This window comes from Lonchura striata, chromosome 4, assembly GCF_046129695.1.
Source record: "Lonchura striata isolate bLonStr1 chromosome 4, bLonStr1.mat, whole genome shotgun sequence".
NCBI lineage: Eukaryota > Metazoa > Chordata > Aves > Passeriformes > Estrildidae > Lonchura > Lonchura striata.
The window spans coordinates 54,488,260-54,560,067 of record NC_134606.1 but is presented as its reverse complement, the minus strand read 5'-3'; positions in this window follow the sequence as shown (position 1 = coordinate 54,560,067).

The window sequence follows — 71,808 nt, the reverse complement described above, 5'->3', positions numbered from 1 at the left end:
CTCCCTTGTCCAGGAACACGATTTTACTGCACACTCCAAAAACACTGCCCTTTCCAGGGCAAGATGCCAGATGCTCTCTGATGCCCGTGCTCCCTTCCTGCTCTTGCCCAGCTCGTTGTTTTAACTAGCACATGCCGTCCTGGCATTCAGTGCACAGTGAAAGCAATCGCAAACGTCCAGCAGCTGCTGAGTCCCAAACACAAGGCGCTGGCTATGTTCTTGCTTCTCGACAACTCAACGCAGCCCTTCATTTCTGCAGCTGCCATCGAGGTCTCTGCACTCGGAAACTCAGAGGACGAGCACGAGTTTCCTAGGAGGGGCTGCATCAAGAGGAATTCAAAACTCAGGAAAATTGTCCTGCAACACCTTCCATAAGTATGCTAGAATGGAATTGAAGAGGCAGGCGAGCGGCCACCACGGTCCACTAGCAGTCCTTAGGGTGCGCGCAGAAGCCCGGTGCTCTGCGGCTTCGTTCTTCGCCGTCGTACAAGCTACCGCTCTGTCCGGCTCCCGGAGCAGGAGAAGCGGCTGCTTCGCGCACACAACAGCGGAGCGGCAGCCGTACGCTCCGAAGCGCTGCTTCAGCCGAAAGACGCCGGCCACCGGCGCTTGGCTTCGGACAGCTCCGGAGAGCCGTAGTGTGCGTCTGCACTAGACTGCAACATAGCGAAAAGCTTTGGCAGTGTGTCTCGCAGGGAGATAGCTTAGGAGCGCACCGCACTTATGCCTCCCTTGTCCAGAAACACGATTTTACTGCACACTCCAAAAACACTGCCCTTTCCAGGGCAAGATGCCAGATGCTCTCTGATGCCCGTGCTCCCTTCCTGCTCTTGCCCAGCTCGTTGTTTTAACGTGCACATGCCGTCCTGGCATTCAGTGCACAGTGAAAGCAATCGCAAAAGTCCAGCAGCTGCTGAGTCCCAAACACAAGGCGCTGGCTATGTTCTTGCTTCTCGACAACTCAACGCAGCCCTTCATTTCTGCAGCTGCCATCGAGGTCTCGGCACTCGGAAACTCAGAGGACGAGCACGAGTTTCCTAGGAGGGGCTGCATCAAGAGGAATTCAAAACTCAGGAAAATTGTCCTGGAACACCTTCCATAAGTATGCTAGAATGGAATTGAAGAGGCAGGCGAGCGGCCACCACGGTCCACTAGCAGTCCTTAGGGTGCGCGCAGAAGCCCGGTGCTCTGCGGCTTCGTTCTTCGCCGTCGTACAAGCTACCGCTCTGTCCGGCTCCCGGAGCAGGAGAAGCGGCTGCTTCGCGCACACAACAGCGGAGCGGCAGCCGTACGCTCCGAAGCGCTGCTTCAGCCGAAAGACGCCGGCCACCGGCGCTTGGCTTCGGACAGCTCCGGAGAGCCGTAGTGTGCGTCTGCACTAGACTGCAACATAGCGAAAAGCTTTGGCAGTGTGTCTCGCAGGGAGATAGCTTAGGAGCGCAGCGCACTTATGCCTCCCTTGTCCAGGAACACGATTTTACTGCACACTCCAAAAACACTGCCCTTTCCAGGGCAAGATGCCAGATGCTCTCTGATGGCCGTGCTCCCTTCCTGCTCTTGCCCAGCTCGTTGTTTTAAGGTGCACATGCCGTCCTGGCATTCAGTGCACAGTGAAAGCAATCGCAAACGTCCAGCAGCTGCTGAGTCCCAAACACAAGGCGCTGGCTATGTTCTTGCTTCTCGACAACTCAACGCAGCCCTTCATTTCTGCAGCTGCCATCGAGGTCTCTGCACTCGGAAACTCAGAGGACGAGCACGAGTTTCCTAGGAGGGGCTGCATCAAGAGGAATTCAAAACTCAGGAAAATTGTCCTGGAACACCTTCCATAAGTATGCTAGAATGGAATTGAAGAGGCAGGCGAGCGGCCACCACGGTCCACTAGCAGTCCTTAGGGTGCGCGCAAAAGCCCGGTGCTCTGCGGCTTCGTTCTTCGCCGTCGTACAAGCTACCGCTCTGTCCGGCTCCCGGAGCAGGAGAAGCGGCTGCTTCGCGCACACAACAGCCGTACGCTCCGAAGCGCTGCTTCAGCCGAAAGACGCCGGCGACCGGCGCTTGGCTTCGGACAGCTCCGGAGAGCCGTAGTGTGCGTCTGCACTAGACTGCATGATAACGAAAAGCTTTGGCAGTGTGTCTCGCAGGGAGATAGCTTAGGAGCGCAGCGCACTTATGCCTCCCTTGTCCAGAAACACGATTTTACTGCACACTCCAAAAACACTGCCCTTTCCAGGGCAAGATGCCAGATGCTCTCTGATGCCCGTGCTCCCTTCCTGCTCTTGCCCAGCTCGTTGTTTTAACGTGCACATGCCGTCCTGGCATTCAGTGCACAGTGAAAGCAATCGCAAACGTCCAGCAGCTGCTGAGTCCCAAACACAAGGCGCTGGCTATGTTCTTGCTTCTCGACAACTCAACGCAGCCCTTCATTTCTGCAGCTGCCATCGAGGTCTCGGCACTCGGAAACTCAGAGGACGAGCACGAGTTTCCTAGGAGGGGCTGCATCAAGAGGAATTCAAAACTCAGGAAAATTGTCCTGGAACACCTTCCATAAGTATGCTAGAATGGAATTGAAGAGGCAGGCGAGCGGCCACCACGGTCCACTAGCAGTCCTTAGGGTGCGCGCAGAAGCCCGGTGCTCTGCGGCTTCGTTCTTCGCCGTCGTACAAGCTACCGCTCTGTCCGGCTCCCGGAGCAGGAGAAGCGGCTGCTTCGCGTACACAACAGCGGAGCGGCAGCCGTACGCTCCGAAGCGCAGCTTCAGCCGAAAGACGCCGGCGACCGGCGCTTGGCTTCGGACAGCTCCGGAGAGCCGTAGTGTGCGTCTGCACTAGACTGCAACATAGCGAAAAGCTTTGGCAGTGTGTCTCGCAGGGAGATAGCTTAGGAGCGCAGCGCACTTATGCCTCCCTTGTCCAGAAACACGATTTTACTGCACACTCCAAAAACACTGCCCTTTCCAGGGCAAGATGCCAGATGCTCTCTGATGCCCGTGCTCCCTTCCTGCTCTTGCCCAGCTCGTTGTTTTAACGTGCACATGCCGTCCTGGCATTCAGTGCACAGTGAAAGCAATCGCAAACGTCCAGCAGCTGCTGAGTCCCAAACACAAGGCGCTGGCTATGTTCTTGCTTCTCGACAACTCAACGCAGCCCTTCATTTCTGCAGCTGCCATCGAGGTCTCTGCACTCGGAAACTCAGAGGACGAGCACGAGTTTCCTAGGAGGGGCTGCATCAAGAGGAATTCAAAACTCAGGAAAATTGTCCTGGAACACCTTCCATAAGTATGCTAGAATGGAATTGAAGAGGCAGGCGAGCGGCCACCACGGTCCACTAGCAGTCCTTAGGGTGCGCGCAGAAGCCCGGTGCTCTGCGGCTTCGTTCTTCGCCGTCGTACAAGCTACCGCTCTGTCCGGCTCCCGGAGCAGGAGAAGCGGCTGCTTCGCGCACACAACAGCGGAGCGGCAGCCGTACGCTCCGAAGCGCTGCTTCAGCCGAAAGACGCCGGCCACCGGCGCTTGGCTTCGGACAGCTCCGGAGAGCCGTAGTGTGCGTCTGCACTAGACTGCAACATAGCGAAAAGCTTTGGCAGTGTGTCTCGCAGGGAGATAGCTTAGGAGCGCAGCGCACTTATGCCTCCCTTGTCCAGGAACACGATTTTACTGCACACTCCAAAAACACTGCCCTTTCCAGGGCAAGATGCCAGATGCTCTCTGATGGCCGTGCTCCCTTCCTGCTCTTGCCCAGCTCGTTGTTTTAAGGTGCACATGCCGTCCTGGCATTCAGTGCACAGTGAAAGCAATCGCAAACGTCCAGCAGCTGCTGAGTCCCAAACACAAGGCGCTGGCTATGTTCTTGCTTCTCGACAACTCAACGCAGCCCTTCATTTCTGCAGCTGCCATCGAGGTCTCTGCACTCGGAAACTCAGAGGACGAGCACGAGTTTCCTAGGAGGGGCTGCATCAAGAGGAATTCAAAACTCAGGAAAATTGTCCTGGAACACCTTCCATAAGTATGCTAGAATGGAATTGAAGAGGCAGGCGAGCGGCCACCACGGTCCACTAGCAGTCCTTAGGGTGCGCGCAAAAGCCCGGTGCTCTGCGGCTTCGTTCTTCGCCGTCGTACAAGCTACCGCTCTGTCCGGCTCCCGGAGCAGGAGAAGCGGCTGCTTCGCGCACACAACAGCCGTACGCTCCGAAGCGCTGCTTCAGCCGAAAGACGCCGGCGACCGGCGCTTGGCTTCGGACAGCTCCGGAGAGCCGTAGTGTGCGTCTGCACTAGACTGCATGATAACGAAAAGCTTTGGCAGTGTGTCTCGCAGGGAGATAGCTTAGGAGCGCAGCGCACTTATGCCTCCCTTGTCCAGAAACACGATTTTACTGCACACTCCAAAAACACTGCCCTTTCCAGGGCAAGATGCCAGATGCTCTCTGATGCCCGTGCTCCCTTCCTGCTCTTGCCCAGCTCGTTGTTTTAACGTGCACATGCCGTCCTGGCATTCAGTGCACAGTGAAAGCAATCGCAAACGTCCAGCAGCTGCTGAGTCCCAAACACAAGGCGCTGGCTATGTTCTTGCTTCTCGACAACTCAACGCAGCCCTTCATTTCTGCAGCTGCCATCGAGGTCTCGGCACTCGGAAACTCAGAGGACGAGCACGAGTTTCCTAGGAGGGGCTGCATCAAGAGGAATTCAAAACTCAGGAAAATTGTCCTGGAACACCTTCCATAAGTATGCTAGAATGGAATTGAAGAGGCAGGCGAGCGGCCACCACGGTCCACTAGCAGTCCTTAGGGTGCGCGCAGAAGCCCGGTGCTCTGCGGCTTCGTTCTTCGCCGTCGTACAAGCTACCGCTCTGTCCGGCTCCCGGAGCAGGAGAAGCGGCTGCTTCGCGTACACAACAGCGGAGCGGCAGCCGTACGCTCCGAAGCGCAGCTTCAGCCGAAAGACGCCGGCGACCGGCGCTTGGCTTCGGACAGCTCCGGAGAGCCGTAGTGTGCGTCTGCACTAGACTGCAACATAGCGAAAAGCTTTGGCAGTGTGTCTCGCAGGGAGATAGCTTAGGAGCGCAGCGCACTTATGCCTCCCTTGTCCAGAAACACGATTTTACTGCACACTCCAAAAACACTGCCCTTTCCAGGGCAAGATGCCAGATGCTCTCTGATGGCCGTGCTCCCTTCCTGCTCTTGCCCAGCTCGTTGTTTTAACGTGCACATGCCGTCCTGGCATTCAGTGCACAGTGAAAGCAATCGCAAACGTCCAGCAGCTGCTGAGTCCCAAACACAAGGCGCTGGCTATGTTCTTGCTTCTCGACAACTCAACGCAGCCCTTCATTTCTGCAGCTGCCATCGAGGTCTCTGCACTCGGAAACTCAGAGGACGAGCACGAGTTTCCTAGGAGGGGCTGCATCAAGAGGAATTCAAAACTCAGGAAAATTGTCCTGGAACACCTTCCATAAGTATGCTAGAATGGAATTGAAGAGGCAGGCGAGCGGCCACCACGGTCCACTAGCAGTCCTTAGGGTGCGCGCAGAAGCCCGGTGCTCTGCGGCTTCGTTCTTCGCCGTCGTACAAGCTACCGCTCTGTCCGGCTCCCGGAGCAGGAGAAGCGGCTGCTTCGCGTACACAACAGCGGAGCGGCAGCCGTACGCTCCGAAGCGCAGCTTCAGCCGAAAGACGCCGGCGACCGGCGCTTGGCTTCGGACAGCTCCGGAGAGCCGTAGTGTGCGTCTGCACTAGACTGCAACATAGCGAAAAGCTTTGGCAGTGTGTCTCGCAGGGAGATAGCTTAGGAGCGCAGCGCACTTATGCCTCCCTTGTCCAGAAACACGATTTTACTGCACACTCCAAAAACACTGCCCTTTCCAGGGCAAGATGCCAGATGCTCTCTGATGGCCGTGCTCCCTTCCTGCTCTTGTCCAGCTCGTTGTTTTAACTAGCACATGCCGTCCTGGCATTCAGTGCACAGTGAAAGCAATCGCAAAAGTCCAGCAGCTGCTGAGTCCCAAACACAAGGCGCTGGCTAGGTTCTTGCTTCTCGACAACTCAACGCAGCCCTTCATTTCTGCAGCTGCCATCGAGGTCTCTGCACTCGGAAACTCAGAGGACGAGCACGAGTTTCCTAGGAGGGGCTGCATCAAGAGGAATTCAAAACTCAGGAAAATTGTCCTGGAACACCTTCCATAAGTATGCTAGAATGGAATTGAAGAGGCAGGCGAGCGGCCACCACGGTCCACTAGCAGTCCTTAGGGTGCGCGCAAAAGCCCGGTGCTCTGCGGCTTCGTTCTTCGCCGTCGTACAAGCTACCGCTCTGTCCGGCTCCCGGAGCAGGAGAAGCGGCTGCTTCGCGCACACAACAGCGGAGCGGCAGCCGTACGCTCCGAAGCGCTGCTTCAGCCGAAAGACGCCGGCCACCGGCGCTTGGCTTCGGACAGCTCCGGAGAGCCGTAGTGTGCGTCTGTACTAGACTGCAACATAGTGAAAAGCTTTGGCAGTGTGTCTCGCAGGGAGATAGCTTAGGAGCGCAGCGCACTTATGCCTCCCTTGTCCAGGAACACGATTTTACTGCACACTCCAAAAACACTGCCCTTTCCAGGGCAATATTAAGCTTCTTTCTGACTGCCGTGATCTTTCGGTTACTCTTGCCCAGCTCGTTGTTATAACGTGCACATGCCGTCCTGGCATTCAGTGCACAGTGAAAGCAATCGCAAAAGTCCAGCAGCTGCTGAGTCCCAAACACAAGGCGCTGGCTATGTTCTTGCTTCTCGACAACTCAACGCAGCCCTTCATTTCTGCAGCTGCCATCGAGGTCTCTGCACTCGGAAACTCAGAGGACGAGCACGAGTTTCCTAGGAGGGGCTGCATCAAGAGGAATTCAAAACTCAGGAAAATTGTCCTGCAACACCTTCCATAAGTATGCTAGAATGGAATTGAAGAGGCAGGCGAGCGGCCACCACGGTCCACTAGCAGTCCTTAGGGTGCGCGCAGAAGCCCGGTGCTCTGCGGCTTCGTTCTTCGCTCTCGTACAAGCTACCGCTCTGTCCGGCTCCCGGAGCAGGAGAAGCGGCTGCTTCGCGCACACAACAGCCGTACGCTCCGAAGCGCAGCTTCAGCCGAAAGACGCCGGCCACCGGCGCTTGGCTTCGGACAGCTCCGGAGAGCCGTAGTGTGCGTCTGCACTAGACTGCATGATAACGAAAAGCTTTGGCAGTGTGTCTCGCAGGGAGATAGCTTAGGAGCGCAGCGCACTTATGCCTCCCTTGTCCAGAAACACGATTTTACTGCACACTCCAAAAACACTGCCCTTTCCAGGGCAAGATGCCAGATGCTCTCTGATGGCCGTGCTCCCTTCCTGCTCTTGCCCAGCTCGTTGTTTTAACGTGCACATGCCGTCCTGGCATTCAGTGCACAGTGAAAGCAATCGCAAACGTCCAGCAGCTGCTGACTCCCAAACACAAGGCGCTGGCTATGTTCTTGCTTCTCGACAACTCAACGCAGCCCTTCATTTCTGCAGCTGCCATCGAGGTCTCTGCACTCGGAAACTCAGAGGACGAGCACGAGTTTCCTAGGAGGGGCTGCATCAAGAGGAATTCAAAACTCAGGAAAATTGTCCTGGAACACCTTCCATAAGTATGCTAGAATGGAATTGAAGAGGCAGGCGAGCGGCCACCACGGTCCACTAGCAGTCCTTAGGGTGCGCGCAAAAGCCCGGTGCTCTGCGGCTTCGTTCTTCGCCGTCGTACAAGCTACCGCTCTGTCCGGCTCCCGGAGCAGGAGAAGCGGCTGCTTCGCGCACACAACAGCGGAGCGGCAGCCGTACGCTCCGAAGCGCAGCTTCAGCCGAAAGACGCCGGCCACCGGCGCTTGGCTTCGGACAGCTCCGGAGAGCTGTAGTGTGCGTCTGCACTAGACTGCATCATAGTGAAAAGCTTTGGCAGTGTGTCTCGCAGGGAGATAGCTTAGGAGCGCAGCGCACTTATGCCTCCCTTGTCCAGAAACACGATTTTACTGCACACTCCAAAAACACTGCCCTTTCCAGGGCAAGATGCCAGATGCTCTCTGATGCCCGTGCTCCCTTCCTGCTCTTGCCCAGCTCGTTGTTTTAACGTGCACATGCCGTCCTGGCATTCAGTGCACAGTGAAAGCAATGGCAAAAGTCCAGCAGCTGCTGACTCCCAAACACAAGGCGCTGGCTATGTTCTTGCTTCTCGACAACTCAACGCAGCCATTCATTTCTGCAGTTGCCATCGAGGTCTCTGCATAGTGGAGCCTCAAAGGAGGAGAAGGAGTTTCCCAGGAAGGGCGGCAGCAGGACGAATTCAAAACTCAGGAAAATTGTCCTGGAACACCTTCAATAAAGCATGCAAGAAGGGAATTGAAGAGGCAGGCGAGCGGCTACCACGGTCCACTAGCAGTCCTTAGGGTGCGCGCAGAAGCCCGGTGCTCTGCGGCTTCGTTCTTCGTCCTCGTACAAGCTACCGCTCTGTCCGGCTCCCGGAGCAGGAGAAGCGGCTGCTTCGCGCACACAACAGCCGTACGCTCCGAAGCGCTGCTTCAGCCGAAAGACGCCGGCCACCGGCGCTTGGCTTCGGACAGCTCCGGAGAGCCGTAGTGTGCGTCTGTACTAGACTGCATGATAACGAAAAGCTTTGGCAGTGTGTCTCGCAGGGAGATAGCTTAGGAGCGCAGCGCACTTATGCCTCCCTTGTCCAGAAACACGATTTTACTGCACACTCCAAAAACACTGCCCTTTCCAGGGCAAGATGCCAGATGCTCTCTGATGGCCGTGCTCCCTTCCTGCTCTTGTCCAGCTCGTTGTTTTAACGTGCACATGCCGTCCTGGCATTCAGTGCACAGTGAAAGCAATCGCAAACGTCCAGCAGCTGCTGACTCCCAAACACAAGGCGCTGGCTATGTTCTTGCTTCTCGACAACTCAACGCAGCCCTTCATTTCTGCAGCTGCCATCGAGGTCTCGGCACTCGGAAACTCAGAGGACGAGCACGAGTTTCCTAGGAGGGGCTGCATCAAGAGGAATTCAAAACTCAGGAAAATTGTCCTGGAACACCTTCCATAAGTATGCTAGAATGGAATTGAAGAGGCAGGCGAGCGGCCACCACGGTCCACTAGCAGTCCTTAGGGTGCGCGCAAAAGCCCGGTGCTCTGCGGCTTCGTTCTTCGCCGTCGTACAAGCTACCGCTCTGTCCGGCTCCCGGAGCAGGAGAAGCGGCTGCTTCGCGCACACAACAGCCGTACGCTCCGAAGCGCTGCTTCAGCCGAAAGACGCCGGCGACCGGCGCTTGGCTTCGGACAGCTCCGGAGAGCCGTAGTGTGCGTCTGCACTAGACTGCATGATAACGAAAAGCTTTGGCAGTGTGTCTCGCAGGGAGATAGCTTAGGAGCGCAGCGCACTTATGCCTCCCTTGTCCAGAAACACGATTTTACTGCACACTCCAAAAACACTGCCCTTTCCAGGGCAAGATGCCAGATGCTCTCTGATGCCCGTGCTCCCTTCCTGCTCTTGCCCAGCTCGTTGTTTTAACTAGCACATGCCGTCCTGGCATTCAGTGCACAGTGAAAGCAATCGCAAACGTCCAGCAGCTGCTGAGTCCCAAACACAAGGCGCTGGCTATGTTCTTGCTTCTCGACAACTCAACGCAGCCCTTCATTTCTGCAGCTGCCATCGAGGTCTCTGCACTCGGAAACTCAGAGGACGAGCACGAGTTTCCTAGGAGGGGCTGCATCAAGAGGAATTCAAAACTCAGGAAAATTGTCCTGCAACACCTTCCATAAGTATGCTAGAATGGAATTGAAGAGGCAGGCGAGCGGCCACCACGGTCCACTAGCAGTCCTTAGGGTGCGCGCAAAAGCCCGGTGCTCTGCGGCTTCGTTCTTCGCCGTCGTACAAGCTACCGCTCTGTCCGGCTCCCGGAGCAGGAGAAGCGGCTGCTTCGCGCACACAACAGCGGAGCGGCAGCCGTACGCTCCGAAGCGCTGCTTCAGCCGAAAGACGCCGGCCACCGGCGCTTGGCTTCGGACAGCTCCGGAGAGCCGTAGTGTGCGTCTGTACTAGACTGCAACATAGCGAAAAGCTTTGGCAGTGTGTCTCGCAGGGAGATAGCTTAGGAGCGCAGCGCACTTATGCCTCCCTTGTCCAGGAACACGATTTTACTGCACACTCCAAAAACACTGCCCTTTCCAGGGCAATATTAAGCTTCTTTCTGACTGCCGTGATCTTTCGGTTACTCTTGCCCAGCTCGTTGTTATAACGTGCACATGCCGTCCTGGCATTCAGTGCACAGTGAAAGCAATCGCAAAAGTCCAGCAGCTGCTGAGTCCCAAACACAAGGCGCTGGCTATGTTCTTGCTTCTCGACAACTCAACGCAGCCCTTCATTTCTGCAGCTGCCATCGAGGTCTCTGCACTCGGAAACTCAGAGGACGAGCACGAGTTTCCTAGGAGGGGCTGCATCAAGAGGAATTCAAAACTCAGGAAAATTGTCCTGCAACACCTTCCATAAGTATGCTAGAATGGAATTGAAGAGGCAGGCGAGCGGCCACCACGGTCCACTAGCAGTCCTTAGGGTGCGCGCAGAAGCCCGGTGCTCTGCGGCTTCGTTCTTCGCTCTCGTACAAGCTACCGCTCTGTCCGGCTCCCGGAGCAGGAGAAGCGGCTGCTTCGCGCACACAACAGCCGTACGCTCCGAAGCGCAGCTTCAGCCGAAAGACGCCGGCCACCGGCGCTTCGCTTCGGACAGCTCCGGAGAGCCGTAGTGTGCGTCTGCACTAGACTGCATGATAACGAAAAGCATTGGCAGTGTGTCTCGCAGGGAGATAGCTTAGGAGCGCAGCGCACTTATGCCTCCCTTGTCCAGAAACACGATTTTACTGCACACTCCAAAAACACTGCCCTTTCCAGGGCAAGATGCCAGATGCTCTCTGATGCCCGTGCTCCCTTCCTGCTCTTGCCCAGCTCGTTGTTTTAACGTGCACATGCCGTCCTGGCATTCAGTGCACAGTGAAAGCAATCGCAAACGTCCAGCAGCTGCTGACTCCCAAACACAAGGCGCTGGCTATGTTCTTGCTTCTCGACAACTCAACGCAGCCCTTCATTTCTGCAGCTGCCATCGAGGTCTCTGCACTCGGAAACTCAGAGGACGAGCACGAGTTTCCTAGGAGGGGCTGCATCAAGAGGAATTCAAAACTCAGGAAAATTGTCCTGGAACACCTTCCATAAGTATGCTAGAATGGAATTGAAGAGGCAGGCGAGCGGCCACCACGGTCCACTAGCAGTCCTTAGGGTGCGCGCAAAAGCCCGGTGCTCTGCGGCTTCGTTCTTCGCCGTCGTACAAGCTACCGCTCTGTCCGGCTCCCGGAGCAGGAGAAGCGGCTGCTTCGCGCACACAACAGCGGAGCGGCAGCCGTACGCTCCGAAGCGCAGCTTCAGCCGAAAGACGCCGGCCACCGGCGCTTGGCTTCGGACAGCTCCGGAGAGCCGTAGTGTGCGTCTGCACTAGACTGCATCATAGTGAAAAGCTTTGGCAGTGTGTCTCGCAGGGAGATAGCTTAGGAGCGCAGCGCACTTATGCCTCCCTTGTCCAGAAACACGATTTTACTGCACACTCCAAAAACACTGCCCTTTCCAGGGCAAGATGCCAGATGCTCTCTGATGCCCGTGCTCCCTTCCTGCTCTTGCCCAGCTCGTTGTTTTAACGTGCACATGCCGTCCTGGCATTCAGTGCACAGTGAAAGCAATGGCAAAAGTCCAGCAGCTGCTGACTCCCAAACACAAGGCGCTGGCTATGTTCTTGCTTCTCGACAACTCAACGCAGCCCTTCATTTCTGCAGTTGCCATCGAGGTCTCTGCATAGTGGAGCCTCAAAGGAGGAGAAGGAGTTTCCCAGGAAGGGCGGCAGCAGGACGAATTCAAAACTCAGGAAAATTGTCCTGGAACACCTTCAATAAAGCATGCAAGAAGGGAATTGAAGAGGCAGGCGAGCGGCTACCACGGTCCACTAGCAGTCCTTAGGGTGCGCGCAGAAGCCCGGTGCTCTGCTTCTTCGTTCTTCGTCCTCGTACAAGCTACCGCTCTGTCCGGCTCCCGGAGCAGGAGAAGCGGCTGCTTCGCGCACACAACAGCCGTACGCTCCGAAGCGCTGCTTCAGCCGAAAGACGCCGGCCACCGGCGCTTGGCTTCGGACAGCTCCGGAGAGCCGTAGTGTGCGTCTGTACTAGACTGCAACATAGCGAAAAGCTTTGGCAGTGTGTCTCGCAGGGAAATAGCTTAGGAGCGCAGCGCACTTATGCCTCCCTTGTCCAGAAACACGATTTTACTGCACACTCCAAAAACACTGCCCTTTCCAGGGCAAGATGCCAGATGCTCTCTGATGCCCGTGCTCCCTTCCTGCTCTTGCCCAGCTCGTTGTTTTAACGTGCACATGCCGTCCTGGCATTCAGTGCACAGTGAAAGCAATCGCAAAAGTCCAGCAGCTGCTGAGTCCCAAACACAAGGCGCTGGCTATGTTCTTGCTTCTCGACAACTCAACGCAGCCCTTCATTTCTGCAGCTGCCATCGAGGTCTCGGCACTCGGAAACTCAGAGGACGAGCACGAGTTTCCTAGGAGGGGCTGCATCAAGAGGAATTCAAAACTCAGGAAAATTGTCCTGGAACACCTTCCATAAGTATGCTAGAATGGAATTGAAGAGGCAGGCGAGCGGCCACCACGGTCCACTAGCAGTCCTTAGGGTGCGCGCAGAAGCCCGGTGCTCTGCGGCTTCGTTCTTCGCCGTCGTACAAGCTACCGCTCTGTCCGGCTCCCGGAGCAGGAGAAGCGGCTGCTTCGCGCACACAACAGCGGAGCGGCAGCCGTACGCTCCGAAGCGCAGCTTCAGCCGAAAGACGCCGGCGACCGGCGCTTGGCTTCGGACAGCTCCGGAGAGCCGTAGTGTGCGTCTGCACTAGACTGCAACATAGCGAAAAGCTTTGGCAGTGTGTCTCGCAGGGAGATAGCTTAGGAGCGCAGCGCACTTATGCCTCCCTTGTCCAGGAACACGATTTTACTGCACACTCCAAAAACACTGCCCTTTCCAGGGCAAGATGCCAGATGCTCTCTGATGCCCGTGCTCCCTTCCTGCTCTTGCCCAGCTCGTTGTTTTAACTAGCACATGCCGTCCTGGCATTCAGTGCACAGTGAAAGCAATCGCAAACGTCCAGCAGCTGCTGAGTCCCAAACACAAGGCGCTGGCTATGTTCTTGCTTCTCGACAACTCAACGCAGCCCTTCATTTCTGCAGCTGCCATCGAGGTCTCTGCACTCGGAAACTCAGAGGACGAGCACGAGTTTCCTAGGAGGGGCTGCATCAAGAGGAATTCAAAACTCAGGAAAATTGTCCTGCAACACCTTCCATAAGTATGCTAGAATGGAATTGAAGAGGCAGGCGAGCGGCCACCACGGTCCACTAGCAGTCCTTAGGGTGCGCGCAAAAGCCCGGTGCTCTGCGGCTTCGTTCTTCGCCGTCGTACAAGCTACCGCTCTGTCCGGCTCCCGGAGCAGGAGAAGCGGCTGCTTCGCGCACACAACAGCGGAGCGGCAGCCGTACGCTCCGAAGCGCTGCTTCAGCCGAAAGACGCCGGCCACCGGCGCTTGGCTTCGGACAGCTCCGGAGAGCCGTAGTGTGCGTCTGCACTAGACTGCAACATAGCGAAAAGCTTTGGCAGTGTGTCTCGCAGGGAGATAGCTTAGGAGCGCACCGCACTTATGCCTCCCTTGTCCAGAAACACGATTTTACTGCACACTCCAAAAACACTGCCCTTTCCAGGGCAAGATGCCAGATGCTCTCTGATGCCCGTGCTCCCTTCCTGCTCTTGCCCAGCTCGTTGTTTTAACGTGCACATGCCGTCCTGGCATTCAGTGCACAGTGAAAGCAATCGCAAACGTCCAGCAGCTGCTGAGTCCCAAACACAAGGCGCTGGCTATGTTCTTGCTTCTCGACAACTCAACGCAGCCCTTCATTTCTGCAGCTGCCATCGAGGTCTCGGCACTCGGAAACTCAGAGGACGAGCACGAGTTTCCTAGGAGGGGCTGCATCAAGAGGAATTCAAAACTCAGGAAAATTGTCCTGGAACACCTTCCATAAGTATGCTAGAATGGAATTGAAGAGGCAGGCGAGCGGCCACCACGGTCCACTAGCAGTCCTTAGGGTGCGCGCAGAAGCCCGGTGCTCTGCGGCTTCGTTCTTCGCCGTCGTACAAGCTACCGCTCTGTCCGGCTCCCGGAGCAGGAGAAGCGGCTGCTTCGCGCACACAACAGCGGAGCGGCAGCCGTACGCTCCGAAGCGCTGCTTCAGCCGAAAGACGCCGGCCACCGGCGCTTGGCTTCGGACAGCTCCGGAGAGCCGTAGTGTGCGTCTGCACTAGACTGCAACATAGCGAAAAGCTTTGGCAGTGTGTCTCGCAGGGAGATAGCTTAGGAGCGCAGCGCACTTATGCCTCCCTTGTCCAGGAACACGATTTTACTGCACACTCCAAAAACACTGCCCTTTCCAGGGCAAGATGCCAGATGCTCTCTGATGGCCGTGCTCCCTTCCTGCTCTTGCCCAGCTCGTTGTTTTAAGGTGCACATGCCGTCCTGGCATTCAGTGCACAGTGAAAGCAATCGCAAACGTCCAGCAGCTGCTGAGTCCCAAACACAAGGCGCTGGCTATGTTCTTGCTTCTCGACAACTCAACGCAGCCCTTCATTTCTGCAGCTGCCATCGAGGTCTCTGCACTCGGAAACTCAGAGGACGAGCACGAGTTTCCTAGGAGGGGCTGCATCAAGAGGAATTCAAAACTCAGGAAAATTGTCCTGGAACACCTTCCATAAGTATGCTAGAATGGAATTGAAGAGGCAGGCGAGCGGCCACCACGGTCCACTAGCAGTCCTTAGGGTGCGCGCAGAAGCCCGGTGCTCTGCGGCTTCGTTCTTCGCCGTCGTACAAGCTACCGCTCTGTCCGGCTCCCGGAGCAGGAGAAGCGGCTGCTTCGCGCACACAACAGCGGAGCGGCAGCCGTACGCTCCGAAGCGCTGCTTCAGCCGAAAGACGCCGGCCACCGGCGCTTGGCTTCGGACAGCTCCGGAGAGCCGTAGTGTGCGTCTGCACTAGACTGCAACATAGCGAAAAGCTTTGGCAGTGTGTCTCGCAGGGAGATAGCTTAGGAGCGCAGCGCACTTATGCCTCCCTTGTCCAGGAACACGATTTTACTGCACACTCCAAAAACACTGCCCTTTCCAGGGCAAGATGCCAGATGCTCTCTGATGGCCGTGCTCCCTTCCTGCTCTTGCCCAGCTCGTTGTTTTAAGGTGCACATGCCGTCCTGGCATTCAGTGCACAGTGAAAGCAATCGCAAACGTCCAGCAGCTGCTGAGTCCCAAACACAAGGCGCTGGCTATGTTCTTGCTTCTCGACAACTCAACGCAGCCCTTCATTTCTGCAGCTGCCATCGAGGTCTCTGCACTCGGAAACTCAGAGGACGAGCACGAGTTTCCTAGGAGGGGCTGCATCAAGAGGAATTCAAAACTCAGGAAAATTGTCCTGGAACACCTTCCATAAGTATGCTAGAATGGAATTGAAGAGGCAGGCGAGCGGCCACCACGGTCCACTAGCAGTCCTTAGGGTGCGCGCAAAAGCCCGGTGCTCTGCGGCTTCGTTCTTCGCCGTCGTACAAGCTACCGCTCTGTCCGGCTCCCGGAGCAGGAGAAGCGGCTGCTTCGCGCACACAACAGCGGAGCGGCAGCCGTACGCTCCGAAGCGCAGCTTCAGCCGAAAGACGCCGGCGACCGGCGCTTGGCTTCGGACAGCTCCGGAGAGCCGTAGTGTGCGTCTGCACTAGACTGCATGATAACGAAAAGCTTTGGCAGTGTGTCTCGCAGGGAGATAGCTTAGGAGCGCAGCGCACTTATGCCTCCCTTGTCCAGAAACACGATTTTACTGCACACTCCAAAAACACTGCCCTTTCCAGGGCAAGATGCCAGATGCTCTCTGATGCCCGTGCTCCCTTCCTGCTCTTGCCCAGCTCGTTGTTTTAACGTGCACATGCCGTCCTGGCATTCAGTGCACAGTGAAAGCAATCGCAAACGTCCAGCAGCTGCTGAGTCCCAAACACAAGGCGCTGGCTATGTTCTTGCTTCTCGACAACTCAACGCAGCCCTTCATTTCTGCAGCTGCCATCGAGGTCTCGGCACTCGGAAACTCAGAGGACGAGCACGAGTTTCCTAGGAGGGGCTGCATCAAGAGGAATTCAAAACTCAGGAAAATTGTCCTGGAACACCTTCCATAAGTATGCTAGAATGGAATTGAAGAGGCAGGCGAGCGGCCACCACGGTCCACTAGCAGTCCTTAGGGTGCGCGCAGAAGCCCGGTGCTCTGCGGCTTCGTTCTTCGCCGTCGTACAAGCTACCGCTCTGTCCGGCTCCCGGAGCAGGAGAAGCGGCTGCTTCGCGTACACAACAGCGGAGCGGCAGCCGTACGCTCCGAAGCGCAGCTTCAGCCGAAAGACGCCGGCGACCGGCGCTTGGCTTCGGACAGCTCCGGAGAGCCGTAGTGTGCGTCTGCACTAGACTGCAACATAGCGAAAAGCTTTGGCAGTGTGTCTCGCAGGGAGATAGCTTAGGAGCGCAGCGCACTTATGCCTCCCTTGTCCAGAAACACGATTTTACTGCACACTCCAAAAACACTGCCCTTTCCAGGGCAAGATGCCAGATGCTCTCTGATGCCCGTGCTCCCTTCCTGCTCTTGCCCAGCTCGTTGTTTTAACGTGCACATGCCGTCCTGGCATTCAGTGCACAGTGAAAGCAATCGCAAACGTCCAGCAGCTGCTGAGTCCCAAACACAAGGCGCTGGCTATGTTCTTGCTTCTCGACAACTCAACGCAGCCCTTCATTTCTGCAGCTGCCATCGAGGTCTCTGCACTCGGAAACTCAGAGGACGAGCACGAGTTTCCTAGGAGGGGCTGCATCAGGCGGAATTCAAAACTCAGGAAAATTGTCCTGCAACACCTTCCTTAAGTATGCTAGAATGGAATTGAAGAGGCATGCGAGCGGCCACCACGGTCCACTAGCAGTCCTTAGGGTGCGCGCAAAAGCCCGGTGCTCTGCGGCTTCGTTCTTCGCCGTCGTACAAGCTACCGCTCTGTCCGGCTCCCGGAGCAGGAGAAGCGGCTGCTTCGCGCACACAACAGCGGAGCGGCAGCCGTACGCTCCGAAGCGCAGCTTCAGCCGAAAGACGCCGGCGACCGGCGCTTGGCTTCGGACAGCTCCGGAGAGCCGTAGTGTGCGTCTGTACTAGACTGCAACATAGCGAAAAGCTTTGGCAGTGTGTCTCGCAGGGAGATAGCTTAGGAGCGCACCGCACTTATGCCTCCCTTGTCCAGAAACACGATTTTACTGCACACTCCAAAAACACTGCTCTTTCCATGGTAATATGTAAGCTGCTGTCTGAAGCCTTTTTTCTTCTGCCCACTCCTGCCTAGCTCGTTGTTGTAGCGTGCACATGCCGTCCGGGCATTCAGTGCACAGTGAAAGCAATCGCAAAAGTCCAGCAGCTGCTGACTCCCAAACACAAGGCGCTTGTCTACGTTCTTGCTTCTCCACATTTCAACGGAGTCCTTCATTTCGGCAGCAGCCATCGAGTTCTCTGCATCTCGAGCCTTCGGGGACGAGCACCAATTTCCCAAGAGGGGCTTCATCAGGACGAAGTCAAAACCCAGGAAAGTTGTCTCGGAACACCTTCAATAAAGCATGCCAGCAGTGCATTGAAGAGGCAGGGAGCGTTAGCCACCGTCCTCTAGCAGTGCCAAGGCTGTGCACTCAATGTCGTCTCCCTGCGGCAACGTTCTTCGCCCTCGTACAAGCTACCGCTCTGTCCGGCTCCCGGAGCAGGAGAAGCGGCTGCTTCGCGCACACAAGAGCGCAGCGGCAGCCGTACGCTCCGAAGCGCTGCTTCAGCCGAAAGACGCCGGCCACCGGCGCTTGGCTTCGGACAGCTCCGGAGAGCCGTAGTGTGCGTCTGCACTAGACTGCAACATAGCGAAAAGCTTTGTCAGTGTGTCTCGCAGGGAGAAAGCGTAGCAGCGCAGCGCACTTATGCCTCCCTTGTCCAGAAACACGATTTTACTGCACACTCCAAAAACACTGCCCTTTCCAGGGCAAGATGCCAGATGCTCTCTGATGCCCGTGCTCCCTTCCTGCTCTTGCCCAGCTCGTTGTTTTAACGTGCACATGCCGTCCTAGCATTCAGTGCACAGTGAAAGCAATGGCAAAAGTCCAGCAGCTGCTGAGTCCCAAACACAAGGCGCTGGCTATGTTCTTGCTTCTCGACAACTCAACGCAGCCCTTCATTTCTGCAGTTGCTATCGAGGTCTCTGCCTGTCGGAGCCTCAGAGGAGGAGCAGGATTTTCCCAGGAAGGGCTGCATCAGGCGGAATTCAAAACTCAGGAAAATTGTCCTGGAACACCTTCCATAAGTATGCTAGAATGGAATTGAAGAGGCAGGCGAGCGGCCACCACGGTCCACTAGCAGTCCTTAGGGTGCGCGCAAAAGCCCGGTGCTCTGCGGCTTCGTTCTTCGCCGTCGTACAAGCTACCGCTCTGTCCGGCTCCCGGAGCAGGAGAAGCGGCTGCTTCGCGCACACAACAGCGGAGCGGCAGCCGTACGCTCCGAAGCGCTGCTTCAGCCGAAAGACGCCGGCCACCGGCGCTTGGCTTCGGACAGCTCCGGAGAGCCGTAGTGTGCGTCTGCACTAGACTGCATCATAGTGAAAAGCTTTGGCAGTGTGTCTCGCAGGGAGAAAGCTCAAACTTGTGCCGCCCAGCCAGTTTTATGGGAGCACTTCAAAATGATATCAGGAACCTGGACTGGTGATTTTTCCTTCCCAGGGGAAATGGCCAAGTATTGGCCAAGAGGCCCCTGGCTCTGGGCTGGGGCCTGACTGTAAAGAATCCATATATCGAAGGATGGATCACAGACCAAAGTCGTCCCCTCCTCAAATTTCTGCTGCCCTGTTAGACCCAATGGAGCCCTAAAAATTGACATCAGCAACCTGGACTGGTGAGTTTTCTTTCCCAGGGAAAATTGCCAAAGGATTTGCCCTGGGGCCCCTGGCACTGGGCTGGGACCTGACTGCAAAGAATCCTTATATCAAAGTTTGGACCCCAAACAGAAGTTCTCCCCTCCTCAAAGTTGTGCTGCCCAGGTAGACCCAAGGGAGCCCTAAAAACTGACATCAGCAACCTGGACTGGTGAGTTTTCTTTCCCAGGGAAAATGGCCAAAGGATGTGCCCAGGGGCCCCTGGCCCTGGGCTGGGCCTTGACTTCAAAGAATCCTTATATTGAAGGATGGACACCAGACTGAAGTTGTCCCCATCTCATACTTGTGGTGCCCAGGTAGACCCAAGGGAGCCCTACAAACTGACATCAGCAACCTGGACTGCTGAGTTTTCTTTTCCAGGGAAAATGGCCAAAGGATGTGCCCTCGGGACCCTGGCACTGGGCTGGGACCTGAATGCAAAAATTCCTTATATCGAAGGATGGACTCCACACCGAAGTTGTCCCCACCTCAAATTTGTGGTGCCCTGATAGACCCAAGGGAGCCCTACAAACTGACATCAGCAACCTGGACTGCTGAGTTTTCTTTCCCAGGGAAAATGGCCAAAGGATGTGCCTGGGGGCCCCTGGCCCTGACTGCAAAAAATCCTTATATCGAAGGATGGACCCCACACCGAAGTTGTCCCCACCTCAAACTTGTGCTGCCCTGATAGAACCAAGGGAGCCCTACAAACTGACATCATCAACATGGACTGCTGAGCTTTCTTTCCCAGCGAAAACGGAAAAAGGATGTGCCCAGGGGCCCCTGGCCCTGGGCAGGGTCCTCACTGCAAAAAATCCTTATATCGAAGGATGGACCCCACACCGAAGTTGTCCCCACCTCAAACTTGTGGTGCCCTGATAGACCCAAGGGAGCCCTACAAACTGACATCAGGAACCTGGACTGGTGAGTTTTCTTTCCCAGGGAAAATGGAAAAAGGATGTGCCCAGGGGCCCCTGGCCCTGGGCAGGGTCCTGACTGAAAAAAATCCTTATATCGAAGGATGCACCCCACACCGAAGTTGTCCCAACCTCAAACTTGTGGTGCCCTGATAGACCCAAGGGAGCCCTACAAACTGACATCAGGAACCTGGACTGCTGAGTTTTCTTTCCCAGGGAAAATGGAAAAAGGATGTGCCCAGGGGCCCCTCGCCCTGGGCAGGGTCCTCACTGCAAAGAATCCTTATATCGAAGGATGGACCCCACACCGAAGTTGTCCCCACCTCAAACTTGTGGTGCCCTGATAGACCCAAGGGAGCCCTACAAACTGACATCAGCAACCTGGACTGGTGAGTTTTCTTTCCCAGGGAAAATGGAAAAAGGTTGTGCCCAGGGGCCCCTGGCCCTGGGCACGGTCCTCACTGCAAAAAATCCTTATATCGAAGGATGGACCCCACACCGAAGTTGTCCCCACATCAAACTTGTGCTGCCCTGATAGACCCAAGGGAGCCCTAAAAACTGACATCAGGAACCTGGACTGGTGAGTTTTCTTTACCAGGGAAAATGGCCACAGAATGTGCCCAGGGGCCCATGGCTCTCGGCTGGTCCTTGACTTCAAAGAATCCTTATATCGAAGGATGGACCCCACACCGAAGTTGTCCCCACCTCAAACTTGTGGTGCCCTGATAGACCCAAGGGAGCCCTACAAACTGACATCAGCAACCTGGACTGGTGAATTTTCTTTCCCAGGGAAAATGGCCAAAGGATGTTCCCTGGGGCCCCTGGCACTCGGCTGGGACCTGACTGAAAAGAATCCTTATATCGAAGGATGGATAACAGACCAAAATTGTTTGCTCCTCAAATTTCTGCTGCCCAGATAGACCCAAGGGAGCCCTACAAACTGACATCAGCAACCTGGACTGGTGAGTTTTCTTTTCCAGGGAAAATGGCCAAAGGATGTGCCCTCGGGACCCTGGCACTGGGCTGGGACCTGAATGCAAAAAATCCTTATATCGAAAGATGGACCCCACACCGAAGTTGTCCCCACCTCAAATTTGTGCTGCCCTGATAGACCCAAGGGAGCCCTACAAACTGACATCAGCAACCTGGCCTGGTGAGTTTTCTTTCCCAGGGAAAATGGCCAAAGGATGTGCCCGGGGGCCCCTGGCCCTGACTGCAAAAAATCCTTATATCGAAGGATGGACCCCACACCGAAGTTGTCCCCACCTCAAACTTGTGCTGCCCTGATAGACCCAAGGGAGCCCTACAAACTGACATCAGCAACCTGGACTGGTGAGTTTTCTTTCCCAGGGAAAATGGCCAAAGGATGTGCCTGGGGGCCCCTGGCCCTGACTGCAAATAATCCTTATATCGAAGGATGGACCCCAGACCGAAGTTGTCCCCACCTCAAACTTGTGCTGTCCTGATAGACCCAAGGGAGCCCTACAAACTGACATCAGCAACCTGGACTGGTGAGTTTTCTTTCCCAGGGAAAATGGAAAAAGGATGTGCCCAGGGGCCCCTGGCCCTGGGCAGGGTCCTCACTGCAAAAAATCCTTATATCGAAGGATGCACCCCACACCGAAGTTGTCCCCACCTCAAACTTGTGCTGCCCTGATAGAACCAAGGGAGCCCTACAAACTGACATCAGGAACCTGGACTGGTGAGTGTTCTTTCCCAGGGAAAATGGCCAAAGGATGTGCCCAGGGGCCCATGGCTCTCGGCTGGGCCTTGACTTCAAAGAATCCTTATATCGAAGGATGGACCCCACACCGAAGTTGTCCCCACCTCAAACTTGTGCTGCCCTGATAGACCCAAGGGAGCCCTACAAACTGATATCAGGAACCTGGACTGCTGAGTTTTCTTTCCCAGGGAAAATGGCCAAAGGTTGTGCCCAGGGGACCCTGGCCCTGACTGCAAAAAATACTTATATCGAAGGATGGACCCCACACCGAAGTTGTCTCCACCTCAAACTTGTGCTGCCCTGATAGACCCAAGGGAGCCCTACAAACTGACATCAGCAACCTGGACTGGTGAGTTTTCTTTCCCAGGGAAAATGGAAAAAGGATGTGCCCAGGGGCCCCTGGCCCTGGGCAGGGTCCTCACTGAAAAAAATCCTTTTATCGAAGGATGGACCCCACACCGAAGTTGTCCCCACCTCAAACTTGTGTTGCCCTGATAGACCCAAGGGAGCCCTACAAACTGACATCAGCAACCTGGACTGGTGAGTTTTCTTTCCCAGGGAAAATGGAAAAAGGATGTGCCCAGGGGCCCCTGGCCCTGGGCAGGGTCCTCACTGCAAAGAATCCTTATATCGAAGGAGGGACCCCACACCGAAGTTGTCCCCACCTCAAACTTGTGGTGCCCTGATAGACCCAAGGGAGCCCTACAAACTGACATCAGGAACCTGGACTGCTGAGTGTTCTTTCCCAGGGAAAATGGCCAAAGAATGTGCCCAGGGGCCCATGGCTCTCGGCTGGGCCTTGACTTCAAAGAATCCTTATATCGAAGGATGGACACCAGACTGAAGTTGTCCCCATCTCATACTTGTGCTGCCCTGATAGACCCAAGAGAGCCCTACAAACTGACATCAGCAACCTGGACTGGTGAATTTTCTTTCCCAGGGAAAATGGCCAAAGGATGTTCCCTGGGGCCCCTGGCACTCGGCTGACACCTGACTGCAAATAATCCCAATATCGAAGGATGGATCGCAGACCAAGATTGTTTGCTCCTCAAATTTCTGCTGCCCAGATAGACCCAAGGGAGCTCTACAAACTGACATCAGCAACCTGGACTGGTGAGTTTTCTTTTCCAGGGAAAATGGCCAAAGGATGTGCCCTCGGGACCCTGGCACTGGGCTGGGACCTGAATGCAAAAAATCCTTATATCGAAAGATGGACCCCACACCGAAGTTGTCCCCACCTCAAATTTGTGCTGCCCTGATAGACCCAAGGGAGCCCTACAAACTGAAATCAGCAACCTGGACTGGTGAGTTTTCTTTCCCAGGGAAAATGGCCAAAGGATGTGCCCGGGGGCCCCTGGCCCTGACTGCAAAAAATCCTTATATCGAAGGATGGACCCCACACTGAAGTTGTCCCCACCTCAAACTTGTGCTGCCCTGATAGACCCAAGGGAGCCCTACAAACTGACATCAGGAACCTGGACTGCTGAGTTTTCTTTCCCGGGGAAAATGGCCAAAGGATGTGCCTGGGGGCCCCTGGCCCTGACTGCAAATAATCCTTATATCGAAGGATGGACCCCACACCGAAGTTGTCCCCACCTCAAACTTGTGCTGTCCTGATAGACCCAAGGGAGCCCTACAAACTGACATCATCAACATGGACTGCTGAGTTTTCTTTCCCAGGGAAAATGGAAAAAGGGTGTGCCCAGGGGCCCCTGGCCCTGGGCAGGGTCCTCACTGCAAAAAATCCTTATATCGAAGGATGGACCCCACACCGAAGTTGTCCCCACCTCAAACTTGTGCTGCCCTGATAGACCCAAGGGAGCCCTACAAACTGACATCAGCAACCTGGACTGGTGAGTTTTCTTTCCCAGGGTAAATGGAAAAAGGATGTGCCCAGGGGCCCCTGGCCCTGGGCATGGTCCTCACTGAAAAAAATCCTTATATCGAAGGATGCACCCCACATCGAAGTTGTCCCCACCTCAAACTTGTGGTGCCCTGATAGACCTAAGGGAGCCCTACAAACTGACATCAGCAACCTGGACTGGTGAGTGTTCTTTCCCAGGGAAAATGGCCAAAGAATGTGCCCAGGGGCCCATGGCTCTCGGCTGGGCCTTGACTTCAAAGAATCCTTATATCGAAGGATGGACACCAGACTGAAGTTGTCCCCATCTCATACTTGTGCTGCCCTGATAGACCCAAGAGAGCCCTACAAACTGACATCAGCAACCTGGACTGGTGAATTTTCTTTCCCAGGGAAAATGGCCAAAGGATGTTCCCTGGGGCCCCTGGCACTCGGCTGACAACTGACTGCAAATAATACCAATATCGAAGGATGGATCGCAGACCAAGATTGTTTGCTCCTCAAATTTCTGCTGCCCAGATAGACCCAAGGGAGCTCTACAAACTGACATCAGCAACCTGGACTGGTGAGTTTTCTTTTCCAGGGAAAATGGCCAAAGGATGTGCCCTCGGGACCCTGGCACTGGGCTGGGACCTGAATGCAAAAAATCCTTATATCGAAAGATGGACCCCACACCGAAGTTGTCCCCACCTCAAACTTGTGCTGCCCTGATGGACCCAAGGGAGCCCTACAAACTGACATCAGGAACCTGGACTGCTGAGTTTTCTTTCCCAGGGAAAATGGCCAAAGGATGTGCCCGGGGGCCCCTGGCCCTGACTGCAAAAAATCCTTATATCGAAGGATGGACCCCACACCGAAGTGGTCCCCACCTCAAACTTGTGGTGCCCTGATGGACCCAAGGGAGCCCTACAAACTGACATCAGGAACCTGGACTGCTGAGTTTTCCTTCCCGGGGAAAATGGCCAAAGGATGTGCCCGGGGGCCCCTGGCCCTGACTGCAAATAATCCTTATATCGAAGGATGGACCCCACACCGAAGTTGTCCCCACCGCAAACTTGTGCTGTCCTGATAGACCCAAGGGAGCCCTACAAACTGACATCATCAACATGGACTGCTGAGTTTTCTTTCCCAGGGAAAATGGAAAAAGGATGTGCCCAGGGGCCCCTGGCACTCGGCAGGGTCATCACTGCAAAAAATCCTTATATCGAAGGATGGACCCAACACCGAAGTTGTCCCCACCTCAAACTTGTGCTGTCCTGATAGACCCAAGGGAGCCCTACAAACTGACATCATCAACATGGACTGCTGAGTTTTCTTTCCCAGGGAAAATGGAAAAAGGATGTGCCCAGGGGCCCCTGGCCCGGGGCAGGGTCCTCACTGCAAAGAATCCTTATATCGAAGGAGGGACCCCACACCGAAGTTGTCCCCACCTCAAACTTGTGGTGCCCTGATAGACCCAAGGGAGCCCTACAAACTGACATCAGCAACCTGGACTGGTGAGTTTTCTTTCCCAGGGAAAATGGAAAAAGGATGTGCCCAGGGGCCCCTGGCCCTGGGCAGGGTCCTCCCTGAAAAAAATCCTTATATCGAAGGATGCACCCCACACCGAAGTTGTCCCCACCTCAAACTTGTGCTGCCCTGATAGACCCAAGGGAGCCCTACAAACTGACATCAGGAACCTGGACTGCTGAGTTTTCTTTCCCAGGGAAAATGGCCAAAGGATGTGCCTGGGGTCTCCTGGCCCTGACTGCAAATAATCCTTATATCGAAGGATGGACCCCACACCGAAGTTGTCCCCACCTCAAACTTGTGCTGTCCTGATAGACCCAAGGGAGCCCTACAAACTGACATCATCAACATGGACTGCTGAGTTTTCTTTCCCAGGGAAAATGGAAAAAGGGTGTGCCCAGGGGCCCCTGGCCCTGGGCAGGGTCCTCACTGCAAAAAATCCTTATATCGAAGGATGGACCCAACACCGAAGTTGTCCCCACCTCAAACTTGTGGTGCCCTGATAGACCCAAGGGAGCCCTACAAACTGACATCAGCAACCTGGACTGGTGAGTTTTCTTTCCCAGGGAAAATGGAAAAAGGATGTGCCCAGGGGCCCCTGGCCCTGGGCAGGGTCCTCACTGAAAAAAATCCTTATATCGAAGGATGCACCCCACATCGAAGTTGTCCCCACCTCAAACTTGTGGTGCCCTGATAGACCCAAGGGAGCCCTACAAACTGACATCAGCAACCTGGACTGGTGAGTTTTCTTTCCCAGGGAAAATGGAAAAAGGATGTGCCCAGGGGCCCCTGGCCCTGGGCAGGGTCCTCACTGCAAAGAATCCTTATATCGAAGGAGGGACCCGACACCGAAGTTGTCCCCACCTCAAACTTGTGTTGCCCTGATAGACCCAAGGGAGCCCTACAAACTGACATCAGCAACCTGGACTGGTGAGTTTTCTTTCCCAGGGAAAATGGAAAAAGGATGTGCCCAGGGGCCCCTGGCCCTGGGCAGGGTCCTCACTGCAAAAAATCCTTATATCGAAGGATGCACCCCACACCGAAGTTGTCCCCACCTCAAACTTGTGCTGCCCTGATAGACCTAAGGGAGCCCTACAAACTGACATCAGGAACCTGGACTGCTGAGTGTTCTTTCCCAGGGAAAATGGCCAAAGAATGTGCCCAGGGGCCCATGGCTCTCGGCTGGGCCTTGACTTCAAAGAATCCTTATATCGAAGGATGGACACCAGACTGAAGTTGTCCCCATCTCATACTTGTGCTGCCCTGATAGACCCAAGAGAGCCCTACAAACTGACATCAGCAACCTGGACTGGTGAATTTTCTTTCCCAGGGAAAATGGCCAAAGGATGTTCCCTGGGGCCCCTGGCACTCGGCTGACAACTGACTGCAAATAATCCCAATATCGAAGGATGGATCGCAGACCAAGATTGTTTGCTCCTCAAATTTCTGCTGCCCAGATAGACCCAAGGGAGCTCTACAAACTGACATCAGCAACCTGGACTGGTGAGTTTTCTTTTCCAGGGAAAATGGCCAAAGGATGTGCCCTCGGGACCCTGGCACTGGGCTGGGACCTGAATGCAAAAAATCCTTATATCGAAAGATGGACCCCACACCGAAGTTGTCCCCACCTCAAACTTGTGCTGCCCTGATGGACCCAAGGGAGCCCTACAAACTGACATCAGGAACCTGGACTGGTGAGTTTTCTTTCCCAGGGAAAATGGCCAAAGGATGTGCCCGGGGGCCCCTGGCCCTGACTGCAAAAAATCCTTATATCGAAGGATGGACCCCACACCGAAGTTGTCCCCACCTCAAACTTGTGGTGCCCTGATGGACCCAAGGGAGCCCTACAAACTGACATCAGCAACCTGGACTGCTGAGTTTTCCTTCCCGGGGAAAATGGCCAAAGGGTGTGCCCGGGGGCCCCTGGCCCTGACTGCAAATAATCCTTATATCGAAGGATGGACCCCACACCGAAGTTGTCCCCACCGCAAACTTGTGCTGTCCTGATAGACGCAAGGGAGCCCTACAAACTGACATCATCAACATGGACTGCTGAGTTTTCTTTCCCAGGGAAAATGGAAAAAGGATGTGCCCAGGGGCCCCTGGCACTCGGCAGGGTCATCACTGCAAAAAATCATTATATCGAAGGATGGACCCAACACCGAAGTTGTCCCCACCTCAAACTTGTGCTGTCCTGATAGACCCAAGGGAGCCCTACAAACTGACATCATCAACATGGACTGCTGAGTTTTCTTTCCCAGGGAAAATGGAAAAAGGATGTGCCCAGGGGCCCCTGGCCCGGGGCAGGGTCCTCACTGCAAAGAATCCTTATATCGAAGGAGGGACCCCACACCGAAGTTGTCCCCACCTCAAACTTGTGGTGCCCTGATAGACCCAAGGGAGCCCTACAAACTGACATCAGCAACATGGACTGCTGAGTTTTCCTTCCCGGGGAAAATGGCCAAAGGATGTGCCCGGGGGCCCCTGGCCCTGACTGCAAATAATCCTTATATCGAAGGATGGACCCCACACCGAAGTTGTCCCCACCGCAAACTTGTGCTGTCCTGATAGACCCAAGGGAGCCCTACAAACTGACATCATCAACATGGACTGCTGAGTTTTCTTTCCCAGGGAAAATGGAAAAAGGATGTGCCCAGGGGCCCCTGGCACTCGGCAGGGTCATCACTGCAAAAAATCCTTATATCGAAGGATGGACCCAACACCGAAGTTGTCCCCACCTCAAACTTGTGCTGTCCTGATAGACCCAAGGGAGCCCTACAAACTGACATCATCAACATGGACTGCTGAGTTTTCTTTCCCAGGGAAAATGGAAAAAGGATGTGCCCAGGGGCCCCTGGCCCGGGGCAGGGTCCTCACTGCAAAGAATCCTTATATCGAAGGAGGGACCCCACACCGAAGTTGTCCCCACCTCAAACTTGTGGTGCCCTGATAGACCCAAGGGAGCCCTACAAACTGACATCAGCAACCTGGACTGGTGAGTTTTCTTTCCCAGGGAAAATGGAAAAAGGATGTGCCCAGGGGCCCCTGGCCCTGGGCAGGGTCCTCACTGCAAAAAATCCTTATATCGAAGGATGGACCCCACACCGAAGTTGTCCCCACCTCAAACTTGTGCTGCCCTGATAGACCCAAGGGAGCCCTACAAACTGACATCAGGAACCTGGACTGCTGAGTTTTCTTTCCCAGGGAAAATGGCCAAAGGATGTGCCTGGGGTCTCCTGGCCCTGACTGCAAATAATCCTTATATCGAAGGATGGACCCCACACCGAAGTTGTCCCCACCTCAAACTTGTGCTGTCCTGATAGACCCAAGGGAGCCCTACAAACTGACATCATCAACATGGACTGCTGAGTTTTCTTTCCCAGGGAAAATGGAAAAAGGATGTGCCCTGGGGCCCCTGGCCCCGGGCAGGGTCCTCACTGCAAAAAATCCTTATATCGAAGGATGGACCCCACACCGAAGTTGTCCCCACCTCAAACTTGTGGTGCCCTGATAGACCCAAGGGAGCCCTACAAACTGACATCAGGAACCTGGACTGGTGAGTTTTCTTTCCCAGGGAAAATGGAAAAAGGATGTGCCCAGGGGCCCCTGGCCCTGGGCAGGGTCCTCACTGCAAAAAATCCTTATATCGAAGGATGGACCCCACACCGAAGTTGTCCCCACCTCAAACTTGTGGTGCCCTGATAGACCCAAGGGAGCCCTACAAACTGACATCAGCAACCTGGACTGGTGAGTTTTCTTTCCCAGGGAAAATGGAAAATGATGTGCCCAGGGGCCCCTGGCCCTGGGCAGGGTCCTTACTGCAAAGAATCCTTATATCGAAGAATGGACCCCACACCGAAGTTGTCCCCACCTCAAACTTGTGCTGCCCTGATAGACCCAAGGGAGCCCTACAAACTGACATCAGCAACCTGGACTGCTGAGTTTTCTTTCCCAGGGAAAATGGAAAAAGGATGTGCCCAGGGGCCCCTGGCCCTGGGCAGGGTCCTCACTGCAAAGAATCCTTATATCGAAGGATGGACCCCACACCGAAGTTGTCCCCATCTCATACTTGTGCTGCCCTGTTAGACCCAAGGGAGCCCTACAAACTGACATCAGGAACCTGGACTGGTGAATTTTCTTTCCCAGGGAAAATGGGCAAAGGATGTTCCCTGGGGCCCCTGGCACTCGGCTGACACCTGACTGCAAAGAATCCCTATATTGAAGGATGGATAACAGACCAAAATTGTTTGCTCCTCAAATTTCTGCTGCCCAGATAGACCCAAGGGAGCCCTACAAACTGACATCAGCAACCTGGTCTGGTGAGTTTTCTTATCCAGGGAAAATGGCCAAAGGATGTGCCCTGGGGACCCTGGCACTGGGCTGGGACTTGACTGCTAAAAATCCTTATATCGAAGGATGGACCCCAGACTGAAGTTGTACCCATCTCAAACTTGTGCTGCCCTGGTAGACCCAAGGGAGCCCTACAAAGTGACATCAGCAACCTGGACTGGTGAGTTTTCATTCACAGAGAAAATAGCCAAAGGTTGTGCCCTGGGGACCCTGGCACTGAGCTGCGACCTGACTGCTAAAACTCCTTATATCGAACGATGGACCCCAGACCGAAGTTGTCCGCTCCTGAAAGTTGTGCTACCCAGATAGACCCAAGGGAGCCCTACAAACTGGCATCAGGAACCTGGACTGGTGAGTTTTCTTTCCCAGGGAAAATGGCCAAAGGATGTGCCCAGGGGCCCCTGGCCCCTGGCTGGGGCCTGACTGTAAAGAATCCATATATCGAAGGCTGGATTACAGACCAAAATTGTCCCCTCCTCAAAGTTGTGCTGCCCAGGTAGACCCAAGGGAGCCCTACAAACTGATATCAGGAACCTGGACTGGTGAGTTTTCTTTCCCAGGGAAAATGGCCAAAGGATGTGCCCAGGGGCCCCTGGCCCTGGGCTGGAACATGACTACAAGAAATCCTTATATCGAAGGATGGACCCCAGACCGAAGTTGTCCCCATCTCATACTTGTGCTGCCCTGATAGACCCAAGGGAGCCCTACAAACTAACATCAGGAACCTGGACTAGTGAATTTTCTTTCCTAGGAAAAATGGCCAAAGGATGTGCCCAGGGGCCCCTGGACCTGGGCTGGGTCCTGACTGTAAAGAATCCCTATATCGAAGGATGGACCCCAGACCGAAGTTGTCCCCTCCTAAAATTTCTGCTGCCCTGATAGACCCAAGAGAGCCCTACAAACTGACATCAGGATCCTGGACTGGTGAGTTTTCTTTCCCAGGGAAAATGGCCAAAGGATGTTCCCTGGGGCCCCTGGCACTCGGCTGGGACCTGACTGCAAAGAATCCCTATATCGAAGGATGGATCGCAGACCAAAATTGTCCACTCTTCAAATTTCTGCTGCCGAGATAGACCCAAGGGAGCCCTACAAACTGACATCAGGAACCTGGACTGGTGAGTTTTCTTTCCCAGGGAAAATGGCCAAAGGATGTGCTCAGGGGCCCCTGGCCCCGGGCTGGGTCCTGACTGTAAATAATCCCTATATAGAAGGTTGGACCCCAGATTGAAGTTGTCCCCTCCTCAAAGTTGTGCTGCCCTGTTAGACCCAAGGGAGCCCTACAAACTGACATCAGGAACCTGGACTGGTGAGTTTTCTTTCCCAGGGAAAATGGCCAAAGGGTGTGCCCAAGGGACCCTGGCACTGGGCTGGGACCTGACTGCTAAAAATCATTATATCGAAGGACGCACCCCAGACCGAAGTTGTCCCCTCCTGAAAGTTGTGCTACCCAGATAGACCCAAGTGAGCCCTACAAACTGGCATCAGCAACCTGGACTGGTGAGTTTTCTTTCCCAGGGAAAATGGCCAAAGGATGTTCCCTGGGGCCCCTGGCACTCGGCTGGGACCTGACTGCAAAGAATCCCTATATCGAAGGATGGATCGCAGACCAAACTTGTCCGCTCCTCAAATTTCTGCTGCCTTCATAGAGCCAAGGGAGCCCTACAAACTGACATCAGCAACCTGGACTGGTGAGTTTTCTTTCCCAGGGAAAATGGCCAAAGGATGTGCCCCGGGGACCCTGGCACTGGGCTGGGACCTGACTGCTAAAAATCATTATATCGAAGGACGCACCCCAGACCGAAGTTGTCCCCTCCTGAAAGTTGTGCTACCAAGATAGACCCAAGTGAGCCCTACAAACTGGCATCAGCAACCTGGACTGGTGAGTTTTCTTTCCCAGGGAAAATGGCCAAAGGATGTTCCCTGGGGCCCCTGGCACTCGGCTGGGACCTGACTGCAAAGAATCCCTATATAGAAGGTTGGACCCCAGATTGAAGTTGTCCCCTCCTCAAAGTTGTGCTGCCCTGTTAGACCCAAGGGAGCCCTACAAACTGACATCAGGAACCTGGACTGGTGAGTTTTCTTTCCCAGGGAAAATGGCCAAAGGATGTGCTCAGGGGCCCCTGGCCCCGGGCTGGGTCCTGACTGTAAATAATCCCTATATAGAAGGTTGGACCCCAGATTGAAGTTGTCCCCTCCTCAAAGTTGTGCTGCCCTGTTAGACCCAAGGGAGCCCTACAAACTGACATCAGGAACCTGGACTGGTGAGTTTTCTTTCCCAGGGAAAATGGCCAAAGGGTGTGCCCAAGGGACCCTGGCACTGGGCTGGGACCTTACTGCTAAAAATCATTATATCGAAGGACGCACCCCAGACCGAAGTTGTCCCCTCCTGAAAGTTGTGCTACCCAGATAGACCCAAGTGAGCCCTACAAACTGGCATCAGCAACCTGGACTGGTGAGTTTTCTTTCCCAGGGAAAATGGCCAAAGGATGTTCCCTGGGGCCCCTGGCACTCGGCTGGGACCTGACTGCAAAGAATCCCTATATCGAAGGATGGATCGCAGACCAAACTTGTCCGCTCCTCAAATTTCTGCTGCCTTCATAGAGCCAAGGGAGCCCTACAAACTGACATCAGCAACCTGGACTGGTGAGTTTTCTTTCCCAGGGAAAATGGCCAAAGGATGTGCCCCGGGGACCCTGGCACTGGGCTGGGACCTGACTGCTAAAAATCATTATATCGAAGGACGCACCCCAGACCGAAGTTGTCCCCTCCTGAAAGTTGTGCTACCCAGATAGACCCAAGTGAGCCCTACAAACTGGCATCAGCAACCTGGACTGGTGAGTTTTCTTTCCCAGGGAAAATGGCCAAAGGATGTTCCCTGGGGCCCCTGGCACTCGGCTGGGACCTGACTGCAAAGAATCCCTATATCGAAGGATGGATCGCAGACCAAACTTGTCCGCTCCTCAAATTTCTGCTGCCTTGATAGACCCAAGGGAGCCCTACATACTGACAAGAGCAACCTGGACTGGTGAGTTTTCTTTCCCAGGGAAAATGGCCAAAGGATGTGCCCAGGGGCCCCTGGCACTGGGCTGGGGCTTGACTGCAAAGAATCCTTATATCGAAGGAAGGACCCCAGACTGAAGTTGTCCCCATCTCATACTTGTGCTGCCCAGATACACCCAAGGGAGCCCTACAAACTGACATGAGGAACCTGGACTGGTGAGTTTTCATTCCTAGGAAAAATGGCCAAAGGATGTGCCCAGGGGCCCCTGGCCCTGGGCTGGGGCCTGACTGTAAAGAAACACTATATCGAAGGATGGATCACAGACCAAATTTGACCCCTCCTCAAAGTTGTGCTGCCCTGTTAGACCCAAGGGAGCCCTACAAAGTGACATCAAGAACCTGGACTGGTGAGTTTTCTTTCCCAGGGAAAATGGCCAAAGGATGTGCCCAGGGGCCCCTGGCACTCGGCTGGGCCTTGACTTCAAAGAATCCTTATATCGAAGGATGGACACCAGACTGAAGTTGTCCCCATCTCATACTTGTGCTGCCCTGATAGACCCAAGAGAGCCCTACAAACTGACATCAGCAACCTGGACTGGTGAATTTTCTTTCCCAGGGAAAATGGCCAAAGGATGTTCCCTGGGGCCCCTGGCACTCGGCTGACACCTGACTGCAAATAATCCCAATATCAAAGGATGGATCGCAGACCAAGATTGTTTGCTCCTCAAATTTCTGCTGCCCAGATAGACCCAGAAGCCCGGTGCTCTTCGGCTTCGTTCTTCGCCGTCGTACAAGCTACCGCTCTGTCCGGCTCCCGGAGCAGGAGAAGCGGCTGCTTCGCGCACACAACAGCGGAGCGGCAGCCGTACGCTCCGAAGCGCTGCTTCAGCCGAAAGACGCCGGCCACCGGCGCTTGGCTTCGGACAGCTCCGGAGAGCCGTAGTGTGCGTCTGCACTAGACTGCAACATAGCGAAAAGCTTTGGCAGTGTGTCTCGCAGGGAGATAGCTTAGGAGCGCAGCGCACTTATGCCTCCCTTGTCCAGGAACACGATTTTACTGCACACTCCAAAAACACTGCCCTTTCCAGGGCAAGATGCCAGATGCTCTCTGATGCCCGTGCTCCCTTCCTGCTCTTGCCCAGCTCGTTGTTTTAAGGTGCACATGCCGTCCTGGCATTCAGTGCACAGTGAAAGCAATCGCAAACGTCCAGCAGCTGCTGAGTCCCAAACACAAGGCGCTGGCTATGTTCTTGCTTCTCGACAACTCAACGCAGCCCTTCATTTCTGCAGCTGCCATCGAGGTCTCTGCACTCGGAAACTCAGAGGACGAGCACGAGTTTCCTAGGAGGGGCTGCATCAAGAGGAATTCAAAACTCAGGAAAATTGTCCTGGAACACCTTCCATAAGTATGCTAGAATGGAATTGAAGAGGCAGGCGAGCGGCCACCACGGTCCACTAGCAGTCCTTAGGGTGCGCGCAAAAGCCCGGTGCTCTGCGGCTTCGTTCTTCGCCGTCGTACAAGCTACCGCTCTGTCCGGCTCCCGGAGCAGGAGAAGCGGCTGCTTCGCGCACACAACAGCCGTACGCTCCGAAGCGCTGCTTCAGCCGAAAGACGCCGGCGACCGGCGCTTGGCTTCGGACAGCTCCGGAGAGCCGTAGTGTGCGTCTGCACTAGACTGCATGATAACGAAAAGCTTTGGCAGTGTGTCTCGCAGGGAGATAGCTTAGGAGCGCAGCGCACTTATGCCTCCCTTGTCCAGAAACACGATTTTACTGCACACTCCAAAAACACTGCCCTTTCCAGGGCAAGATGCCAGATGCTCTCTGATGCCCGTGCTCCCTTCCTGCTCTTGCCCAGCTCGTTGTTTTAACGTGCACATGCCGTCCTGGCATTCAGTGCACAGTGAAAGCAATCGCAAACGTCCAGCAGCTGCTGAGTCCCAAACACAAGGCGCTGGCTATGTTCTTGCTTCTCGACAACTCAACGCAGCCCTTCATTTCTGCAGCTGCCATCGAGGTCTCGGCACTCGGAAACTCAGAGGACGAGCACGAGTTTCCTAGGAGGGGCTGCATCAAGAGGAATTCAAAACTCAGGAAAATTGTCCTGGAACACCTTCCATAAGTATGCTAGAATGGAATTGAAGAGGCAGGCGAGCGGCCACCACGGTCCACTAGCAGTCCTTAGGGTGCGCGCAGAAGCCCGGTGCTCTGCGGCTTCGTTCTTCGCCGTCGTACAAGCTACCGCTCTGTCCGGCTCCCGGAGCAGGAGAAGCGGCTGCTTCGCGTACACAACAGCGGAGCGGCAGCCGTACGCTCCGAAGCGCAGCTTCAGCCGAAAGACGCCGGCGACCGGCGCTTGGCTTCGGACAGCTCCGGAGAGCCGTAGTGTGCGTCTGTACTAGACTGCAACATAGCGAAAAGCTTTGGCAGTGTGTCTCGCAGGGAGATAGCTTAGGAGCGCAGCGCACTTATGCCTCCCTTGTCCAGAAACACGATTTTACTGCACACTCCAAAAACACTGCCCTTTCCAGGGCAAGATGCCAGATGCTCTCTGATGCCCGTGCTCCCTTCCTGCTCTTGCCCAGCTCGTTGTTTTAACGTGCACATGCCGTCCTGGCATTCAGTGCACAGTGAAAGCAATCGCAAACGTCCAGCAGCTGCTGAGTCCCAAACACAAGGCGCTGGCTATGTTCTTGCTTCTCGACAACTCAACGCAGCCCTTCATTTCTGCAGCTGCCATCGAGGTCTCTGCACTCGGAAACTCAGAGGACGAGCACGAGTTTCCTAGGAGGGGCTGCATCAGGCGGAATTCAAAACTCAGGAAAATTGTCCTGCAACACCTTCCTTAAGTATGCTAGAATGGAATTGAAGAGGCATGCGAGCGGCCACCACGGTCCACTAGCAGTCCTTAGGGTGCGCGCAAAAGCCCGGTGCTCTGCGGCTTCGTTCTTCGCCGTCGTACAAGCTACCGCTCTGTCCGGCTCCCGGAGCAGGAGAAGCGGCTGCTTCGCGCACACAACAGCGGAGCGGCAGCCGTACGCTCCGAAGCGCAGCTTCAGCCGAAAGACGCCGGCGACCGGCGCTTGGCTTCGGACAGCTCCGGAGAGCCGTAGTGTGCGTCTGCACTAGACTGCAACATAGCGAAAAGCTTTGGCAGTGTGTCTCGCAGGGAGATAGCTTAGGAGCGCACCGCACTTATGCCTCCCTTGTCCAGAAACACGATTTTACTGCACACTCCAAAAACACTGCTCTTTCCATGGTAATATGTAAGCTGCTGTCTGAAGCCTTTTTTCTTCTGCCCACTCCTGCCTAGCTCGTTGTTGTAGCGTGCACATGCCGTCCGGGCATTCAGTGCACAGTGAAAGCAATCGCAAAAGTCCAGCAGCTGCTGACTCCCAAACACAAGGCGCTTGTCTACGTTCTTGCTTCTCCACATTTCAACGGAGTCCTTCATTTCGGCAGCAGCCATCGAGTTCTCTGCATCTCGAGCCTTCGGGGACGAGCACCAATTTCCCAAGAGGGGCTTCATCAGGACGAAGTCAAAACCCAGGAAAGTTGTCTCGGAACACCTTCAATAAAGCATGCCAGCAGTGCATTGAAGAGGCAGGGAGCGTTAGCCACCGTCCTCTAGCAGTGCCAAGGCTGTGCACTCAATGTCGTCTCCCTGCGGCAACGTTCTTCGCCCTCGTACAAGCTACCGCTCTGTCCGGCTCCCGGAGCAGGAGAAGCGGCTGCTTCGCGCACACAAGAGCGCAGCGGCAGCCGTACGCTCCGAAGCGCTGCTTCAGCCGAAAGACGCCGGCCACCGGCGCTTGGCTTCGGACAGCTCCGGAGAGCCGTAGTGTGCGTCTGCACTAGACTGCAACATAGCGAAAAGCTTTGTCAGTGTGTCTCGCAGGGAGAAAGCGTAGCAGCGCAGCGCACTTATGCCTCCCTTGTCCAGAAACACGATTTTACTGCACACTCCAAAAACACTGCCCTTTCCAGGGCAAGATGCCAGATGCTCTCTGATGCCCGTGCTCCCTTCCTGCTCTTGCCCAGCTCGTTGTTTTAACGTGCACATGCCGTCCTAGCATTCAGTGCACAGTGAAAGCAATGGCAAAAGTCCAGCAGCTGCTGAGTCCCAAACACAAGGCGCTGGCTATGTTCTTGCTTCTCGACAACTCAACGCAGCCCTTCATTTCTGCAGTTGCTATCGAGGTCTCTGCCTGTCGGAGCCTCAGAGGAGGAGCAGGATTTTCCCAGGAAGGGCTGCATCAGGCGGAATTCAAAACTCAGGAAAATTGTCCTGGAACACCTTCCATAAGTATGCTAGAATGGAATTGAAGAGGCAGGCGAGCGGCCACCACGGTCCACTAGCAGTCCTTAGGGTGCGCGCAAAAGCCCGGTGCTCTGCGGCTTCGTTCTTCGCCGTCGTACAAGCTACCGCTCTGTCCGGCTCCCGGAGCAGGAGAAGCGGCTGCTTCGCGCACACAACAGCGGAGCGGCAGCCGTACGCTCCGAAGCGCTGCTTCAGCCGAAAGACGCCGGCCACCGGCGCTTGGCTTCGGACAGCTCCGGAGAGCCGTAGTGTGCGTCTGCACTAGACTGCATCATAGTGAAAAGCTTTGGCAGTGTGTCTCGCAGGGAGAAAGCTCAAACTTGTGCCGCCCAGCCAGTTTTATGGGAGCACTTCAAAATGATATCAGGAACCTGGACTGGTGATTTTTCCTTCCCAGGGGAAATGGCCAAGTATTGGCCAAGAGGCCCCTGGCTCTGGGCTGGGGCCTGACTGTAAAGAATCCATATATCGAAGGATGGGGGCCCCTGGCCCTGACTGCAAAAAATCCTTATATCGAAGGATGGACCCCACACCGAAGTTGTCCCCACCTCAAACTTGTGCTGCCCTGATAGAACCAAGGGAGCCCTACAAACTGACATCATCAACATGGACTGCTGAGCTTTCTTTCCCAGCGAAAACGGAAAAAGGATGTGCCCAGGGGCCCCTGGCCCTGGGCAGGGTCCTCACTGCAAAACATCCTTATATCGAAGGATGGACCCCACACCGAAGTTGTCCCCACCTCAAAATTGTGGTGCCCTGATAGACCCAAGGGAGCCCTACAAACTGACATCAGGAACCTGGACTGGTGAGTTTTCTTTCCCAGGGAAAATGGAAAAAGGATGTGCCCAGGGGCCCCTGGCCCTGGGCAGGGTCCTCACTGCAAAAAATCCTTATATCGAAGGATGCACCCCACACCGAAGTTGTCCCAACCTCAAACTTGTGGTGCCCTGATAGACCCAAGGGAGCCCTACAAACTGACATCAGGAACCTGGACTGCTGAGTTTTCTTTCCCAGGGAAAATGGAAAAAGGATGTGCCCAGGGGCCCCTCGCCCTGGGCAGGGTCCTCACTGCAAAGAATCCTTATATCGAAGGATGGACCCCACACCGAAGTTGTCCCCACCTCAAACTTGTGCTGCCCTGATAGACCCAAGGGAGCCCTACAAACTGACATCAGCAACCTGGACTGGTGAGTTTTCTTTCCCAGGGAAAATGGAAAAAGGTTGTGCCCAGGGGCCCCTGGCCCTGGGCACGGTCCTCACTGCAAAAAATCCTTATATCGAAGGATGGACCCCACACCGAAGTTGTCCCCACATCAAACTTGTGCTGCCCTGATAGACCCAAGGGAGCCCTAAAAACTGACATCAGGAACCTGGACTGGTGAGTTTTCTTTCCCAGGGAAAATGGCCACAGAATGTGCCCAGGGGCCCATGGCTCTCGGCTGGTCCTTGACTTCAAAGAATCCTTATATCGAAGGATGGACCCCACACCGAAGTTGTCCCCACCTCAAACTTGTGGTGCCCTGATAGACCCAAGGGAGCCCTACAAACTGACATCAGCAACCTGGACTGGTGAATTTTCTTTCCCAGGGAAAATGGCCAAAGGATGTTCCCTGGGGCCCCTGGCACTCGGCTGGGACCTGACTGAAAAGAATCCTTATATCGAAGGATGGATAACAGACCAAAATTGTTTGCTCCTCAAATTTCTGCTGCCCAGATAGACCCAAGGGAGCCCTACAAACTGACATCAGCAACCTGGACTGGTGAGTATTCTTTTCCAGGGAAAATGGCCAAAGGATGTGCCCTGGGAACCCTGGCACTGGGCTGGGACCTGACTGCTAAAAATCCTTATATCGAAGGCTGGACCCCACACCGAAGTTGTCCCCACCTCAAACTTGTGCTGCCCAGATAGACCCAAGGGAGCCCTACAAACTGACATCAGCAACCTGGACTGGTGAGTTTTCTTTCCCAGGGAAAATGGCCAAAGGATGCGCCCTGGGGCCCCTGGCCCTGACTTCAAAAAATCCTTATATCGAAGGATGGACCCCACACCGAAGTTGTCCCCACCTCAAACTTGTGCTGCCCTGATAGACCCAAGGGAGCCCTACAAACTGACATCAGGAACCTGGACTGGTGAGTGTTCTTTCCCAGGGAAAATGGCCAAAGGATGTGCCCAGGGGACCCTGGCCCTGACTGCAAAAAATCCTTATATCGAAGGATGGACCCCACACCGAAGTTGTCCCCACCTCAAACTTGTGCTGCCCTGATAGACCCAAGGGAGCCCTACAAACTGACATCAGCAACCTGGACTGCTGAGTTTTCTTTCCCAGGGAAAATGGAAAAAGGATGTGCCCAGGGGCCCCTGGCCCTGGGCAGGGTCCTCACTGAAAAAAATCCTTATATCGAAGGAGGGACCCCACACCGAAGTTGTCCCCACCTCAAACTTGTGCTGCCCTGATAGACCCAAGGGAGCCCTACAAACTGACATCAGCAACCTGGACTGGTGAGTTTTCTTTCCCAGGGAAAATGGAAAAAGGATGTGCCCAGGGGACCCTGGCCCTGGGCAGGGTCCTCACTGCAAAGAATCCTTATATCGAAGGAGGGACCCCACACCGAAGTTGTCCCCACCTCAAACTTGTGGTGCCCTGATAGACCCAAGGGAGCCCTACAAACTGACATCAGGAACCTGGACTGGTGAGTGTTCTTTCCCAGGGAAAATGGCCAAAGAATGTGCCCAGGGGCCCATGGCTCTCGGCTGGGCCTTGACTTCAAAGAATCCTTATATCGAAGGATGGACACCAGACTGAAGTTGTCCCCATCTCATACTTGTGCTGCCCTGATAGACCCAAGAGAGCCCTACAAACTGACATCAGCAACCTGGACTGGTGAATTTTCTTTCCCAGGGAAAATGGCCAAAGGATGTTCCCTGGGGCCCCTGGCACTCGGCTGACACCTGACTGCAAATAATCCCAATATCAAAGGATGGATCGCAGACCAAGATTGTTTGCATCCTCAAATTTCTGCTGCCCAGATAGACCCAAGGGAGCTCTACAAACTGACATCAGCAACCTGGACTGGTGAGTTTTCTTTTCCAGGGAAAATGGCCAAAGGATGTGCCCTCGGGACCCTGGCACTGGGCTGGGACCTGAATGCAAAAAATCCTTATATCGAAAGATGGACCCCACACCGAAGTTGTCCCCACCTCAAATTTGTGCTGCCCTGATAGACCCAAGGGAGCCCTACAAACTGACATCAGCAACCTGGCCTGGTGAGTTTTCTTTCCCAGGGAAAATGGCCAAAGGATGTGCCCGGGGGCCCCTGGCCCTGACTGCAAAAAATCCTTATATCGAAGGATGGACCCCACACCGAAGTTGTCCCCACCTCAAACTTGTGCTGCCCTGATAGACCCAAGGGAGCCCTACAAACTGACATCAGCAACCTGGACTGGTGAGTTTTCTTTCCCAGGGAAAATGGCCAAAGGATGTGCCTGGGGGCCCCTGGCCCTGACTGCAAATAATCCTTATATCGAAGGATGGACCCCAGACCGAAGTTGTCCCCACCTCAAACTTGTGCTGTCCTGATAGACCCAAGGGAGCCCTACAAACTGACATCAGCAACCTGGACTGGTGAGTTTTCTTTCCCAGGGAAAATGGAAAAAGGATGTGCCCAGGGGCCCCTGGCCCTGGGCAGGGTCCTCACTGCAAAAAATCCTTATATCGAAGGATGCACCCCACACCGAAGTTGTCCCCACCTCAAACTTGTGCTGCCCTGATAGAACCAAGGGAGCCCTACAAACTGACATCAGGAACCTGGACTGGTGAGTGTTCTTTCCCAGGGAAAATGGCCAAAGGATGTGCCCAGGGGCCCATGGCTCTCGGCTGGGCCTTGACTTCAAAGAATCCTTATATCGAAGGATGGACCCCACACCGAAGTTGTCCCCACCTCAAACTTGTGCTGCCCTGATAGACCCAAGGGAGCCCTACAAACTGATATCAGGAACCTGGACTGCTGAGTTTTCTTTCCCAGGGAAAATGGCCAAAGGTTGTGCCCAGGGGACCCTGGCCCTGACTGCAAAAAATCCTTATATCGAAGGATGGACCCCACACCGAAGTTGTCTCCACCTCAAACTTGTGCTGCCCTGATAGACCCAAGGGAGCCCTACAAACTGACATCAGCAACCTGGACTGGTGAGTTTTCTTTCCCAGGGAAAATGGAAAAAGGATGTGCCCAGGGGCCCCTGGCCCTGGGCAGGGTCCTCACTGAAAAAAATCCTTTTATCGAAGGATGGACCCCACACCGAAGTTGTCCCCACCTCAAACTTGTGTTGCCCTGATAGACCCAAGGGAGCCCTACAAACTGACATCAGCAACCTGGACTGGTGAGTTTTCTTTCCCAGGGAAAATGGAAAAAGGATGTGCCCAGGGGCCCCTGGCCCTGGGCAGGGTCCTCACTGCAAAGAATCCTTATATCGAAGGAGGGACCCCACACCGAAGTTGTCCCCACCTCAAACTTGTGGTGCCCTGATAGACCCAAGGGAGCCCTACAAACTGACATCAGGAACCTGGACTGCTGAGTGTTCTTTCCCAGGGAAAATGGCCAAAGAATGTGCCCAGGGGCCCATGGCTCTCGGCTGGGCCTTGACTTCAAAGAATCCTTATATCGAAGGATGGACACCAGACTGAAGTTGTCCCCATCTCATACTTGTGCTGCCCTGATAGACCCAAGAGAGCCCTACAAACTGACATCAGCAACCTGGACTGGTGAATTTTCTTTCCCAGGGAAAATGGCCAAAGGATGTTCCCTGGGGCCCCTGGCACTCGGCTGACACCTGACTGCAAATAATCCCAATATCGAAGGATGGATCGCAGACCAAGATTGTTTGCTCCTCAAATTTCTGCTGCCCAGATAGACCCAAGGGAGCTCTACAAACTGACATCAGCAACCTGGACTGGTGAGTTTTCTTTTCCAGGGAAAATGGCCAAAGGATGTGCCCTCGGGACCCTGGCACTGGGCTGGGACCTGAATGCAAAAAATCCTTATATCGAAAGATGGACCCCACACCGAAGTTGTCCCCACCTCAAATTTGTGCTGCCCTGATAGACCCAAGGGAGCCCTACAAACTGACATCAGCAACCTGGCCTGGTGAGTTTTCTTTCCCAGGGAAAATGGCCAAAGGATGTGCCCGGGGGCCCCTGGCCCTGACTGCAAAAAATCCTTATATCGAAGGATGGACCCCACACTGAAGTTGTCCCCACCTCAAACTTGTGCTGCCCTGATAGACCCAAGGGAGCCCTACAAACTGACATCAGGAACCTGGACTGCTGAGTTTTCTTTCCCGGGGAAAATGGCCAAAGGATGTGCCTGGGGGCCCCTGGCCCTGACTGCAAATAATCCTTATATCGAAGGATGGACCCCACACCGAAGTTGTCCCCACCTCAAACTTGTGCTGTCCTGATAGACCCAAGGGAGCCCTACAAACTGACATCATCAACATGGACTGCTGAGTTTTCTTTCCCAGGGAAAATGGAAAAAGGGTGTGCCCAGGGGCCCCTGGCCCTGGGCAGGGTCCTCACTGCAAAAAATCCTTATATCGAAGGATGGACCCCACACCGAAGTTGTCCCCACCTCAAACTTGTGCTGCCCTGATAGACCCAAGGGAGCCCTACAAACTGACATCAGCAACCTGGACTGGTGAGTTTTCTTTCCCAGGGTAAATGGAAAAAGGATGTGCCCAGGGGCCCCTGGCCCTGGGCAGGGTCCTCACTGAAAAAAATCCTTATATCGAAGGATGCACCCCACATCGAAGTTGTCCCCACCTCAAACTTGTGGTGCCCTGATAGACCCAAGGGAGCCCTACAAACTGACATCAGCAACCTGGACTGGTGAGTTTTCTTTCCCAGGGAAAATGGAAAAAGGATGTGGCCAGGGGCCCCTGGCCCTGGGCAGGGTCCTCACTGCAAAGAATCCTTATATCGAAGGAGGGACCCCACACCGAAGTTGTCCCCACCTCAAACTTGTGTTGCCCTGATAGACCCAAGGGAGCCCTACAAACTGACATCAGCAACCTGGACTGGTGAGTTTTCTTTCCCAGGGAAAATGGAAAAAGGATGTGCCCAGGGGCCCCTGGCCCTGGGCAGGGTCCTCACTGCAAAGAATCCTTATATCGAAGGATGCACCCCACACCGAAGTTGTCCCCACCTCAAACTTGTGCTGCCCTGATAGACCTAAGGGAGCCCTACAAACTGACATCAGCAACCTGGACTGGTGAGTGTTCTTTCCCAGGGAAAATGGCCAAAGAATGTGCCCAGGGGCCCATGGCTCTCGGCTGGGCCTTGACTTCAAAGAATCCTTATATCGAAGGATGGACACCAGACTGAAGTTGTCCCCATCTCATACTTGTGCTGCCCTGATAGACCCAAGAGAGCCCTACAAACTGACATCAGCAACCTGGACTGGTGAATTTTCTTTCCCAGGGAAAATGGCCAAAGGATGTTCCCTGGGGCCCCTGGCACTCGGCTGACAACTGACTGCAAATAATACCAATATCGAAGGATGGATCGCAGACCAAGATTGTTTGCTCCTCAAATTTCTGCTGCCCAGATAGACCCAAGGGAGCTCTACAAACTGACATCAGCAACCTGGACTGGTGAGTTTTCTTTTCCAGGGAAAATGGCCAAAGGATGTGCCCTCGGGACCCTGGCACTGGGCTGGGACCTGAATGCAAAAAATCCTTATATCGAAAGATGGACCCCACACCGAAGTTGTCCCCACCTCAAACTTGTGCTGCCCTGATGGACCCAAGGGAGCCCTACAAACTGACATCAGGAACCTGGACTGCTGAGTTTTCTTTCCCAGGGAAAATGGCCAAAGGATGTGCCCGGGGGCCCCTGGCCCTGACTGCAAAAAATCCTTATATCGAAGGATGGACCCCACACCGAAGTTGTCCCCACCTCAAACTTGTGGTGCCCTGATGGACCCAAGGGAGCCCTACAAACTGACATCAGGAACCTGGACTGCTGAGTTTTCCTTCCCGGGGAAAATGGCCAAAGGATGTGCCCGGGGGCCCCTGGCCCTGACTGCAAATAATCCTTATATCGAAGGATGGACCCCACACCGAAGTTGTCCCCACCGCAAACTTGTGCTGTCCTGATAGACCCAAGGGAGCCCTACAAACTGACATCATCAACATGGACTGCTGAGTTTTCTTTCCCAGGGAAAATGGAAAAAGGATGTGCCCAGGGGCCCCTGGCACTCGGCAGGGTCATCACTGCAAAAAATCCTTATATCGAAGGATGGACCCAACACCGAAGTTGTCCCCACCTCAAACTTGTGCTGTCCTGATAGACCCAAGGGAGCCCTACAAACTGACATCATCAACATGGACTGCTGAGTTTTCTTTCCCAGGGAAAATGGAAAAAGGATGTGCCCAGGGGCCCCTGGCCCGGGGCAGGGTCCTCACTGCAAAGAATCCTTATATCGAAGGAGGGACCCCACACCGAAGTTGTCCCCACCTCAAACTTGTGGTGCCCTGATAGACCCAAGGGAGCCCTACAAACTGACATCAGCAACCTGGACTGGTGAGTTTTCTTTCCCAGGGAAAATGGCCAAAGGATGTGCCCAGGGGCCCCTGGCCCTGGGCAGGATCCTCACTGCAAAAAATCCTTATATCGAAGGATGCACCCCACACCGAAGTTGTCCCCACCTCAAACTTGTGCTGCCCTGATAGACCCAAGGGAGCCCTACAAACTGACATCAGGAACCTGGACTGCTGAGTTTTCTTTCCCAGGGAAAATGGCCAAAGGATGTGCCTGGGGTCTCCTGGCCCTGACTGCAAATAATCCTTATATCGAAGGATGGACCCCACACCGAAGTTGTCCCCACCTCAAACTTGTGCTGTCCTGATAGACCCAAGGGAGCCCTACAAACTGACATCATCAACATGGACTGCTGAGTTTTCTTTCCCAGGGAAAATGGAAAAAGGGTGTGCCCAGGGGCCCCTGGCCCTGGGCAGGGTCCTCACTGCAAAAAATCCTTATATCGAAGGATGGACCCAACACCGAAGTTGTCCCCACCTCAAACTTGTGGTGCCCTGATAGACCCAAGGGAGCCCTACAAACTGACATCAGCAACCTGGACTGGTGAATTTTCTTTCCCAGGGAAAATGGCCAAAGGATGTTCCCTGGGGCCCCTGGCACTCGGCTGACACCTGACTGCAAATAATCCCAATATCAAAGGATGGATCGCAGACCAAGATTGTTTGCATCCTCAAATTTCTGCTGCCCAGATAGACCCAAGGGAGCTCTACAAACTGACATCAGCAACCTGGACTGGTGAGTTTTCTTTTCCAGGGAAAATGGCCAAAGGATGTGCCCTCGGGACCCTGGCACTGGGCTGGGACCTGAATGCAAAAAATCCTTATATCGAAAGATGGACCCCACACCGAAGTTGTCCCCACCTCAAATTTGTGCTGCCCTGATAGACCCAAGGGAGCCCTACAAACTGACATCAGCAACCTGGACTGGTGAGTTTTCTTTCCCAGGGAAAATGGCCAAAGGATGTGCCCGGGGGCCCCTGGCCCTGACTGCAAAAAATCCTTATATCGAAGGATGGACCCCACACCGAAGTTGTCCCCACCTCAAACTTGTGCTGCCCTGATAGACCCAAGGGAGCCCTACAAACTGACATCAGCAACCTGGACTGGTGAGTTTTCTTTCCCAGGGAAAATGGCCAAAGGATGTGCCTGGGGGCCCCTGGCCCTGACTGCAAATAATCCTTATATCGAAGGATGGACCCCAGACCGAAGTTGTCCCCACCTCAAACTTGTGCTGTCCTGATAGACCCAAGGGAGCCCTACAAACTGACATCAGCAACCTGGACTGGTGAGTTTTCTTTCCCAGGGAAAATGGAAAAAGGATGTGCCCAGGGGCCCCTGGCCCTGGGCAGGGTCCTCACTGCAAAAAATCCTTATATCGAAGGATGCACCCCACACCGAAGTTGTCCCCACCTCAAACTTGTGCTGCCCTGATAGAACCAAGGGAGCCCTACAAACTGACATCAGGAACCTGGACTGGTGAGTGTTCTTTCCCAGGGAAAATGGCCAAAGGATGTGCCCAGGGGCCCATGGCTCTCGGCTGGGCCTTGACTTCAAAGAATCCTTATATCGAAGGATGGACCCCACACCGAAGTTGTCCCCACCTCAAACTTGTGCTGCCCTGATAGACCCAAGGGAGCCCTACAAACTGATATCAGGAACCTGGACTGCTGAGTTTTCTTTCCCAGGGAAAATGGCCAAAGGTTGTGCCCAGGGGACCCTGGCCCTGACTGCAAAAAATCCTTATATCGAAGGATGGACCCCACACCGAAGTTGTCTCCACCTCAAACTTGTGCTGCCCTGATAGACCCAAGGGAGCCCTACAAACTGACATCAGCAACCTGGACTGGTGAGTTTTCTTTCCCAGGGAAAATGGCCAAAGGATGTGCCCGGGGGCCCCTGGCCCTGACTGCAAAAAATCCTTATATCGAAGGATGGACCCCACACTGAAGTTGTCCCCACCTCAAACTTGTGCTGCCCTGATAGACCCAAGGGAGCCCTACAAACTGACATCAGGAACCTGGACTGCTGAGTTTTCTTTCCCGGGGAAAATGGCCAAAGGATGTGCCTGGGGGCCCCTGGCCCTGACTGCAAATAATCCTTATATCGAAGGATGGACCCCACACCGAAGTTGTCCCCACCTCAAACTTGTGCTGTCCTGATAGACCCAAGGGAGCCCTACAAACTGACATCATCAACATGGACTGCTGAGTTTTCTTTCCCAGGGAAAATGGAAAAAGGGTGTGCCCAGGGGCCCCTGGCCCTGGGCAGGGTCCTCACTGCAAAAAATCCTTATATCGAAGGATGGACCCCACACCGAAGTTGTCCCCACCTCAAACTTGTGCTGCCCTGATAGACCCAAGGGAGCCCTACAAACTGACATCAGCAACCAGGACTGGTGAGTTTTCTTTCCCAGGGTAAATGGAAAAAGGATGTGCCCAGGGGCCCCTGGCCCTGGGCAGGGTCCTCACTGAAAAAAATCCTTATATCGAAGGATGCACCCCACATCGAAGTTGTCCCCACCTCAAACTTGTGGTGCCCTGATAGACCCAAGGGAGCCCTACAAACTGACATCAGCAACCTGGACTGGTGAGTTTTCTTTCCCAGGGAAAATGGAAAAAGGATGTGGCCAGGGGCCCCTGGCCCTGGGCAGGGTCCTCACTGCAAAGAATCCTTATATCGAAGGAGGGACCCCACACCGAAGTTGTCCCCACCTCAAACTTGTGTTGCCCTGATAGACCCAAGGGAGCCCTACAAACTGACATCAGCAACCTGGACTGGTGAGTTTTCTTTCCCAGGGAAAATGGAAAAAGGATGTGCCCAGGGGCCCCTGGCCCTGGGCAGGGTCCTCACTGCAAAGAATCCTTATATCGAAGGATGCACCCCACACCGAAGTTGTCCCCACCTCAAACTTGTGCTGCCCTGATAGACCTAAGGGAGCCCTACAAACTGACATCAGCAACCTGGACTGGTGAGTGTTCTTTCCCAGGGAAAATGGCCAAAGAATGTGCCCAGGGGCCCATGGCTCTCGGCTGGGCCTTGACTTCAAAGAATCCTTATATCGAAGGATGGACACCAGACTGAAGTTGTCCCCATCTCATACTTGTGCTGCCCTGATAGACCCAAGAGAGCCCTACAAACTGACATCAGCAACCTGGACTGGTGAATTTTCTTTCCCAGGGAAAATGGCCAAAGGATGTTCCCTGGGGCCCCTGGCACTCGGCTGACAACTGACTGCAAATAATACCAATATCGAAGGATGGATCGCAGACCAAGATTGTTTGCTCCTCAAATTTCTGCTGCCCAGATAGACCCAAGGGAGCTCTACAAACTGACATCAGCAACCTGGACTGGTGAGTTTTCTTTTCCAGGGAAAATGGCCAAAGGATGTGCCCTCGGGACCCTGGCACTGGGCTGGGACCTGAATGCAAAAAATCCTTATATCGAAAGATGGACCCCACACCGAAGTTGTCCCCACCTCAAACTTGTGCTGCCCTGATGGACCCAAGGGAGCCCTACAAACTGACATCAGGAACCTGGACTGCTGAGTTTTCTTTCCCAGGGAAAATGGCCAAAGGATGTGCCCGGGGGCCCCTGGCCCTGACTGCAAAAAATCCTTATATCGAAGGATGGACCCCACACCGAAGTTGTCCCCACCTCAAACTTGTGGTGCCCTGATGGACCCAAGGGAGCCCTACAAACTGACATCAGGAACCTGGACTGCTGAGTTTTCCTTCCCGGGGAAAATGGCCAAAGGATGTGCCCGGGGGCCCCTGGCCCTGACTGCAAATAATCCTTATATCGAAGGATGGACCCCACACCGAAGTTGTCCCCACCGCAAACTTGTGCTGTCCTGATAGACCCAAGGGAGCCCTACAAACTGACATCATCAACATGGACTGCTGAGTTTTCTTTCCCAGGGAAAATGGAAAAAGGATGTGCCCAGGGGCCCCTGGCACTCGGCAGGGTCATCACTGCAAAAAATCCTTATATCGAAGGATGGACCCAACACCGAAGTTGTCCCCACCTCAAACTTGTGCTGTCCTGATAGACCCAAGGGAGCCCTACAAACTGACATCATCAACATGGACTGCTGAGTTTTCTTTCCCAGGGAAAATGGAAAAAGGATGTGCCCAGGGGCCCCTGGCCCGGGGCAGGGTCCTCACTGCAAAGAATCCTTATATCGAAGGAGGGACCCCACACCGAAGTTGTCCCCACCTCAAACTTGTGGTGCCCTGATAGACCCAAGGGAGCCCTACAAACTGACATCAGCAACCTGGACTGGTGAGTTTTCTTTCCCAGGGAAAATGGCCAAAGGATGTGCCCAGGGGCCCCTGGCCCTGGGCAGGATCCTCACTGCAAAAAATCCTTATATCGAAGGATGCACCCCACACCGAAGTTGTCCCCACCTCAAACTTGTGCTGCCCTGATAGACCCAAGGGAGCCCTACAAACTGACATCAGGAACCTGGACTGCTGAGTTTTCTTTCCCAGGGAAAATGGCCAAAGGATGTGCCTGGGGTCTCCTGGCCCTGACTGCAAATAATCCTTATATCGAAGGATGGACCCCACACCGAAGTTGTCCCCACCTCAAACTTGTGCTGTCCTGATAGACCCAAGGGAGCCCTACAAACTGACATCATCAACATGGACTGCTGAGTTTTCTTTCCCAGGGAAAATGGAAAAAGGGTGTGCCCAGGGGCCCCTGGCCCTGGGCAGGGTCCTCACTGCAAAAAATCCTTATATCGAAGGATGGACCCAACACCGAAGTTGTCCCCACCTCAAACTTGTGGTGCCCTGATAGACCCAAGGGAGCCCTACAAACTGACATCAGCAACCTGGACTGGTGAGTTTTCTTTCCCAGGGAAAATGGAAAAAGGATGTGCCCAGGGGCCCCTGGCCCTGGGCAGGGTCCTCACTGAAAAAAATCCTTATATCGAAGGATGCACCCCACATCGAAGTTGTCCCCACCTCAAACTTGTGGTGCCCTGATAGACCCAAGGGAGCCCTACAAACTGACATCAGCAACCTGGACTGGTGAGTTTTCTTTCCCAGGGAAAATGGAAAAAGGATGTGCCCAGGGGCCCCTGGCCCTGGGCAGGGTCCTCACTGCAAAGAATCCTTATATCGAAGGAGGGACCCCACACCGAAGTTGTCCCCACCTCAAACTTGTGTTGCCCTGATAGACCCAAGGGAGCCCTACAAACTGACATCAGCAACCTGGACTGGTGAGTTTTCTTTCCCAGGGAAAATGGAAAAAGGATGTGCCCAGGGGCCCCTGGCCCTGGGCAGGGTCCTCACTGCAAAAAATCCTTATATCGAAGGATGCACCCCACACCGAAGTTGTCCCCACCTCAAACTTGTGGTGCCCTGATAGACCTAAGGGAGCCCTACAAACTGACATCAGGAACCTGGACTGGTGAGTGTTCTTTCCCAGGGAAAATGGCCAAAGAATGTGCCCAGGGGCCCATGGCTCTCGGCTGGGCCTTGACTTCAAAGAATCCTTATATCGAAGGATGGACACCAGACTGAAGTTGTCCCCATCTCATACTTGTGCTGCCCTGATAGACCCAAGAGAGCCCTACAAACTGACATCAGCAACCTGGACTGGTGAATTTTCTTTCCCAGGGAAAATGGCCAAAGGATGTTCCCTGGGGCCCCTGGCACTCGGCTGACAACTGACTGCAAATAATACCAATATCGAAGGATGGATCGCAGACCAAGATTGTTTGCTCCTCAAATTTCTGCTGCCCAGATAGACCCAAGGGAGCTCTACAAACTGACATCAGCAACCTGGACTGGTGAGTTTTCTTTTCCAGGGAAAATGGCCAAAGGATGTGCCCTCGGGACCCTGGCACTGGGCTGGGACCTGAATGCAAAAAATCCTTATATCGAAAGATGGACCCCACACCGAAGTTGTCCCCACCTCAAACTTGTGCTGCCCTGATGGACCCAAGGGAGCCCTACAAACTGACATCAGGAACCTGGACTGGTGAGTTTTCTTTCCCAGGGAAAATGGCCAAAGGATGTGCCCGGGGGCCCCTGGCCCTGACTGCAAAAAATCCTTATATCGAAGGATGGACCCCACACCGAAGTTGTCCCCACCTCAAACTTGTAATGCCCTGATGGACCCAAGGGAGCCCTACAAACTGACATCAGCAACCTGGACTGCTGAGTTTTCCTTCCCGGGGAAAATGGCCAAAGGGTGTGCCCGGGGGCCCCTGGCCCTGACTGCAAATAATCCTTATATCGAAGGATGGACCCCACACCGAAGTTGTCCCCACCGCAAACTTGTGCTGTCCTGATAGACCCAAGGGAGCCCTACAAACTGACATCATCAACATGGACTGCTGAGTTTTCTTTCCCAGGGAAAATGGAAAAAGGATGTGCCCAGGGGCCCCTGGCACTCGGCAGGGTCATCACTGCAAAAAATCCTTATATCGAAGGATGGACCCAACACCGAAGTTGTCCCCACCTCAAACTTGTGCTGTCCTGATAGACCCAAGGGAGCCCTACAAACTGACATCATCAACATGGACTGCTGAGTTTTCTTTCCCAGGGAAAATGGAAAAAGGATGTGCCCAGGGGCCCCTGGCCCGGGGCAGGGTCCTCACTGCAAAGAATCCTTATATCGAAGGAGGGACCCCACACCGAAGTTGTCCCCACCTCAAACTTGTGGTGCCCTGATAGACCCAAGGGAGCCCTACAAACTGACATCAGCAACCTGGACTGGTGAGTTTTCTTTCCCAGGGAAAATGGAAAAAGGATGTGCCCAGGGGCCCCTGGCCCTGGGCAGGGTCCTCACTGCAAAAAATCCTTATATCGAAGGATGGACCCCACACCGAAGTTGTCCCCACCTCAAACTTGTGCTGCCCTGATAGACCCAAGGGAGCCCTACAAACTGACATCAGGAACCTGGACTGCTGAGTTTTCTTTCCCAGGGAAAATGGCCAAAGGATGTGCCTGGGGTCTCCTGGCCCTGACTGCAAATAATCCTTATATCGAAGGATGGACCCCACACCGAAGTTGTCCCCACCTCAAACTTGTGCTGTCCTGATAGACCCAAGGGAGCCCTACAAACTGACATCATCAACATGGACTGCTGAGTTTTCTTTCCCAGGGAAAATGGAAAAAGGATGTGCCCTGGGGCCCCTGGCCCCGGGCAGGGTCCTCACTGCAAAAAATCCTTATATCGAAGGATGGACCCCACACCGAAGTTGTCCCCACCTCAAACTTGTGGTGCCCTGATAGACCCAAGGGAGCCCTACAAACTGACATCAGGAACCTGGACTGGTGAGTTTTCTTTCCCAGGGAAAATGGAAAAAGGATGTGCCCAGGGGCCCCTGGCCCTGGGCAGGGTCCTCACTGCAAAAAATCCTTATATCGAAGGATGGACCCCACACCGAAGTTGTCCCCACCTCAAACTTGTGGTGCCCTGATAGACCCAAGGGAGCCCTACAAACTGACATCAGCAACCTGGACTGGTGAGTTTTCTTTCCCAGGGAAAATGGAAAATGATGTGCCCAGGGGCCCCTGGCCCTGGGCAGGGTCCTTACTGCAAAGAATCCTTATATCGAAGAATGGACCCCACACCGAAGTTGTCCCCACCTCAAACTTGTGCTGCCCTGATAGACCCAAGGGAGCCCTACAAACTGACATCAGCAACCTGGACTGCTGAGTTTTCTTTCCCAGGGAAAATGGAAAAAGGATGTGCCCAGGGGCCCCTCGCCCTGGGCAGGGTCCTCACTGCAAAGAATCCTTATATCGAAGGATGGACCCCACACCGAAGTTGTCCCCATCTCATACTTGTGCTGCCCTGTTAGACCCAAGGGAGCCCTACAAAGTGACATCAGCAACCTGGACTGGTGAGTTTTCATTCACAGAGAAAATAGCCAAAGGTTGTGCCCTGGGGACCCTGGCACTGAGCTGCGACCTGACTGCTAAAACTCCTTATATCGAACGATGGACCCCAGACCGAAGTTGTCCGCTCCTGAAAGTTGTGCTACCCAGATAGACCCAAGGGAGCCCTACAAACTGGCATCAGGAACCTGGACTGGTGAGTTTTCTTTCCCAGGGAAAATGGCCAAAGGATGTGCCCAGGGGCCCCTGGCCCCTGGCTGGGGCCTGACTGTAAAGAATCCATATATCGAAGGCTGGATTACAGACCAAAATTGTCCCCTCCTCAAAGTTGTGCTGCCCAGGTAGACCCAAGGGAGCCCTACAAACTGATATCAGGAACCTGGACTGGTGAGTTTTCTTTCCCAGGGAAAATGGCCAAAGGATGTGCCCAGGGGCCCCTGGCCCTGGGCTGGAACATGACTACAAGAAATCCTTATATCGAAGGATGGACCCCAGACCGAAGTTGTCCCCATCTCATACTTGTGCTGCCCTGATAGACCCAAGGGAGCCCTACAAACTAACATCAGGAACCTGGACTAGTGAATTTTCTTTCCTAGGAAAAATGGCCAAAGGATGTGCCCAGGGGCCCCTGGACCTGGGCTGGGTCCTGACTGTAAAGAATCCCTATATCGAAGGATGGACCCCAGACCGAAGTTGTCCCCTCCTAAAATTTCTGCTGCCCTGATAGACCCAAGAGAGCCCTACAAACTGACATCAGGATCCTGGACTGGTGAGTTTTCTTTCCCAGGGAAAATGGAAAAAGGATGTTCCCTGGGGCCCCTGGCACTCGGCTGGGACCTGACTGCAAAGAATCCCTATATCGAAGGATGGATCGCAGACCAAAATTGTCCACTCTTCAAATTTCTGCTGCCGAGATAGACCCAAGGGAGCCCTACAAACTGACATCAGGAACCTGGACTGGTGAGTTTTCTTTCCCAGGGAAAATGGCCAAAGGATGTGCTCAGGGGCCCCTGGCCCCGGGCTGGGTCCTGACTGTAAATAATCCCTATATAGAAGGTTGGACCCCAGATTGAAGTTGTCCCCTCCTCAAAGTTGTGCTGCCCTGTTAGACCCAAGGGAGCCCTACAAACTGACATCAGGAACCTGGACTGGTGAGTTTTCTTTCCCAGGGAAAATGGCCAAAGGGTGTGCCCAAGGGACCCTGGCACTGGGCTGGGACCTGACTGCTAAAAATCATTATATCGAAGGACGCACCCCAGACCGAAGTTGTCCCCTCCTGAAAGTTGTGCTACCCAGATAGACCCAAGTGAGCCCTACAAACTGGCATCAGCAACCTGGACTGGTGAGTTTTCTTTCCCAGGGAAAATGGCCAAAGGATGTTCCCTGGGGCCCCTGGCACTCGGCTGGGACCTGACTGCAAAGAATCCCTATATCGAAGGATGGATCGCAGACCAAACTTGTCCGCTCCTCAAATTTCTGCTGCCTTCATAGAGCCAAGGGAGCCCTACAAACTGACATCAGCAACCTGGACTGGTGAGTTTTCTTTCCCAGGGAAAATGGCCAAAGGATGTGCCCCGGGGACCCTGGCACTGGGCTGGGACCTGACTGCTAAAAATCATTATATCGAAGGACGCACCCCAGACCGAAGTTGTCCCCTCCTGAAAGTTGTGCTACCAAGATAGACCCAAGTGAGCCCTACAAACTGGCATCAGCAACCTGGACTGGTGAGTTTTCTTTCCCAGGGAAAATGGCCAAAGGATGTTCCCTGGGGCCCCTGGCACTCGGCTGGGACCTGACTGCAAAGAATCCCTATATAGAAGGTTGGACCCCAGATTGAAGTTGTCCCCTCCTCAAAGTTGTGCTGCCCTGTTAGACCCAAGGGAGCCCTACAAACTGACATCAGGAACCTGGACTGGTGAGTTTTCTTTCCCAGGGAAAATGGCCAAAGGATGTGCTCAGGGGCCCCTGGCCCCGGGCTGGGTCCTGACTGTAAATAATCCCTATATAGAAGGTTGGACCCCAGATTGAAGTTGTCCCCTCCTCAAAGTTGTGCTGCCCTGTTAGACCCAAGGGAGCCCTACAAACTGACATCAGGAACCTGGACTGGTGAGTTTTCTTTCCCAGGGAAAATGGCCAAAGGTTGTGCCCAAGGGACCCTGGCACTGGGCTGGGACCTTACTGCTAAAAATCATTATATCGAAGGACGCACCCCAGACCGAAGTTGTCCCCTCCTGAAAGTTGTGCTACCCAGATAGACCCAAGTGAGCCCTACAAACTGGCATCAGCAACCTGGACTGGTGAGTTTTCTTTCCCAGGGAAAATGGCCAAAGGATGTTCCCTGGGGCCCCTGGCACTCGGCTGGGACCTGACTGCAAAGAATCCCTATATCGAAGGATGGATCGCAGACCAAACTTGTCCGCTCCTCAAATTTCTGCTGCCTTCATAGAGCCAAGGGAGCCCTACAAACTGACATCAGCAACCTGGACTGGTGAGTTTTCTTTCCCAGGGAAAATGGCCAAAGGATGTGCCCCGGGGACCCTGGCACTGGGCTGGGACCTGACTGCTAAAAATCATTATATCGAAGGACGCACCCCAGACCGAAGTTGTCCCCTCCTGAAAGTTGTGCTACCCAGATAGACCCAAGTGAGCCCTACAAACTGGCATCAGCAACCTGGACTGGTGAGTTTTCTTTCCCAGGGAAAATGGCCAAAGGGTGTTCCCTGGGGCCCCTGGCACTCGGCTGGGACCTGACTGCAAAGAATCCCTATATCGAAGGATGGATCGCAGACCAAACTTGTCCGCTCCTCAAATTTCTGCTGCCTTGATAGACCCAAGGGAGCCCTACATACTGACAAGAGCAACCTGGACTGGTGAGTTTTCTTTCCCAGGGAAAATGGCCAAAGGATGTGCCCAGGGGCCCCTGGCACTGGGCTGGGGCTTGACTGCAAAGAATCCTTATATCGAAGGAAGGACCCCAGACTGAAGTTGTCCCCATCTCATACTTGTGCTGCCCAGATACACCCAAGGGAGCCCTACAAACTGACATCAGGAACCTGGACTGGTGAGTTTTCATTCCTAGGAAAAATGGCCAAAGGATGTGCCCAGGGGCCCCTGGCCCTGGGCTGGGGCCTGACTGTAAAGAAACACTATATCGAAGGATGGATCACAGACCAAATTTGTCCCCTCCTCAAAGTTGTGCTGCCCTGTTAGACCCAAGGGAGCCCTACAAAGTGACATCAAGAACCTGGACTGGTGAGTTTTCTTTCCCAGGGAAAATGGCCAAAGGATGTGCCCAGGGGCCCCTGGCACTCGGCTGGGCCTTGACTTCAAAGAATCCTTATATCGAAGGATGGACACCAGACTGAAGTTGTCCCCATCTCATACTTGTGCTGCCCTGATAGACCCAAGAGAGCCCTACAAACTGACATCAGCAACCTGGACTGGTGAATTTTCTTTCCCAGGGAAAATGGCCAAAGGATGTTCCCTGGGGCCCCTGGCACTCGGCTGACACCTGACTGCAAATAATCCCAATATCAAAGGATGGATCGCAGACCAAGATTGTTTGCTCCTCAAATTTCTGCTGCCCAGATAGACCCAAGGGAGCTCTACAAACTGACATCAGCAACCTGGACTGGTGAGTTTTCTTTCCCAGGGAAAATGGCCAAAGGATGTGCCCTCGGGACCCTGGCACTGGGCTGGGACCTGAATGCAAAAAATCCTTATATCGAAAGATGGACCCCACACCGAAGTTGTCCCCACCTCAAATTTGTGCTGCCCTGATAGACCCAAGGGAGCCCTACAAACTGACATCAGCAACCTGGCCTGGTGAGTTTTCTTTCCCAGGGAAAATGGCCAAAGGATGTGCCCGGGGGCCCCTGGCCCTGACTGCAAAAAATCCTTATATCGAAGGATGGACCCCACACCGAAGTTGTCCCCACCTCAAACTTGTGCTGCCCTGATAGACCCAAGGGAGCCCTACAAACTGACATCAGCAACCTGGACTGGTGAGTTTTCTTTCCCAGGGAAAATGGCCAAAGGATGTGCCTGGGGGCCCCTGGCCCTGACTGCAAATAATCCTTATATCGAAGGATGGACCCCAGACCGAAGTTGTCCCCACCTCAAACTTGTGCTGTCCTGATAGACCCAAGGGAGCACTACAAACTGACATCAGCAACCTGGACTGGTGAGTTTTCTTTCCCAGGGAAAATGGAAAAAGGATGTGCCCAGGGGCCCCTGGCCCTGGGCAGGGTCCTCACTGCAAAAAATCCTTATATCGAAGGATGCACCCCACACCGAAGTTGTCCCCACCTCAAACTTGTGGTGCCCTGATAGACCCAAGGGAGCCCTACAAACTGACATCAGCAACCTGGACTGGTGAGTTTTCTTTCCCAGGGAAAATGGCCAAAGGATGTGCCCAGGGGCCCATGGCTCTCGGCTGGGCCTTGACTTCAAAGAATCCTTATATCGAAGGATGGACCCCACACCGAAGTTGTCCCCACCTCAAACTTGTGCTGCCCTGATAGACCCAAGGGAGCCCTACAAACTGATATCAGGAACCTGGACTGCTGAGTTTTCTTTCCCAGGGAAAATGGCCAAAGGTTGTGCCCAGGGGACCCTGGCCCTGACTGCAAAAAATCCTTATATCGAAGGATGGACCCCACACCGAAGTTGTCTCCACCTCAAACTTGTGCTGCCCTGATAGACCCAAGGGAGCCCTACAAACTGACATCAGCAACCTGGACTGGTGAGTTTTCTTTCCCAGGGAAAATGGAAAAAGGATGTGCCCAGGGGCCCCTGGCCCTGGGCAGGGTCCTCACTGAAAAAAATCCTTTTATCGAAGGATGGACCCCACACCGAAGTTGTCCCCACCTCAAACTTGTGTTGCCCTGATAGACCCAAGGGAGCCCTACAAACTGACATCAGCAACCTGGACTGGTGAGTTTTCTTTCCCAGGGAAAATGGAAAAAGGATGTGCCCAGGGGCCCCTGGCCCTGGGCAGGGTCCTCACTGCAAAGAATCCTTATATCGAAGGAGGGACCCCACACCGAAGTTGTCCCCACCTCAAACTTGTGGTGCCCTGATAGACCCAAGGGAGCCCTACAAACTGACATCAGGAACCTGGACTGCTGAGTGTTCTTTCCCAGGGAAAATGGCCAAAGAATGTGCCCAGGGGCCCATGGCTCTCGGCTGGGCCTTGACTTCAAAGAATCCTTATATCGAAGGATGGACACCAGACTGAAGTTGTCCCCATCTCATACTTGTGCTGCCCTGATAGACCCAAGAGAGCCCTACAAACTGACATCAGCAACCTGGACTGGTGAATTTTCTTTCCCAGGGAAAATGGCCAAAGGATGTTCCCTGGGGCCCCTGGCACTCGGCTGACACCTGACTGCAAATAATCCCAATATCGAAGGATGGATCGCAGACCAAGATTGTTTGCTCCTCAAATTTCTGCTGCCCAGATAGACCCAAGGGAGCTCTACAAACTGACATCAGCAACCTGGACTGGTGAGTTTTCTTTCCCAGGGAAAATGGCCAAAGGATGTGCCCTCGGGACCCTGGCACTGGGCTGGGACCTGAATGCAAAAAATCCTTATATCGAAAGATGGACCCCACACCGAAGTTGTCCCCACCTCAAATTTGTGCTGCCCTGATAGACCCAAGGGAGCCCTACAAACTGACATCAGCAACCTGGACTGGTGAGTTTTCTTTCCCAGGGAAAATGGCCAAAGGATGTGCCTGGGGGCCCCTGGCCCTGACTGCAAATAATCCTTATATCGAAGGATGGACCCCACACCGAAGTTGTCCCCACCTCAAACTTGTGCTGTCCTGATAGACCCAAGGGAGCCCTACAAACTGACATCATCAACATGGACTGCTGAGTTTTCTTTCCCAGGGAAAATGGAAAAAGGGTGTGCCCAGGGGCCCCTGGCCCTGGGCAGGGTCCTCACTGCAAAAAATCCTTATATCGAAGGATGGACCCCACACCGAAGTTGTCCCCACCTCAAACTTGTGGTGCCCTGATAGACCCAAGGGAGCCCTACAAACTGACATCAGCAACCTGGACTGGTGAGTTTTCTTTCCCAGGGTAAATGGAAAAAGGATGTGCCCAGGGGCCCCTGGCCCTGGGCAGGGTCCTCACTGAAAAAAATCCTTATATCGAAGGATGCACCCCACATCGAAGTTGTCCCCACCTCAAACTTGTGGTGCCCTGATAGACCCAAGGGAGCCCTACAAACTGACATCAGCAACCTGGACTGGTGAGTTTTCTTTCCCAGGGAAAATGGAAAAAGGATGTGGCCAGGGGCCCCTGGCCCTGGGCAGGGTCCTCACTGCAAAGAATCCTTATATCGAAGGAGGGACCCCACACCGAAGTTGTCCCCACCTCAAACTTGTGTTGCCCTGATAGACCCAAGGGAGCCCTACAAACTGACATCAGCAACCTGGACTGGTGAGTTTTCTTTCCCAGGGAAAATGGAAAAAGGATGTGCCCAGGGGCCCCTGGCCCTGGGCAGGGTCCTCACTGCAAAGAATCCTTATATCGAAGGATGGACCCCACACCGAAGTTGTCCCCACATCAAACTTGTGCTGCCCTGATAGACCCAAGGGAGCCCTAAAAACTGACATCAGGAACCTGGACTGGTGAGTTTTCTTTCCCAGGGAAAATGGCCACAGAATGTGCACAGGGGCCCATGGCTCTCGGCTGGGCCTTGACTTCAAAGAATCCTTATATCGAAGGATGGACCCCACACTGAAGTTGTCCCCACCTCAAACTTGTGGTGCCCTGATAGACCCAAGGGAGCCCTACAAACTGACATCAGCAACCTGGACTGGTGAATTTTCTTTCCCAGGGAAAATGGCCAAAGGATGTTCCCTGGGGCCCCTGGCACTCGGCTGGGACCTGACTGAAAAGAATCCTTATATCGAAGGATGGATAACAGACCAAAATTTTTTGCTCCTCAAATTTCTGCTGCCCAGATAGACCCAAGGGAGCCCTACAAACTGACATCAGCAACCTGGACTGGTGAGTATTCTTTTCAAGGGAAAATGGCCAAAGGATGTGCCCTGGGAAACCTGGCACTGGGCTGGGACCTGACTGCTAAAAATCCTTATATCGAAGGCTGGACCCCACACCGAAGTTGTCCCCACCTCAAACTTGTGCTGCCCAGATAGACCCAAGGGAGCCCTACAAACTGACATCAGCAACCTGGACTGGTGAGTTTTCTTTCCCAGGGAAAATGGCCAAAGGATGCGCCCTGGGGCCCCTGGCCCTGACTTCAAAAAATCCTTATATCGAAGGATGGACCCCACACCGAAGTTGTCCCCACCTCAAACTTGTGCTGCCCTGATAGACCCAAGGGAGCCCTACAAACTGACATCAGGAACCTGGACTGGTGAGTGTTCTTTCCCAGGGAAAATGGCCAAAGGATGTGCCCAGGGGACCCTGGCCCTGACTGCAAAAAATCCTTATATCGAAGGATGGACCCCACACCGAAGTTGTCCCCACCTCAAACTTGTGCTGCCCTGATAGACCCAAGGGAGCCCTACAAACTGACATCAGCAACCTGGACTGGTGAGTTTTCTTTCCCAGGGAAAATGGCCAAAGGATGTGCCTGGGGGCCCCTGGCCCTGACTGCAAATAATCCTTATATCGAAGGATGGACCCCAGACCGAAGTTGTCCCCACCTCAAACTTGTGCTGTCCTGATAGACCCAAGGGAGCCCTACAAACTGACATCAGCAACCTGGACTGGTGAGTTTTCTTTCCCAGGGAAAATGGAAAAAGGATGTGCCCAGGGGCCCCTGGCCCTGGGCAGGGTCCTCACTGCAAAAAATCCTTATATCGAAGGATGCACCCCACACCGAAGTTGTCCCCACCTCAAACTTGTGCTGCCCTGATAGAACCAAGGGAGCCCTACAAACTGATATCAGGAACCTGGACTGGTGAGTGTTCTTTCCCAGGGAAAATGGCCAAAGGATGTGCCCAGGGGCCCATGGCTCTCGGCTGGGCCTTGACTTCAAAGAATCCTTATATCGAAGGATGGACCCCAGACCGAAGTTGTCCCCACCTCAAACTTGTGCTGCCCTGATAGACCCAAGGGAGCCCTACAAACTGATATCAGGAACCTGGACTGCTGAGTTTTCTTTCCCAGGGAAAATGGCCAAAGGTTGTGCCCAGGGGACCCTGGCCCTGACTGCAAAAAATCCTTATATCGAAGGATGGACCCCACACCGAAGTTGTCTCCACCTCAAACTTGTGCTGCCCTGATAGACCCAAGGGAGCCCTACAAACTGACATCAGCAACCTGGACTGGTGAGTTTTCTTTCCCAGGGAAAATGGAAAAAGGATGTGGCCAGGGGCCCGTGGCCCTGGGCAGGGTCCTCACTGCAAAGAATCCTTTTATCGAAGGATGGACCCCACACCGAAGTTGTCCCCACCTCAAACTTGTGTTGCCCTGATAGACCCAAGGGAGCCCTACAAACTGACATCAGCAACCTGGACTGGTGAGTTTTCTTTCCCAGGGAAAATGGAAAAAGGATGTGCCCAGGGGCCCCTGGCCCTGGGCAGGGTCCTCACTGCAAAGAATCCTTATATCGAAGGAGGGACCCCACACCGAAGTTGTCCCCACCTCAAACTTGTGTTGCCCTGATAGACCCAAGGGAGCCCTACAAACTGACATCAGGAACCTGGACTGCTGAGTGTTCTTTCCCAGGGAAAATGGCCAAAGAATGTGCCCAGGGGCCCATGGCTCTCGGCTGGGCCTTGACTTCAAAGAATCCTTATATCGAAGGATGGACACCAGACTGAAGTTGTCCCCATCTCATACTTGTGCTGCCCTGATAGACCCAAGAGAGCCCTACAAACTGACATCAGCAACCTGGACTGGTGAATTTTCTTTCCCAGGGAAAATGGCCAAAGGATGTTCCCTGGGGCCCCTGGCACTCGGCTGACACCTGACTGCAAATAATCCCAATATCGAAGGATGGATCGCAGACCAAGATTGTTTGCTCCTCAAATTTCTGCTGCCCAGATAGACCCAAGGGAGCTCTACAAACTGACATCAGCAACCTGGACTGGTGAGTTTTCTTTTCCAGGGAAAATGGCCAAAGGATGTGCCCTCGGGACCCTGGCACTGGGCTGGGACCTGAATGCAAAAAATCCTTATATCGAAAGATGGACCCCACACCGAAGTTGTCCCCACCTCAAACTTGTGCTGCCCTGATGGACCCAAGGGAGCCCTACAAACTGACATCAGCAACCTGGACTGGTGAGTTTTCTTTCCCAGGGAAAATGGCCAAAGGATGTGCCCGGGGGCCCCTGGCCCTGACTGCAAAAAATCCTTATATCGAAGGATGGACCCCACACCGAAGTTGTCCCCACCTCAAACTTGTGCTGCCCTGATAGACCCAAGGGAGCCCTACAAACTGACATCAGGAACCTGGACTGCTGAGTTTTCTTTCCCAGGGAAAATGGCCAAAGGATGTGCCTGGGGGCCCCTGGCCCTGACTGCAAATAATCCTTATATCGAAGGATGGACCCCACACCGAAGTTGTCCCCACCTCAAACTTGTGCTGTCCTGATAGACCCAAGGGAGCCCTACAAACTGACATCATCAACATGGACTGCTGAGTTTTCTTTCCCAGGGAAAATGGAAAAAGGGTGTGCCCAGGGGCCCCTGGCCCTGGGCAGGGTCCTCACTGCAAAAAATCCTTATATCGAAGGATGGACCCCACACCGAAGTTGTCCCCACCTCAAACTTGTGGTGCCCTGATAGACCCAAGGGAGCCCTACAAACTGACATCAGCAACCTGGACTGGTGAGTTTTCTTTCCCAGGGTAAATGGAAAAAGGGTGTGCCCAGGGGCCCCTGGCCCTGGGCAGGGTCCTCACTGAAAAAAATCCTTATATCGAAGGATGCACCCCACATCGAAGTTGTCCCCACCTCAAACTTGTGGTGCCCTGATAGACCCAAGGGAGCCCTACAAACTGACATCAGCAACCTGGACTGGTGAGTTTTCTTTCCCAGGGAAAATGGAAAAAGGATGTGGCCAGGGGCCCCTGGCCCTGGGCAGGGTCCTCACTGCAAAGAATCCTTATATCGAAGGAGGGACCCCACACCGAAGTTGTCCCCACCTCAAACTTGTGTTGCCCTGATAGACCCAAGGGAGCCCTACAAACTGACATCAGCAACCTGGACTGGTGAGTTTTCTTTCCCAGGGAAAATGGAAAAAGGATGTGCCCAGGGGCCCCTGGCCCTGGGCAGGGTCCTCACTGCAAAGAATCCTTATATCGAAGGATGGACCCCACACCGAAGTTGTCCCCACATCAAACTTGTGCTGCCCTGATAGACCCAAGGGAGCCCTAAAAACTGACATCAGGAACCTGGACTGGTGAGTTTTCTTTCCCAGGGAAAATGGCCACAGAATGTGCACAGGGGCCCATGGCTCTCGGCTGGGCCTTGACTTCAAAGAATCCTTATATCGAAGGATGGACCCCACACCGAAGTTGTCCCCACCTCAAACTTGTGGTGCCATGATAGACCCAAGGGAGCCCTACAAACTGACATCAGCAACCTGGACTGGTGAATTTTCTTTCCCAGGGAAAATGGCCAAAGGATGTTCCCTGGGGCCCCTGGCACTCGGCTGGGACCTGACTGAAAAGAATCCTTATATCGAAGGATGGATAACAGACCAAAATTGTTTGCTCCTCAAATTTCTGCTGCCCAGATAGACCCAAGGGAGCCCTACAAACTGACATCAGCAACCTGGACTGGTGAGTATTCTTTTCCAGGGAAAATGGCCAAAGGATGTGCCCGGGGAACCCTGGCACTGGGCTGGGACCTGACTGCTAAAAATCCTTATATCGAAGGCTGGACCCCACACCGAAGTTGTCCCCACCTCAAACTTGTGCTGCCCAGATAGACCCAAGGGAGCCCTACAAACTGACATCAGCAACCTGGACTGGTGAGTTTTCTTTCCCAGGGAAAATGGCCAAAGGATGCGCCCTGGGGCCCCTGGCCCTGACTTCAAAAAATCCTTATATCGAAGGATGGACCCCACACCGAAGTTGTCCCCACCTCAAACTTGTGCTGCCCTGATAGACCCAAGGGAGCCCTACAAACTGACATCAGGAACCTGGACTGGTGAGTGTTCTTTCCCAGGGAAAATGGCCAAAGGGTGTGCCCAGGAGACCCTGGCCCTGACTGCAAAAAATCCTTATATCGAAGGATGGACCCCACACCGAAGTTGTCCCCACCTCAAACTTGTGGTGCCCTGATAGACCCAAGGGAGCCCTACAAACTGACATCAGCAACCTGGACTGCTGAGTTTTCTTTCCCAGGGAAAATGGAAAAAGGATGTGCCCAGGGGCCCCTGGCCCTGGGCAGGGTCCTCACTGAAAAAAATCCTTATATCGAAGGAGGGACCCCACACCGAAGTTGTCCCCACCTCAAACTTGTGCTGCCCTGATAGACCCAAGGGAGCCCTACAAACTGACATCAGCAACCTGGACTGCTGAGTTTTCTTTCCCAGGGAAAATGGAAAAAGGATGTGCCCAGGGGACCCTGGCCCTGGGCAGGGTCCTCACTGCAAAGAATCCTTATATCGAAGGAGGGACCCCACACCGAAGTTGTCCCCACCTCAAACGTGTGGTGCCCTGATAGACCCAAGGGAGCCCTACAAACTGACATCAGGAACCTGGACTGGTGAGTGTTCTTTCCCAGGGAAAATGGCCAAAGAATGTGCCCAGGGGCCCATGGCTCTCGGCTGGGCCTTGACTTCAAAGAATCCTTATATCGAAGGATGGACACCAGACTGAAGTTGTCCCCATCTCATACTTGTGCTGCCCTGATAGACCCAAGAGAGCCCTACAAACTGACATCAGCAACCTGGACTGGTGAATTTTCTTTCCCAGGGAAAATGGCCAAAGGATGTTCCCTGGGGCCCCTGGCACTCGGCTGACACCTGACTGCAAATAATCCCAATATCAAAGGATGGATCGCAGACCAAGATTGTTTGCTCCTCAAATTTCTGCTGCCCAGATAGACCCAAGGGAGCTCTACAAACTGACATCAGCAACCTGGACTGGTGAGTTTTCTTTTCCAGGGAAAATGGCCAAAGGATGTGCCCTCGGGACCCTGGCACTGGGCTGGGACAAGAATGCAAAAAATCCTTATATCGAAAGATGGACCCCACACCGAAGTTGTCCCCACCTCAAATTTGTGCTGCCCTGATAGACCCAAGGGAGCCCTACAAACTGACATCAGCAACCTGGCCTGGTGAGTTTTCTTTCCCAGGGAAAATGGCCAAAGGATGTGCCCGGGGGCCCCTGGCCCTGACTGCAAAAAATCCTTATATCGAAGGATGGACCCCACACCGAAGTTGTCCCCACCTCAAACTTGTGCTGCCCTGATAGACCCAAGGGAGCCCTACAAACTGACATCAGCAACCTGGACTGGTGAGTTTTCTTTCCCAGGGAAAATGGCCAAAGGATGTGCCTGGGGGCCCCTGGCCCTGACTGCAAATAATCCTTATATCGAAGGATGGACCCCAGACCGAAGTTGTCCCCACCTCAAACTTGTGCTGTCCTGATAGACCCAAGGGAGCCCTACAAACTGACATCAGCAACCTGGACTGGTGAGTTTTCTTTCCCAGGGAAAATGGAAAAAGGATGTGCCCAGGGGCCCCTGGCCCTGGGCAGGGTTCTCACTGCAAAAAATCCTTATATCGAAGGATGCACCCCACACCGAAGTTGTCCCCACCTCAAACTTGTGGTGCCCTGATAGAACCAAGGGAGCCCTACAAACTGACATCAGGAACCTGGACTGGTGAGTGTTCTTTCCCAGGGAAAATGGCCAAAGGATGTGCCCAGGGGCCCATGGCTCTCGGCTGGGCCTTGACTTCAAAGAATCCTTATATCGAAGGATGGACCCCACACCGAAGTTGTCCCCACCTCAAACTTGTGCTGCCCTGATAGACCCAAGGGAGCCCTACAAACTGATATCAGGAACCTGGACTGCTGAGTTTTCTTTCCCAGGGAAAATGGCCAAAGGTTGTGCCCAGGGGACCCTGGCCCTGACTGCAAAAAATCCTTATATCGAAGGATGGACCCCACACCGAAGTTGTCTCCACCTCAAACTTGTGCTGCCCTGATAGACCCAAGGGAGCCCTACAAACTGACATCAGCAACCTGGACTGGTGAGTTTTCTTTCCCAGGGAAAATGGAAAAAGGATGTGCCCAGGGGCCCCTGGCCCTGGGCAGGGTCCTCACTGAAAAAAATCCTTTTATCGAAGGATGGACCCCACACCGAAGTTGTCCCCACCTCAAACTTGTGTTGCCCTGATAGACCCAAGGGAGCCCTACAAACTGACATCAGCAACCTGGACTGGTGAGTTTTCTTTCCCAGGGAAAATGGAAAAAGGATGTGCCCAGGGGCCCCTGGCCCTGGGCAGGGTCCTCACTGCAAAGAATCCTTATATCGAAGGAGGGACCCCACACCGAAGTTGTCCCCACCTCAAACTTGTGGTGCCCTGATAGACCCAAGGGAGCCCTACAAACTGACATCAGGAACCTGGACTGCTGAGTGTTCTTTCCCAGGGAAAATGGCCAAAGAATGTGCCCAGGGGCCCATGGCTCTCGGCTGGGCCTTGACTTCAAAGAATCCTTATATCGAAGGATGGACACCAGACTGAAGTTGTCCCCATCTCATACTTGTGCTGCCCTGATAGACCCAAGAGAGCCCTACAAACTGACATCAGCAACCTGGACTGGTGAATTTTCTTTCCCAGGGAAAATGGCCAAAGGATGTTCCCTGGGGCCCCTGGCACTCGGCTGACACCTGACTGCAAATAATCCCAATATCGAAGGATGGATCGCAGACCAAGATTGTTTGCTCCTCAAATTTCTGCTGCCCAGATAGACCCAAGGGAGCTCTACAAACTGACATCAGCAACCTGGACTGGTGAGTTTTCTTTTCCAGGGAAAATGGCCAAAGGATGTGCCCTCGGGACCCTGGCACTGGGCTGGGACCTGAATGCAAAAAATCCTTATATCGAAAGATGGACCCCACACCGAAGTTGTCCCCACCTCAAATTTGTGCTGCCCTGATAGACCCAAGGGAGCCCTACAAACTGACATCAGCAACCTGGACTGGTGAGTTTTCTTTCCCAGGGAAAATGGCCAAAGGATGTGCCCGGGGGCCCCTGGCCCTGACTGCAAAAAATCCTTATATCGAAGGATGGACCCCACACCGAAGTTGTCCCCACCTCAAACTTGTGCTGCCCTGATAGACCCAAGGGAGCCCTACAAACTGACATCAGGAACCTGGACTGCTGAGTTTTCTTTCCCGGGGAAAATGGCCAAAGGATGTGCCTGGGGGCCCCTGGCCCTGACTGCAAATAATCCTTATATCGAAGGATGGACCCCACACCGAAGTTGTCCCCACCTCAAACTTGTGCTGTCCTGATAGACCCAAGGGAGCCCTACAAACTGACATCATCAACATGGACTGCTGAGTTTTCTTTCCCAGGGAAAATGGAAAAAGGGTGTGCCCAGGGGCCCCTGGCCCTGGGCAGGGTCCTCACTGCAAAAAATCCTTATATCGAAGGATGGACCCCACACCGAAGTTGTCCCCACCTCAAACTTGTGGTGCCCTGATAGACCCAAGGGAGCCCTACAAACTGACATCAGCAACCTGGACTGGTGAGTTTTCTTTCCCAGGGTAAATGGAAAAAGGATGTGCCCAGGGGCCCCTGGCCCTGGGCAGGGTCCTCACTGAAAAAAATCCTTATATCGAAGGATGCACCCCACATCGAAGTTGTCCCCACCTCAAACTTGTGGTGCCCTGATAGACCCAAGGGAGCCCTACAAACTGACATCAGCAACCTGGACTGGTGAGTTTTCTTTCCCAGGGAAAATGGAAAAAGGATGTGGCCAGGGGCCCCTGGCCCTGGGCAGGGTCCTCACTGCAAAGAATCCTTATATCGAACGAGGGACCCCACACCGAAGTTGTCCCCACCTCAAACTTGTGTTGCCCTGATAGACCCAAGGGAGCCCTACAAACTGACATCAGCAACCTGGACTGGTGAGTTTTCTTTCCCAGGGAAAATGGAAAAAGGATGTGCCCAGGGGCCCCTGGCCCTGGGCAGGGTCCTCACTGCAAAGAATCCTTATATCGAAGGATGCACCCCACACCGAAGTTGTCCCCACCTCAAACTTGTGCTGCCCTGATAGACCTAAGGGAGCCCTACAAACTGACATCAGGAACCTGGACTGGTGAGTGTTCTTTCCCAGGGAAAATGGCCAAAGAATGTGCCCAGGGGCCCATGGCTCTCGGCTGGGCCTTGACTTCAAAGAATCCTTATATCGAAGGATGGACACCAGACTGAAGTTGTCCCCATCTCATACTTGTGCTGCCCTGATAGACCCAAGAGAGCCCTACAAACTGACATCAGCAACCTGGACTGGTGAATTTTCTTTCCCAGGGAAAATGGCCAAAGGATGTTCCCTGGGGCCCCTGGCACTCGGCTGACAACTGACTGCAAATAATCCCAATATCGAAGGATGGATCGCAGACCAAGATTGTTTGCTCCTCAAATTTCTGCTGCCCAGATAGACCCAAGGGAGCTCTACAAACTGACATCAGCAACCTGGACTGGTAAGTTTTCTTTTCCAGGGAAAATGGCCAAAGGATGTGCCCTCGGGACCCTGGCACTGGGCTGGGACCTGAATGCAAAAAATCCTTATATCGAAAGATGGACCCCACACCGAAGTTGTCCCCACCTCAAACTTGTGCTGCCCTGATGGACCCAAGGGAGCCCTACAAACTGACATCAGGAACCTGGACTGCTGAGTTTTCTTTCCCAGGGAAAATGGCCAAAGGATGTGCCCGGGGGCCCCTGGCCCTGACTGCAAAAAATCCTTATATCGAAGGATGGACCCCACACCGAAGTTGTCCCCACCTCAAACTTGTGGTGCCCTGATGGACCCAAGGGAGCCCTACAAACTGACATCAGGAACCTGGACTGCTGAGTTTTCCTTCCCGGGGAAAATGGCCAAAGGATGTGCCCGGGGGCCCCTGGCCCTGACTGCAAATAATCCTTATATCGAAGGATGGACCCCACACCGAAGTTGTCCCCACCGCAAACTTGTGCTGTCCTGATAGACCCAAGGGAGCCCTACAAACTGACATCATCAACATGGACTGCTGAGTTTTCTTTCCCAGGGAAAATGGAAAAAGGATGTGCCCAGGGGCCCCTGGCACTCGGCAGGGTCATCACTGCAAAAAATCCTTATATCGAAGGATGGACCCAACACCGAAGTTGTCCCCACCTCAAACTTCTGCTGTCCTGATAGACCCAAGGGAGCCCTACAAACTGACATCATCAACATGGACTGCTGAGTTTTCTTTCCCAGGGAAAATGGAAAAAGGATGTGCCCAGGGGCCCCTGGCCCGGGGCAGGGTCCTCACTGCAAAGAATCCTTATATCGAAGGAGGGACCCCACACCGAAGTTGTCCCCACCTCAAACTTGTGGTGCCCTGATAGACCCAAGGGAGCCCTACAAACTGACATCAGCAACCTGGACTGGTGAGTTTTCTTTCCCAGGGAAAATGGAAAAAGGATGTGCCCAGGGGCCCCTGGCCCTGGGCAGGATCCTCACTGCAAAAAATCCTTATATCGAAGGATGCACCCCACACCGAAGTTGTCCCCACCTCAAACTTGTGCTGCCCTGATAGACCCAAGGGAGCCCTACAAACTGACATCAGGAACCTGGACTGCTGAGTTTTCTTTCCCAGGGAAAATGGCCAAAGGATGTGCCTGGGGTCTCCTGGCCCTGACTGCAAATAATCCTTATATCGAAGGATGGACCCCACACCGAAGTTGTCCCCACCTCAAACTTGTGCTGTCCTGATAGACCCAAGGGAGCCCTACAAACTGACATCATCAACATGGACTGCTGAGTTTTCTTTCCCAGGGAAAATGGAAAAAGGGTGTGCCCAGGGGCCCCTGGCCCTGGGCAGGGTCCTCACTGCAAAAAATCCTTATATCGAAGGATGGACCCAACACCGAAGTTGTCCCCACCTCAAACTTGTGGTGCCCTGATAGACCCAATGGATCCCTACAAACTGACATCAGCAACCTGGACTGGTGAGTTTTCTTTCCCAGGGAAAATGGAAAAAGGATGTGCCCAGGGGCCCCTGGCCCTGGGCAGGGTCCTCACTGAAAAAAATCCTTATATCGAAGGATGCACCCCACATCGAAGTTGTCCCCACCTCAAACTTGTGGTGCCCTGATAGACCCAAGGGAGCCCTACAAACTGACATCAGCAACCTGGACTGGTGAGTTTTCTTTCCCAGGGAAAATGGAAAAAGGATGTGCCCAGGGGCCCCTGGCCCTGGGCAGGGTCCTCACTGCAAAGAATCCTTATATCGAAGGAGGGACCCCACACCGAAGTTGTCCCCACCTCAAACTTGTGTTGCCCTGATAGACCCAAGGGAGCCCTACAAACTGACATCAGCAACCTGGACTGGTGAGTTTTCTTTCCCAGGGAAAATGGAAAAAGGATGTGCCCAGGGGCCCCTGGCCCTGGGCAGGGTCCTCACTGCAAAAAATCCTTATATCGAAGGATGCACCCCACACCGAAGTTGTCCCCACCTCAAACTTGTGGTGCCCTGATAGACCTAAGGGAGCCCTACAAACTGACATCAGGAACCTGGACTGGTGAGTGTTCTTTCCCAGGGAAAATGGCCAAAGAATGTGCCCAGGGGCCCATGGCTCTCGGCTGGGCCTTGACTTCAAAGAATCCTTATATCGAAGGATGGACACCAGACTGAAGTTGTCCCCATCTCATACTTGTGCTGCCCTGATAGACCCAAGAGAGCCCTACAAACTGATATCAGCAACCTGGACTGGTGAATTTTCTTTCCCAGGGAAAATGGCCAAAGGATGTTCCCTGGGGCCCCTGGCACTCGGCTGACAACTGACTGCAAATAATACCAATATCGAAGGATGGATCGCAGACCAAGATTGTTTGCTCCTCAAATTTCTGCTGCCCAGATAGACCCAAGGGAGCTCTACAAACTGACATCAGCAACCTGGACTGGTGAGTTTTCTTTTCCAGGGAAAATGGCCAAAGGATGTGCCCTCGGGACCCTGGCACTGGGCTGGGACCTGAATGCAAAAAATCCTTATATCGAAAGATGGACCCCACACCGAAGTTGTCCCCACCTCAAACTTGTGCTGCCCTGATGGACCCAAGGGAGCCCTACAAACTGACATCAGGAACCTGGACTGGTGAGTTTTCTTTCCCAGGGAAAATGGCCAAAGGATGTGCCCGGGGGCCCCTGGCCCTGACTGCAAAAAATCCTTATATCGAAGGATGGACCCCACACCGAAGTTGTCCCCACCTCAAACTTGTGGTGCCCTGATGGACCCAAGGGAGCCCTACAAACTGACATCAGCAACCTGGACTGCTGAGTTTTCCTTCCCGGGGAAAATGGCCAAAGGATGTGCCCGGGGGCCCCTGGCCCTGACTGCAAATAATCCTTATATCGAAGGATGGACCCCACACCGAAGTTGTCCCCACCGCAAACTTGTGCTGTCCTGATAGACCCAAGGGAGCCCTACAAACTGACATCATCAACATGGACTGCTGAGTTTTCTTTCCCAGGGAAAATGGAAAAAGGATGTGCCCAGGGGCCCCTGGCACTCGGCAGGGTCATCACTGCAAAAAATCCTTATATCGAAGGATGGACCCAACACCGAAGTTGTCCCCACCTCAAACTTGTGCTGTCCTGATAGACCCAAGGGAGCCCTACAAACTGACATCATCAACATGGACTGCTGAGTTTTCTTTCCCAGGGAAAATGGAAAAAGGATGTGCCCAGGGGCCCCTGGCCCTGGGCAGGGTCCTCACTGAAAAAAATCCTTATATCGAAGGATGCACCCCACATCGAAGTTGTCCCCACCTCAAACTTGTGGTGCCCTGATAGACCCAAGGGAGCCCTACAAACTGACATCAGCAACCTGGACTGGTGAGTTTTCTTTCCCAGGGAAAATGGAAAAAGGATGTGGCCAGGGGCCCCTGGCCCTGGGCAGGGTCCTCACTGCAAAGAATCCTTATATCGAACGAGGGACCCCACACCGAAGTTGTCCCCACCTCAAACTTGTGTTGCCCTGATAGACCCAAGGGAGCCCTACAAACTGACATCAGCAACCTGGACTGGTGAGTTTTCTTTCCCAGGGAAAATGGAAAAAGGATGTGCCCAGGGGCCCCTGGCCCTGGGCAGGGTCCTCACTGCAAAGAATCCTTATATCGAAGGATGCACCCCACACCGAAGTTGTCCCCACCTCAAACTTGTGCTGCCCTGATAGACCTAAGGGAGCCCTACAAACTGACATCAGGAACCTGGACTGGTGAGTGTTCTTTCCCAGGGAAAATGGCCAAAGAATGTGCCCAGGGGCCCATGGCTCTCGGCTGGGCCTTGACTTCAAAGAATCCTTATATCGAAGGATGGACACCAGACTGAAGTTGTCCCCATCTCATACTTGTGCTGCCCTGATAGACCCAAGAGAGCCCTACAAACTGACATCAGCAAC